The 72,089-nt window shown below is 47.9% G+C and overlaps 1 protein-coding gene across 4 annotated transcripts; it reads right to left on the bottom strand.

Moving 5' to 3' along the window:
* Positions 1–12,982: 12,982 nt before the first annotated feature.
* Positions 12,983–70,934, bottom strand: LOC129820685 (abl interactor 2-like). Of its 4 annotated transcripts, none has more exons than XM_055877531.1 (10): positions 70,682–70,934; positions 44,391–44,558; positions 38,496–38,672; positions 38,216–38,233; positions 36,955–37,055; positions 29,383–29,526; positions 23,332–23,627; positions 22,891–23,025; positions 13,422–13,532; positions 12,983–13,176 (listed from the first exon to the last, which is right to left on the bottom strand). In XM_055877531.1, the coding sequence occupies exons 1-10, from the start codon at positions 70,796–70,798 to the stop codon at positions 13,001–13,003; spliced, it is 1,443 nt and encodes a 480-aa protein (XP_055733506.1). In that variant the 5' UTR covers positions 70,799–70,934; the 3' UTR covers positions 12,983–13,000. The 4 variants fall into 4 exon arrangements, with proteins under 4 accessions (XP_055733506.1, XP_055733507.1, XP_055733510.1 ...); XM_055877532.1 differs by having other exon boundaries at positions 23,332–23,624; XM_055877535.1 differs by lacking the exon at positions 22,891–23,025.
* Between the last annotated feature and the right edge of the window lie 1,155 nt (positions 70,935–72,089).

The following is a 72,089-nucleotide window of genomic DNA, read 5'->3' as shown; positions in this document are numbered from 1 at the left end:
AAACCTACTGAAAATCTGTCCATGTAAACCTACTGAAACTCTGTCCATGTAAACCTACTGAAACTCTGTCCATGTAAACCTACTGATGAGATGGTCCTGAAACTCTGTCCATGTAAACCTACTGATTAGATGGTCCTGAAACTCTGTCCATGTAAACCTACTGATGAGATGGTCCTGAAACTCTGTCCATGTAAACCCACTGATGAGATGGTCCTGAAACTCTGTCCATGTAAACCTACTGATTAGACGGTTCTGAAACTCTGTCCATGTAAACCCACTGATTAGATGGTCCTGAAACTCTGTCCATGTAAACCTACTGATTAGACGGTCCTGAAACTCTGTCCATGTAAACCCACTGATTAGACGGTCCTGAAACTCTGTCCATGTAAACCTACTGATTAGACGGTCCTGAAACTCTGTCCATGTAAACCCACTGATTAGATGGTCCTGAAACTCTGTCCATGTAAACCCACTGATTAGATGTTTCTGAAACTCTGTCCATGTAAACCTACTGATGAGATGATCCTGAAACTCTGTCCATGTAAACCCACTGATTAGATGGTCCTGAAAGTCTGTCCGTGTAAACCCACTGATTAGATGGTCCTGAAACTCTGTCCATGTAAACCCACTGATTAGATGGTCCTGAAACTCTGTCCATGTAAACCTACTGAAACTCTGTCCATGTAAACCCACTGATTAGACGGTCCTGAAACTCTGTCCATGTAAACCCACTGATGAGATGGTCCTGAAACTGTCCATGTAAACCCACTGATTAGATGTTTCTGAAACTCTGTCCATGTAAACCCACTGATTAGATGGTTCTGAAACTCTGTCCATGTAAACCTACTGATGAGATGGTCCTGAAACTCTGTCCATGTAAACATACTGAAACTCTGTCCATGTAAACCCACTGATGAGATGGTCCTGAAACTCTGTCCATGTAAACCCACTGATTAGACGGTCCTGAAACTCTGTCCATGTAAACCTACTGATGAGATGGTCCTGAAACTCTGTCCATGTAAACCTACTGATGAGATGGTCCTGAAACTCTGTCCATGTAAACCTACTGATTAGACGGTTCTGAAACTCTGTCCATGTAAACCCACTGATTAGATGGTCCTGAAACTCTGTCCATGTAAACCCACTGATTAGATGTTTCTGAAACTCTGTCCATGTAAACCTACTGATGAGATGGTCCTGAAACTCTGTCCATGTAAACCCACTGATTAGATGGTCCTGAAACTCTGTCCATGTAAACATACTGAAACTCTGTCCATGTAAACCTACTGAAACTCTGTCCATGTAAACCCACTGATGAGATGGTCCTGAAACTCTGTCCATGTAAACCCACTGATTAGACGGTCCTGAAACTCTGTCCATGTAAACCCACTGATTAGACGGTCCTGAAACTCTGTCCATGTAAACCCACTGATTAGATGGTCCTGAAACTCTGTCCATGTAAACCTACTGAAACTCTGTCCATGTAAACCCACTGATTAGATGGTCCTGAAACTCTGTCCATGTAAACCCACTGATTAGATGTTTCTGAAACTCTGTCCATGTAAACCCACTGATTAGATGGTTCTGAAACTCTGTCCATGTAAACCTACTGATGAGATGGTCCTGAAACTCTGTCCATGTAAACCTACTGATGAGATGGTCCTGAAACTCTGTCCATGTAAACCTACTGATGAGATGGTCCTGAAACTCTGTCCATGTAAACCCACTGATGAGATGGTCCTGAAACTCTGTCCATGTAAACCCACTGATTAGATGGTCCTGAAACTCTGTCCATGTAAACCCACTGATGAGATGGTCCTAAAACTCTGTCCATGTAAACCCACTGATGAGATGGTTCTGAAACTCTGTCCATGTAAACCTACTGAAACTCTGTCCATGTAAACCTACTGAAACTCTGTCCATGTAAACCTACTGAAACTCTGTCCATGTAAACCCACTGATTAGATGGTCCTGAAACTCTGTCCATGTAAACCTACTGATTAGACGGTCCTGAAACTCTGTCCATGTAAACCCACTGATTAGATGGTCCTGAAACTCTGTCCATGTAAACCCACTGATTAGATGGTCCTGAAACTCTGTCCATGTAAACCCACTGATTAGATGGTCCTGAAACTCTGTCCATGTAAACCCACTGATTAGATGGTCCTGAAACTCTGTCCATGTAAACCCACTGATGAGATGTTTCTGAAACTCTGTCCATGTAAACCTACTGATGAGATGGTCCTGAAAGTCTGTCCATGTAAACCCACTGATTAGATGGTCCTGAAACTCTGTCCATGTAAACCCACTGATTAGATGTTTCTGAAACTCTGTCCATGTAAACCCACTGATTAGATGGTTCTGAAACTCTGTCCATGTAAACCTACTGAAACTCTGTCCATGTAAACCCACTGATTAGACGGTCCTGAAACTCTGTCCATGTAAACCCACTGATTAGATGGTTCTGAAACTCTGTCCATGTAAACCTACTGATGAGATGGTCCTGAAACTCTGTCCATGTAAACCCACTGATGAGATGGTCCTGAAACTCTGTCCATGTAAACCCACTGATTAGATGGTCCTGAAACTCTGTCCATGTAAACCCACTGATGAGATGGTCCTAAAACTCTGTCCATGTAAACCCACTGATGAGATGGTTCTGAAACTCTGTCCATGTAAACCCACTGATGAGATGGTCCTGAAACTCTGTCCATGTAAACCTACTGAAAATCTGTCCATGTAAACCTACTGAAACTCTGTCCATGTAAACCTACTGAAACTCTGTCCATGTAAACCTACTGATGAGATGGTCCTGAAACTCTGTCCATGTAAACCTACTGATTAGATGGTCCTGAAACTCTGTCCATGTAAACCTACTGATGAGATGGTCCTGAAACTCTGTCCATGTAAACCCACTGATGAGATGGTCCTGAAACTCTGTCCATGTAAACCTACTGATTAGACGGTTCTGAAACTCTGTCCATGTAAACCCACTGATTAGATGGTCCTGAAACTCTGTCCATGTAAACCTACTGATTAGACGGTCCTGAAACTCTGTCCATGTAAACCCACTGATTAGACGGTCCTGAAACTCTGTCCATGTAAACCTACTGATTAGACGGTCCTGAAACTCTGTCCATGTAAACCCACTGATTAGATGGTCCTGAAACTCTGTCCATGTAAACCCACTGATTAGATGTTTCTGAAACTCTGTCCATGTAAACCTACTGATGAGATGATCCTGAAACTCTGTCCATGTAAACCCACTGATTAGATGGTCCTGAAAGTCTGTCCGTGTAAACCCACTGATTAGATGGTCCTGAAACTCTGTCCATGTAAACCCACTGATTAGATGGTCCTGAAACTCTGTCCATGTAAACCTACTGAAACTCTGTCCATGTAAACCCACTGATTAGACGGTCCTGAAACTCTGTCCATGTAAACCCACTGATGAGATGGTCCTGAAACTGTCCATGTAAACCCACTGATTAGATGTTTCTGAAACTCTGTCCATGTAAACCCACTGATTAGATGGTTCTGAAACTCTGTCCATGTAAACCTACTGATGAGATGGTCCTGAAACTCTGTCCATGTAAACATACTGAAACTCTGTCCATGTAAACCCACTGATGAGATGGTCCTGAAACTCTGTCCATGTAAACCCACTGATTAGACGGTCCTGAAACTCTGTCCATGTAAACCTACTGATGAGATGGTCCTGAAACTCTGTCCATGTAAACCTACTGATGAGATGGTCCTGAAACTCTGTCCATGTAAACCTACTGATTAGACGGTTCTGAAACTCTGTCCATGTAAACCCACTGATTAGATGGTCCTGAAACTCTGTCCATGTAAACCCACTGATTAGATGTTTCTGAAACTCTGTCCATGTAAACCTACTGATGAGATGGTCCTGAAACTCTGTCCATGTAAACCCACTGATTAGATGGTCCTGAAACTCTGTCCATGTAAACATACTGAAACTCTGTCCATGTAAACCTACTGAAACTCTGTCCATGTAAACCCACTGATGAGATGGTCCTGAAACTCTGTCCATGTAAACCCACTGATTAGACGGTCCTGAAACTCTGTCCATGTAAACCCACTGATTAGACGGTCCTGAAACTCTGTCCATGTAAACCCACTGATTAGATGGTCCTGAAACTCTGTCCATGTAAACCTACTGAAACTCTGTCCATGTAAACCCACTGATTAGATGGTCCTGAAACTCTGTCCATGTAAACCCACTGATGAGATGGTCCTGAAACTCTGTCCATGTAAACCCACTGATTAAATGGTCCTGAAACTCTGTCCATGTAAACCTACTGATGAGATGGTCCTGAAACTCTGTCCATGTAAACCTACTGATGAGATGGTCCTGAAACTCTGTCCATGTAAACCCACTGATGAGATGGTCCTGAAACTCTGTCCATGTAAACCTACTGATTAGACGGTTCTGAAACTCTGTCCATGTAAACCCACTGATTAGATGGTCCTGAAACTCTGTCCATGTAAACCTACTGATTAGACGGTCCTGAAACTCTGTCCATGTAAACCCACTGATTAGACGGTCCTGAAACTCTGTCCATGTAAACCTACTGATTAGACGGTCCTGAAACTCTGTCCATGTAAACCCACTGATTAGATGGTCCTGAAACTCTGTCCATGTAAACCCACTGATTAGATGTTTCTGAAACTCTGTCCATGTAAACCTACTGATGAGATGGTCTTGAAAGTCTGTCCGTGTAAACCCACTGATTAGATGGTCCTGAAACTCTGTCCATGTAAACCCACTGATTAGATGGTCCTGAAACTCTGTCCATGTAAACCTACTGAAACTCTGTCCATGTAAACCCACTGATTAGACGGTCCTGAAACTCTGCCCATGTAAACCCACTGATGAGATGGTCCTGAAACTGTCCATGTAAACCCACTGATGAGATGTTTCTGAAACTCTGTCCATGTAAACCCACTGATTAGATGGTTCTGAAACTCTGTCCATGTAAACCCACTGATTAGACGGTCCTGAAACTCTGTCCATGTAAACCTACTGATGAGATGGTCCTGAAACTCTGTCCATGTAAACCTACTGAAACTCTGTCCATGTAAACCTACTGAAACTCTGTCCATGTAAACCCACTGATGAGATGGTCCTGAAACTGTCCATGTAAACCCACTGATTAGACGGTCCTGAAACTCTGTCCATGTAAACCCACTGATTAGACGGTCCTGAAACTCTGTCCATGTAAACCCACTGATTAGACGGTCCTGAAACTCTGTCCATGTAAACCCACTGATTAGATGGTCCTGAAACTCTGTCCATGTAAACCCACTGATGAGATGGTCCTGAAACTCTGTCCATGTAAACCCACTGATTAGATGGTCCTGAAACTCTGTCCATGTAAACCCACTGATTAGATGTTTCTGAAACTCTGTCCATGTAAACCCACTGATTAGATGGTTCTGAAACTCTGTCCATGTAAACCTACTGAAACTCTGTCCATGTAAACCCACTGATTAGACGGTCCTGAAACTCTGTCCATGTAAACCCACTGATTAGATGGTTCTGAAACTCTGTCCATGTAAACCCACTGATGAGATGGTCCTGAAACTCTGTCCATGTAAACCCACTGATTAGATGGTCCTGAAACTCTGTCCATGTAAACCCACTGATGAGATGGTCCTAAAACTCTGTCCATGTAAACCTACTGAAACTCTGTCCATGTAAACCCACTGATGAGATGGTCCTGAAACTCTGTCCATGTAAACCTACTGATTAGACGGTCCTGAAACTCTGTCCATGTAAACCCACTGATGAGATGTTTCTGAAACTCTGTCCATGTAAACCTACTGATGAGATGGTCCTGAAACTCTGTCCATGTAAACCCACTGATTAGATGGTCCTGAAACTCTGTCCATGTAAACCCACTGATTAGATGTTTCTGAAACTCTGTCCATGTAAACCCACTGATTAGATGGTTCTGAAACTCTGTCCATGTAAACCTACTGAAACTCTGTCCATGTAAACCCACTGATTAGACGGTCCTGAAACTCTGTCCATGTAAACCCACTGATTAGATGGTTCTGAAACTCTGTCCATGTAAACCTACTGATGAGATGGTCCTGAAACTCTGTCCATGTAAACCCACTGATGAGATGGTCCTGAAACTCTGTCCATGTAAACCCACTGATTAGATGGTCCTGAAACTCTGTCCATGTAAACCCACTGATGAGATGGTCCTAAAACTCTGTCCATGTAAACCCACTGATGAGATGGTTCTGAAACTCTGTCCATGTAAACCCACTGATGAGATGGTCCTGAAACTCTGTCCATGTAAACCTACTGAAAATCTGTCCATGTAAACCTACTGAAACTCTGTCCATGTAAACCTACTGAAACTCTGTCCATGTAAACCTACTGATGAGATGGTCCTGAAACTCTGTCCATGTAAACCTACTGATTAGATGGTCCTGAAACTCTGTCCATGTAAACCTACTGATGAGATGGTCCTGAAACTCTGTCCATGTAAACCCACTGATGAGATGGTCCTGAAACTCTGTCCATGTAAACCTACTGATTAGACGGTTCTGAAACTCTGTCCATGTAAACCCACTGATTAGATGGTCCTGAAACTCTGTCCATGTAAACCTACTGATTAGACGGTCCTGAAACTCTGTCCATGTAAACCCACTGATTAGACGGTCCTGAAACTCTGTCCATGTAAACCTACTGATTAGACGGTCCTGAAACTCTGTCCATGTAAACCCACTGATTAGATGGTCCTGAAACTCTGTCCATGTAAACCCACTGATTAGATGTTTCTGAAACTCTGTCCATGTAAACCTACTGATGAGATGATCCTGAAACTCTGTCCATGTAAACCCACTGATTAGATGGTCCTGAAAGTCTGTCCGTGTAAACCCACTGATTAGATGGTCCTGAAACTCTGTCCATGTAAACCCACTGATTAGATGGTCCTGAAACTCTGTCCATGTAAACCTACTGAAACTCTGTCCATGTAAACCCACTGATTAGACGGTCCTGAAACTCTGTCCATGTAAACCCACTGATGAGATGGTCCTGAAACTGTCCATGTAAACCCACTGATTAGATGTTTCTGAAACTCTGTCCATGTAAACCCACTGATTAGATGGTTCTGAAACTCTGTCCATGTAAACCTACTGATGAGATGGTCCTGAAACTCTGTCCATGTAAACATACTGAAACTCTGTCCATGTAAACCCACTGATGAGATGGTCCTGAAACTCTGTCCATGTAAACCCACTGATTAGACGGTCCTGAAACTCTGTCCATGTAAACCTACTGATGAGATGGTCCTGAAACTCTGTCCATGTAAACCTACTGATGAGATGGTCCTGAAACTCTGTCCATGTAAACCTACTGATTAGACGGTTCTGAAACTCTGTCCATGTAAACCCACTGATTAGATGGTCCTGAAACTCTGTCCATGTAAACCCACTGATTAGATGTTTCTGAAACTCTGTCCATGTAAACCTACTGATGAGATGGTCCTGAAACTCTGTCCATGTAAACCCACTGATTAGATGGTCCTGAAACTCTGTCCATGTAAACATACTGAAACTCTGTCCATGTAAACCTACTGAAACTCTGTCCATGTAAACCCACTGATGAGATGGTCCTGAAACTCTGTCCATGTAAACCCACTGATTAGACGGTCCTGAAACTCTGTCCATGTAAACCCACTGATTAGACGGTCCTGAAACTCTGTCCATGTAAACCCACTGATTAGATGGTCCTGAAACTCTGTCCATGTAAACCTACTGAAACTCTGTCCATGTAAACCCACTGATTAGATGGTCCTGAAACTCTGTCCATGTAAACCCACTGATGAGATGGTCCTGAAACTCTGTCCATGTAAACCCACTGATTAAATGGTCCTGAAACTCTGTCCATGTAAACCTACTGATGAGATGGTCCTGAAACTCTGTCCATGTAAACCTACTGATGAGATGGTCCTGAAACTCTGTCCATGTAAACCCACTGATGAGATGGTCCTGAAACTCTGTCCATGTAAACCTACTGATTAGACGGTTCTGAAACTCTGTCCATGTAAACCCACTGATTAGATGGTCCTGAAACTCTGTCCATGTAAACCTACTGATTAGACGGTCCTGAAACTCTGTCCATGTAAACCCACTGATTAGACGGTCCTGAAACTCTGTCCATGTAAACCTACTGATTAGACGGTCCTGAAACTCTGTCCATGTAAACCCACTGATTAGATGGTCCTGAAACTCTGTCCATGTAAACCCACTGATTAGATGTTTCTGAAACTCTGTCCATGTAAACCTACTGATGAGATGGTCTTGAAAGTCTGTCCGTGTAAACCCACTGATTAGATGGTCCTGAAACTCTGTCCATGTAAACCCACTGATTAGATGGTCCTGAAACTCTGTCCATGTAAACCTACTGAAACTCTGTCCATGTAAACCCACTGATTAGACGGTCCTGAAACTCTGCCCATGTAAACCCACTGATGAGATGGTCCTGAAACTGTCCATGTAAACCCACTGATGAGATGTTTCTGAAACTCTGTCCATGTAAACCCACTGATTAGATGGTTCTGAAACTCTGTCCATGTAAACCCACTGATTAGACGGTCCTGAAACTCTGTCCATGTAAACCTACTGATGAGATGGTCCTGAAACTCTGTCCATGTAAACCTACTGAAACTCTGTCCATGTAAACCTACTGAAACTCTGTCCATGTAAACCCACTGATGAGATGGTCCTGAAACTGTCCATGTAAACCCACTGATTAGACGGTCCTGAAACTCTGTCCATGTAAACCCACTGATTAGACGGTCCTGAAACTCTGTCCATGTAAACCCACTGATTAGACGGTCCTGAAACTCTGTCCATGTAAACCCACTGATTAGATGGTCCTGAAACTCTGTCCATGTAAACCCACTGATGAGATGGTCCTGAAACTCTGTCCATGTAAACCCACTGATTAGATGGTCCTGAAACTCTGTCCATGTAAACCCACTGATTAGATGTTTCTGAAACTCTGTCCATGTAAACCCACTGATTAGATGGTTCTGAAACTCTGTCCATGTAAACCTACTGAAACTCTGTCCATGTAAACCCACTGATTAGACGGTCCTGAAACTCTGTCCATGTAAACCCACTGATTAGATGGTTCTGAAACTCTGTCCATGTAAACCCACTGATGAGATGGTCCTGAAACTCTGTCCATGTAAACCCACTGATTAGATGGTCCTGAAACTCTGTCCATGTAAACCCACTGATGAGATGGTCCTAAAACTCTGTCCATGTAAACCTACTGAAACTCTGTCCATGTAAACCCACTGATGAGATGGTCCTGAAACTCTGTCCATGTAAACCTACTGATTAGACGGTCCTGAAACTCTGTCCATGTAAACCTACTGATTAGACGGTCCTGAAACTCTGTCCATGTAAACCTACTAATTAGATGGTCCTGAAACTCTGTCCATGTAAACTCACTGATTAGACGGTCCTGAAACTGTCCATGTAAACTTACTGATTAGACGGTCCTGAAACTCTGTCCATGTAAACCTACTGATTAAATGGTCCTGAAACTCTGTCCATGTAAACCCACTGATGAGATGGTCCTGAAACTCTGTCCATGTAAACCCACTGATGAGATGGTCCTGAAACTCTGTCCATGTAAACCCACTGATGAGATGGTCCTGAAACTCTGTCCATGTAAACCTACTGATTAGACGGTTCTGAAACTCTGTCCATGTAAACCCACTGATTAGATGGTCCTGAAACTCTGTCCATGTAAACCTACTGATTAGACGGTCCTGAAACTCTGTCCATGTAAACCCACTGATTAGACGGTCCTGAAACTCTGTCCATGTAAACCTACTGATTAGACGGTCCTGAAACTCTGTCCATGTAAACCCACTGATTAGATGGTCCTGAAACTCTGTCCATGTAAACCCACTGATTAGATGTTTCTGAAACTCTGTCCATGTAAACCTACTGATGAGATGGTCTTGAAAGTCTGTCCGTGTAAACCCACTGATTAGATGGTCCTGAAACTCTGTCCATGTAAACCCACTGATTAGATGGTCCTGAAACTCTGTCCATGTAAACCTACTGAAACTCTGTCCATGTAAACCCACTGATTAGACGGTCCTGAAACTCTGCCCATGTTAACCCACTGATGAGATGGTCCTGAAACTGTCCATGTAAACCCACTGATTAGATGTTTCTGAAACTCTGTCAATGTAAACCCACTGATTAGATGGTTCTGAAACTCTGTCCATGTAAACATACTGAAACTCTGTCCATGTAAACCCACTGATGAGATGGTCCTGAAACTCTGTCCATGTAAACCCACTGATTAGACGGTCCTGAAACTCTGTCCATGTAAACCTACTGATGAGATGGTCCTGAAACTCTGTCCATGTAAACCCACTGATGAGATGGTCCTGAAACTCTGTCCATGTAAACCCACTGATTAGATGGTTCTGAAACTCTGTCCATGTAAACCTACTGATGAGATGGTCCTGAAACTCTGTCCATGTAAACATACTGAAACTCTGTCCATGTAAACCTACTGAAACTCTGTCCATGTAAACCCACTGATGAGATGGTCCTGAAACTCTGTCCATGTAAACCCACTGATTAGACGGTCCTGAAACTCTGTCCATGTAAACCCACTGATTAGACGGTCCTGAAACTCTGTCCATGTAAACCCACTGATTAGATGGTCCTGAAACTCTGTCCATGTAAACCCACTGATGAGATGGTCCTGAAACTCTGTCCATGTAAACCCACTGATTAGATGGTCCTGAAACTCTGTCCATGTAAACCCACTGATTAGATGGTTCTGAAACTCTGTCCATGTAAACCCACTGATTAGATGGTTCTGAAACTCTGTCCATGTAAACCTACTGAAACTCTGTCCATGTAAACCCACTGATTAGACGGTCCTGAAACTCTGTCCATGTAAACCCACTGATTAGATGGTTCTGAAACTCTGTCCATGTAAACCCACTGATGAGATGGTCCTGAAACTCTGTCCATGTAAACCCACTGATTAGATGGTCCTGAAACTCTGTCCATGTAAACCCACTGATGAGATGTTCCTAAAACTCTGTCCATGTAAACCCACTGATGAGATGGTTCTGAAACTCTGTCCATGTAAACCCACTGATGAGATGGTCCTGAAACTCTGTCCATGTAAACCTACTGAAACTCTGTCCATGTAAACCTACTGAAACTCTGTCCATGTAAACCCACTGATGAGATGGTCCTGAAACTCTGTCCATGTAAACCCACTGATGAGATGGTCCTGAAACTCTGTCCATGTAAACCCACTGATTAGATGGTCCTGAAACTCTGTCCATGTAAACCTACTGATTAGACGGTCCTGAAACTCTGTCCATGTAAACCTACTGATGAGATGGTCCTGAAACTCTGTCCATGTAAACCTACTGATTAGACGGTTCTGTGTAGATTGTATTTTCAACCAGCAACTATCACCACTGATCACATTTACACAGTGTTAGTGTCATCATCTGTTGTACAATATAATATAAAACACAGGAAAAACTCAAATGTAAGGATGTCCCTAAAAATGATAAAACAACCAAATCTGATGGAAGGCAAAGCTCAAAAGTAAAACTGGGTGAAATGTCAAACTGAAAAACCTGAACTGTTTTACTATTGAAGCATGCAGTCTATGGTGTACTCCCTACACAACACACCATCTGGAGCGCCCCCTACACAACATACCAGTCTGGTCCACTAGTACACAATATAATATTCTGAACCACAAAATAAGGAAAAGATGTACCGATGCCTACCACTACTGTCAGAGACGGGAAGAGAATGTTCCGGGTTGACCGATGCCTACCACTACTGTCAGAGACAGGAAGGCCATCGTTTTCATTGCCACAAGGGGGAAAGTACCAATATTCTATGTTTGCGTCTCAAATGGCACCCTATTCCCTAAATAGTGCACTACATAGGGAATGTGATGTGCTCTACACCTGCAGACCAGACTCACAGATCCGAGACACATCAGGCAACCACTCGTTTCCTTTCCTCGGGATAGAGGAGTTAGCATAACCACTCGTTTCCTTTCCTCGGGATAGAGGAGTTAGCATAACCCCTACACAGGCAACCACTCGTTTCCTTTCCTCGGGATGGAGGAGTTAGCATAACCCCTCGTTTCCTTTCCTCGGGATGGAGGAGTTAGCACAACCCCTACACAGGCAACCACTCATTTCCTTTCCTCGGGATAGAGGAGTTAGCATAACCCCTACACAGGCAACCACTCGTTTCCTTTCCTCGGGATAGAGGAGTTAGCATAACCCCTACACAGGCAACCACTCGTTTCCTTTCCTCGGGATGGAGGAGTTAGCATAACCCCTACACAGGCAACCACTCGTTTCCTTTCCTCGGGATAGAGGAGTTAGCATAACCCCTACACAGGCAACCACTCGTTTCCTTTCCTCGGGATAGAGGAGTTAGCATAACCCCTACACTCGTCTTTCCTTCCAAACACAGGGAATAAAAGAGGTTTTTTATTAAAACAGTTTATCCTTCATATGTCTTACAAATTATTGTTATTGGTAGTTATTACTTGTTGAGTGTGTATCTCAGTCCACAGTGAGCAGAAGCTCAGTCTTGATTCTCCACTTCTCTTCTCCCGAGTCAGTAATCCAAGTCTCCTCCCCCAATTATCTTCATCTTCAATGTCTCCTTTTTACACCCCAATGCACTAATTAGTCTGTACACCCCGTATACAGACACATGTTATCCATGCATCGGGTACACAGCTATCTCCTCCCTGTTCTGTTCTGGGCTGTGGTTCAGAGTGTGTCTCTGGGGGGGGGGGGGGGGGCTTGGCGGGGAGTGGCCACAGTCTGCGTCGTGCGGGGGGGGGCTTGGCGGGGAGTGGCCTCAGTCTGCGTCGTGCGGGGGGGGGGGGGGGGGGGCTTGGCGGGGAGTGGCCTCAGTCTGCGTCGTGCATGATGGATTCTACGTAGTTACCAGGGACGAGCCCGGAGGTACCATTCATAGTCCCCTCGTACCAGTCATCATCGTTCTTCTTGATCACATAGATGATACAGCCCTCGTTGAACGACAGCTCATCCTCCTTGTCTGCTGCGTAGTCGTAAATGGCCACAACTGAAGAGGAGAGACGAGGCACAGATCAGTCAGTATTATCAGTTACGACAGCTCCTCGTCTGCTGCGTGGTCGTAGAGAGGAGTCAACATGATCACCAACAGGATTAGGTCTGAAGCACTAATCAACCATTTATCAAATTGATATGAGAACCAACCTAGTGATGTCATAGATCACCAGTGAAAGGACAAGGCTTGGAGCTAGGGTTAGGGGTGGAGCTAGGGTTAGGGGTGGAGCTAGAGCATACCTTTCTCCAGGTAGGTGTGTGGCGCCCAGGGAGGGTCCTCCTCGGCGTAGGGGTCACTGTACTCCATCACGGCCGACGCCTCCTCCTCTGCAGGAGGTGGTGCATCTGAGACTGGAGGAGAGGAGACAGACAGGAAATCAGTACCTGACAACTCTGACTGCACCATGCTCTGTCTGTCGGCATCTGAGGCACGGGGAGGTCGTAGCACAGGGCTCCATGCTGAAGGAATGGGATGGAGGAGCAACAAGGGGACAACGTGGACATCTCCAATAGAGCTCTCAATGTAGGAAAGAGAGAAGCCTCGCTGGACACAACGGTAGTAGAACACCAAGAGGACATTGAGATCTTAAATGGAGCCCTCAGCGTGGACAGACAGAGGAGCGCAGTGCAGTATCGTAGCGCTACGGAGAGGACAGAGGTGCAGTATCGTAGCGCCACGGAACGGACAGAGGTGCAGTATCGTAGCGCTACGGAACGGACAGAGGAGCAGTATCGTAGCGCTACGGAACGGACAGAGGAGCAGTATCGTAGCGCTACGGAACGGACAGAGGTGCAGTATCGTAGCGCTACGGAGAGGACAGAGGTGCAGTATCGTAGCGCCACGGAACGGACAGAGGTGCAGTATCGTAGCGCTACGGAACGGACAGAGGAGCAGTATCGTAGCGCTACGGAACGGACAGAGGTGCAGTATCGTAGCGCTACGGAGAGGACAGAGGTGCAGTATCGTAGCGCTACGGAGAGGACAGAGGTGCAGTATCGTAGCGCTACGGAGAGGACAGAGGTGCAGTATCGTAGCGCCACGGAGAGGACAGAGGTGCAGTATCGTAGCGCTACGGAACGGACAGAGGTGCAGTATCGTAGCGCCACGGAACGGACAGAGGTGCAGTATCGTAGCGCTACGGAACGGACAGAGGTGCAGTATCGTAGCGCTACGGAACGGACAGAGGTGCAGTATCGTAGCGCTACGGAGAGGACAGAGGTGCAGTATCGTAGCGCCACGGGGAGGACAGAGGAGCTGTATCGTAGCGCTACGGAACGGACAGAGGTGCAGTATCGTAGCGCTACGGAACGGACAGAGGTGCAGTATCGTAGCGCTACGGAACGGACAGAGGTGCAGTATCGTAGCGCTACGGAACGGACAGAGGTGCAGTATCGTAGCGCCACGGGGAGGACAGAGGAGCTGTATCGTAGCGCTACGGAACGGACAGAGGTGCAGTATCGTAGCGCTACGGAACGGACAGAGGTGCAGTATCGTAGCGCTACGGAACGGACAGAGGTGCAGTATCGTAGCGCCACGGAACGGACAGAGGAGCAGTATCGTAGCGCTACGGAACGGACAGAGGTGCAGTATCGTAGCGCTACGGAGAGGACAGAGGTGCAGTATCGTAGCGCTACGGAGAGGACAGAGGTGCAGTATCGTAGCGCCACGGAACGGACAGAGGTGCAGTATCGTAGCGCCACGGAGAGGACAGAGGTGCAGTATCGTAGCGCCACGGAACGGACTGAGGTGCAGTATCGTAGCGCTACGGAGAGGACAGAGGTGCAGTATCGTAGCGCTACGGAGAGGACAGAGGAGCAGTATCGTAGCGCTACTGAACGGACAGAGGTGCAGTATCGTAGCGCTACGGAACGGACAGAGGTGCAGTATCGTAGCGCTACGGAGAGGACAGAGGTGCAGTATCGTAGCGCTACGGAACGGACAGAGGTGCAGTATCGTAGCGCTACGGAACGGACAGAGGTGCAGTATCGTAGCGCTACGGAGAGGACAGAGGTGCAGTATCGTAGCGCTACGGAACGGACAGAGGTGCAGTATCGTAGCGCTACGGAGAGGACAGAGGTGCAGTATCGTAGCGCTACGGAGAGGACAGAGGAGCAGTATCGTAGCGCTACGGGGAGGACAGAGGAGCAGTATCGTAGCGCCACGGAACGGACAGAGGTGCAGTATCGTAGCGCTACGGAGAGGACAGAGGTGCAGTATCGTAGCGCTACGGAGAGGACAGAGGTGCAGTATCGTAGCGCTACGGAGAGGACAGAGGAGCAGTATCGTAGCGCTACGGAGAGGACAGAGGTGCAGTATCGTAGCGCTACGGAGAGGACAGAGGAGCAGTATCGTAGCGCTACGGAGAGGACAGAGGTGCAGTATCGTAGCGCTACGGAACGGACAGAGGTGCAGTATCGTAGCGCTACGGAACGGACAGAGGTGCAGTATCGTAGCGCTACGGAGAGGACAGAGGTGCAGTATCGTAGCGCTACGGAACGGACTGAGGTGCAGTATCGTAGCGCTACGGAGAGGACAGAGGTGCAGTATCGTAGCGCTACGGAGAGGACAGAGGTGCAGTATCGTAGCGCTACGGAACGGACAGAGGTGCAGTATCGTAGCGCCACGGAGAGGACAGAGGTGCAGTATCGTAGCGCTACGGAACGGACAGAGGTGCAGTATCGTAGCGCTACGGAACGGACAGAGGTGCAGTATCGTAGCGCTACGGAACGGACAGAGGTGCAGTATCGTAGCGCTACGGAACGGACAGAGGTGCAGTATCGTAGCGCTACGGAGAGGACAGAGGTGCAGTATCGTAGCGCTACGGAGAGGACAGAGGTGCAGTATCGTAGCGCTACGGAGAGGACAGAGGAGCAGTATCGTAGCGCTACGGAACGGACAGAGGTGCAGTATCGTAGCGCCACGGAACGGACAGAGGTGCAGTATCGTAGCGCTACGGAGAGGACAGAGGTGCAGTATCGTAGCGCTACGGAGAGGACAGAGGTGCAGTATCGTAGCGCTACGGAACGGACAGAGGTGCAGTATCGTAGCGCTACGGAGAGGACAGAGGTGCAGTATCGTAGCGCTACGGAACGGACTGAGGTGCAGTATCGTAGCGCTACGGAGAGGACAGAGGTGCAGTATCGTAGCGCTACGGAGAGGACAGAGGTGCAGTATCGTAGCGCTACGGAACGGACAGAGGTGCAGTATCGTAGCGCCACGGAGAGGACAGAGGTGCAGTATCGTAGCGCTACGGAACAGACAGAGGTGCAGTATCGTAGCGCTACGGAGAGGACAGAGGTGCAGTATCGTAGCGCTACGGAGCGGACAGAGGTGCAGTATCGTAGCGCTACGGAGAGGACAGAGGTGCAGTATCGTAGCGCTACGGAGAGGACAGAGGTGCAGTATCGTAGCGCTACGGAGCGGACAGAGGTGCAGTATCGTAGAGCTACGGAGAGGACAGAGGTGCAGTATCGTAGCGCTACGGAGAGGACAGAGGTGCAGTATCGTAGCGCTACGGAGAGGACAGAGGTGCAGTATCGTAGCGCCACGGAACGGACAGAGGTGCAGTATCGTAGCGCTACGGAGAGGACAGAGGTGCAGTATCGTAGCGCCACGGGGAGGACAGAGGTGCAGTATCGTAGCGCTACGGAACGGACAGAGGTGCAGTATCGTAGCGCTACGGAACGGACAGAGGAGCAGTATCGTAGCGCTACGGAACGGACAGAGGAGCAGTATCGTAGCGCTACGGAGAGGACAGAGGAGCAGTATCGTAGCGCTACGGAACGGACAGAGGTGCAGTATCGTAGCGCCACGGGGAGGACAGAGGAGCTGTATCGTAGCGCTACGGAGAGGACAGAGGTGCAGTATCGTAGCGCTACGGAGAGGACAGAGGAGCAGTATCGTAGCGCTACGGAACGGACAGAGGAGCAGTATCGTAGCGCCACGGAACGGACAGAGGAGCAGTATCGTAGCGCCACGGAACGGACAGAGGTGCAGTATCGTAGCGCTACGGAGAGGACAGAGGTGCAGTATCGTAGCGCTACGGAACGGACAGAGGAGCAGTATCGTAGCGCTACGGAGAGGACAGAGGTGCAGTATCGTAGCGCTACGGAGAGGACAGAGGAGCAGTATCGTAGCGCTACGGAGAGGACAGAGGTGCAGTATCGTAGCGCTACGGAACGGACAGAGGAGCAGTATCGTAGCGCTACGGAACGGACAGAGGTGCAGTATCGTAGCGCTACGGAACGGACAGAGGTGCAGTATCGTAGCGCCACGGAGAGGACAGAGGTGCAGTATCGTAGCGCCACGGGGAGGACAGAGGTGCAGTATCGTAGCGCTACGGAGAGGACAGAGGAGCAGTATCGTAGCGCTACGGAGAGGACAGAGGTGCAGTATCGTAGAGCCACGGAACGGACAGAGGAGCAGTATCGTAGCGCCACGGAGAGGACAGAGGAGCAGTATCGTAGCGCTACGGAGAGGACAGAGGTGCAGTATCGTAGCGCCACGGAGAGGACAGAGGTGCAGTATCGTAGCGCTACGGAACGGACAGAGGAGCAGTATCGTAGCGCCACGGAACGGACAGAGGAGCAGTATCGTAGCGCTACGGAACGGACAGAGGAGCAGTATCGTAGCGCCACGGAACGGACAGAGGTGCAGTATCGTAGCGCTACGGAGAGGACAGAGGTGCAGTATCGTAGCGCTACGGAGAGGACAGAGGTGCAGTATCGTAGCGCTACGGAACGGACAGAGGTGCAGTATCGTAGCGCTACGGAGAGGACAGAGGTGCAGTATCGTAGCGCTACGGAGAGGACAGAGGAGCAGTATCGTAGCGCTACGGAGAGGACAGAGGAGCAGTATCGTAGCGCTACGGAGAGGACAGAGGTGCAGTATCGTAGCGCTACGGAACGGACTGAGGTGCAGTATCGTAGCGCTACGGAACAGACAGAGGTGCAGTATCGTAGCGCCACGGAACGGACAGAGGTGCAGTATCGTAGCGCTACGGAACGGACAGAGGAGCAGTATCGTAGCGCCACGGGGAGGACAGAGGTGCAGTATCGTAGCGCTACGGAGAGGACAGAGGTGCAGTATCGTAGCGCTACGGAGAGGACAGAGGTGCAGTATCGTAGCGCTACGGAGCGGACAGAGGTGCAGTATCGTAGCGCTACGGAGAGGACAGAGGTGCAGTATCGTAGCGCTACGGAGAGGACAGAGGAGCAGTATCGTAGCGCTACGGAGAGGACAGAGGTGCAGTATCGTAGCGCTACGGAGAGGACAGAGGTGCAGTATCGTAGCTCTACGGAACGGACAGAGGTGAAGGGAAAGAGAGACACAGAACAAGACAAGATGATGAATGGAAAGAGAGACACAGAACAAGACAAGACGATGAATGGAAAGAGACACACACAGAACAAGACAAGACGTCCGTTACTTTAGTGAGCTGCAGACAAAAGGCTGTCAGAAACGAGCAGGCACGCAGACTCTACAGTGACTCCAAGTAGTGAAGGGAGACAGGGGTCTAAACTACCCATCTACTGCAAAGTTTTCTAAGGACAAAAGTGTTCCCTTAAAACCTTTTAGCAAAGCTATTTACTGACAAACTTGTATCTTGACTATTTGACTAGATATGTGTTTCTAGAAGTGTGTTAGGGTGTAGATCTGTGTTTCTAGAAGTGTGTTAGGGTGTAGATCTGTGTTTCTAGAAGTAATCTGAATAAAGGCCAAAATAATATTTAAAAAGCCCTGCTACTAGCCATAATGACGCAGCACAACGTGACCATGTGTGTTTGAAATAGTATTTTCCAGTAAGCAACGTTTGCCTTCATTAGACAACTTTGTTCCAATATTTATGTAACTCAGTGATATTTATTCCCATAGTAATTCGTTATGGATCCATAACTAAATCAACATCTGTATTTTTATCATTATTTTATTAACGAAAGCATAAAAGATGCTGATGAAATACAGTACATGCTTTTACATTTGGATAATGACGCATTTAAAGATAAGCCACCTGAATGTGTTTATTAGGCTACTGTGCAGTCTGACAAGTAATCATAGCCTCCAGTACATACTGTAGTAAACATGGGAAAGTGCCTAATTCCTTACATAAGGGAGAGCAGGCCATATTCAGAATTTCTCGGTGACCTCAAGTACCTTCAATAATGGCTGTACTAGAGAATGCGGGCACGCGGGAGACCGGGGTTCAATTCCCCTACGGGGAGGAAAGAGTAGACGGTCCTTGTAAATAAGAGTTTGTTCTTAACTGACTTGCCTAGTTAAATAAAAGGTTACACTTAGAGCATAACATTTCTGCACTCTAATTTTCTAATTCTAGTCTAACCAAAACCCAAACGGAGATTAAGTGAAAATAATCTCATCAAGACCAGACCCCATGCTTGTCTCAGAGCAGCCTGAAATGGTGCTAAAATAGTTGTAGGCTTTTGCTTCTAACTTCAATAAACTCTTTAAATAAAACCTGCACCACATTACTCAACACTAGTGAGACTCATGTCACCTACGGTAGGCCTATAGTATAACAAAAAATATGACGTGACTCTCCCCCAATAATTACATATAGAGGATTGGAGGATTCTAAATTAAAACCAAAAGCCGCCTCATGGGTCTCCCGGTGGCGGCCGTGACGGGAATCGAACCTGCATCAGCCAGTTAAGTTATTGGATACAGGTCTCCGAAGAAATAGACTCCAAACTCTTGTTTGAAAAGTCAAGTTGAAATGAATTGCTCGACTGGTGTAGGTTTTCTCCATCTGTCGCTGTGCAACACTTGCATAACAAGTTAGCTATATTTTGAGCACCAGCCACTGTTCACCTCCTATTGATTGCTCTGCGGTTGCCGCCAGTTCCTTTTTAAAATGTAACCTTTATTTATCCAGGCAGGTCAGAACAAATTATTATTTACAATGAAGGCCGACCCCGGATGATGCTGGGTCAATTGTGCGCTGCCCTATGGCACTCCCAATCACAGTCGGATGTGATTCAGCCTAACACACTTCTAGAAACACATTTTTTTACGTTAATGCTAGTTTGACCACCAGAGGGCATCTGAGAAGCATTATCCTCTTGAAGCTAGGGGGCAGAATTTTTATGTTTGGAAAAATAACGTTCCCAATGTAAGCTGCCTATTTCTCAGGCCCAGATGCTAGAATATGCATATAATTGACAGAGTAGGATGGAAAACACAAAAGTTTCCAAAACTGTCAAAATATTGTCTGTGAGTATAACAGAACTGATTTTGCAGGCGAAAACATGAGGAAAGCCAACCCGGAAGTGACTGTTATTTTGAAAACTCACTGTTCCAATGCCTGCCTTTCGTCCATTTAAAGGGATATCAACCAGATTCCTTTTCCAATGGCTTCCTCAGGGTGTGAACAGGCTTTAGACATAGTTTCAAGCTTTTATTCTGAAAAATGAACGAGATTTATCAAAACGCGTCAGTGGATAGACGGAGGTCCTTACATTAGTTCATGCGCTCGACACTGGTTGCTCGACATTTTCTTTCTCTCCAGTATTGAATAGTTTACAGTCCGGTTGAAATATTATCGATTATTTATGTTAAAAACAACCTGAGGATTGATTATTAAAAACGTTTGACATGTTTCTACGAACTTTACGGATACTTTTTGGAATTTTCGTCAAGCCTTGATGACCTGACAAAGGCTGTGGAATACTGAGCATAACGCGCCAAACAAATGGAGGTTTTTTGATATAAAAATAATCTTTATCGAACAAAAGGAACATTTATTGTGTAACTGGGAGTCTCGTGAGTGCAAGCATCCGAAGATCATCAAAGGTAAGCGATTAATTTTATTGCTTTTCTGGCTTTCGCGACCAATATACATTGCTCCTAGGTGTTCTTAATGTTTTGTCTAGTGATCGATAAACTCACACAAGCGCTTGGATTGCTTTCGCTGTAAAGCATATTTTCAAAATCTGACACGACAGGTGGATTAACAACAAGCTAAACTGTGTTTTGCTATATTGCACTTGAGATTTCATGATTATAAATATTTTTAGCAATTTTTTTTGAATTTGGCTTTGTTTACAAAAATGATCCCGCTAAAGGGATCCGTGCGTCAAGAAGTTATATAAAAGCCCCTTATGATCTGTGAGAATATCTAACAGAAAAATGCCCCTTAGGTATTAATTTAGAATCCTCCAATCCTCTAAATGGCGGAGAGTCACGTCATTGAAAAACATATTTTTAGATATACTTTAGGCCTACATAGGCGAAACTAGTATTGGTTAGACTACAATTATGGTGTGGAAATGTTATGCCTCTTTTAGAAATTAATTTAGAATCCTCCAATCCTCTTATGCTGAAGCCTACTCCTGACCGTCACGTTGTACAGCGCAATATGGGTTTTGTTTTTTCTCGGAATAGAAACACCATAATATTAATTTAGTCAATCCCATGTACTATGTTATTACAAAAAAAGGTTTTAAATTCTCTAGTAATGCCTGGCCGGGACGGGAATCGAACCTGCATAAGCCAGTTAAGTTATTTGATATAGGTCTCCGAAGAAAAAGACTCCAAACTCTTGTTGTTTGAAAAGTCAAGTTGAAATGAATTGCTCGACTGGTGTATGTTGTCTCCATCTGTTGCTGTGCAACACTTGCATAACAAGTTAGCTATATGTTCAGCACCAGCCACTGTTCACCTCCTATTGATTGTGCTGCGGCTGTTAGACTATTCAAACTTCACTAAAGAATTGTCTATTGTTCAGCTAAAATATCCAATCTCGTTCCTCGCCCTCTTCTATGATTTGTCCTCATGAATCTGTTTTTCAGCATAAAGAACTCTGTGGACACCAGGTGAGACTACACACACACACACAGATTCCTGTTGAACACAGTCTCTTTAACTACCTTATTTTCTCAATAACAGTCTCTCTCCTTCACTTCATCCCCCTTCTCCCTAAATCCTCTAGGTTATATCAGCTGTGTTGGTGAAGCCCCTCCCGCATCTGAACTGGCTGACACAGAGGGCACAGCATGATCATAGGTGAGAGGTCACTTGGTCAGGACAACAGGAAGTATTATTAAAGAGATGCTTTACATTGAAATACAGACAGAGATGCAGTAGTCCCAGAGTTAATGATCCCAGGTCAGTTTATATTATACAGGAAGTATTATTAAAGAGATGCTTTACATTGAAATACAGACAGAGATGTAGTAGTCCCAGAGTTAATGATCCCAGGTCAGTTTTGCATTTCACCTCCTGATGATTATGATGACTGACCGTGTTAGAATACAAAACAACAAAGCTTAATCATGCTCTCTCTCTCTATCCATCTGTCTCTCGTCTGCAGGTATGTTTTGACGTGAGAGAGGAAGCCAGTCCCGTAACACAGTCTAGTGCTACTAATTACTGTCACTTAGGACCGAATGCTGGGCCCACACTGGTACAACACCACAGTCAGCAGGAGAGCAATTATAAACCTGCTGTTTCTGAAGGAAGACATGAAACTAAATTACAGCTCTATTGAGAGACAACATTGTTTCACACCCAACGGTCCCATCTCTGTGGCATACCGAGAATGGGAGAAAAAAAACACTACTTAATGGAAAAGGATGGGTTTGAGCTCCAGGAACAAAGGAGAAATGATGCTCCTGAAGGGGTTGAGGAGGGAGTGATGGGGGGACGAGGGCGATGTGGGACAAAGGGTGAGGAGGGGGGTGGGACACTCACCTTCCGCTGAGATGGCTGCAGCAGAGAGAGGGTATTGGGCGGGAAGAGGGGCCTCGGCTACAGCCGATTGGGCCTCAGTGTTAGGGGCGCGGTCAGGTGCGGACGGTGGGGACTGGGTAGCAGGAGGAGAGGTCCCTGTAGCCCCACCAGCGGAGGAAGAGGAGGAGGGAGTAAAGGAGACAAATAAAGGACAGGGAAGGGAGAGAGACAGCGAGAACCAAAAGATAAAGCAGATTGTCTTTGGGTTTTGGTGAAGGAGGGTTAACCGGGTGTTGGACATACAGAGCAACACTGCTGCTCTGCTGTGGGCACTGGGAGGGATCCCTTCTCACCTTTCTACCTGCTCTAACAAGAAAGGTTTTGGAAATCCAAAACTCCGGTGTGGTGTGTGACCGTGCTGTAACTAGGTGGCCGTAGAGAAGTACCTTTCCTGTGTGTTACCTGGAAAGCTGCCTGGTGGAGAGGCTGTTGGCACAGCGATGGGTCCTCCTACAGAGCCACTCCCACTGTTCTCTCCACTGCTGCCGGGGTGACTGCCTCCACTGCTGCCGGGGTGACTGCCTCCACTGCTGCCGGGGTGACTGCCTCCACTGCTGCCGGGGTGACTGCCTCCACTGCTGCCGGGGTGACTGCCTCCACTGCTGCCGGGGTGACTGCCTCCACTGCTGCCGGGGTGACTGCCTCCACTGCTACCGGGGTGACTGCCTCCACTGCTGCCGGGGTGACTGCCTCCACTGCTGATTACAACACACATTACAGCCACACAGAACACTGCTGCCACTACAGGGATAAGACAGGACAGGGCTCACATAACAGGCATAACAACTGACTCTAGCTGGTCACCAGACAATACTACTATGTAGCATCCGGATTAGTGTCCTTTTATAGCCTCGCTATAAACTTGGGGTTCTAGGTGACTGAAGGGAGAGATAATCTCCACAATATCTGAGTGACATCTTTTCAGTCAGGAGGATAAGGCCTCAACAGCTTTATCTGCAGTCAGGAGGATAAGGCCTCAATAGCTGTATCTGCAGTCAGGAGGATAAGGCCTCAACAGCTGTATCCGCAGTCAGGAGGATAAGGCTTTATCCGCAGTCAGGAGGATAAGGCCTCAACAGCTGTATCCGCAGTCAGGAGGATAAGGCCTCAACAGCTGTATCCGCAGTCAGGAGGATAAGGCCTCAACAGCTTTATCCGCAGTCAGGAGGATAAGGCCTCAACAGCTTTATCCGCAGTCAGGAGGATAAGGCCTCAACAGCTTTATCCGCAGTCAGGAGGATAAGGCCTCAACAGCTTTATCCGCAGTCAGGAGGATAAGGCCTCAACAGCTGTATCCGCAGTCAGGAGGATAAGGCCTCAACAGCTTTATCTGCAGTCAGGAGGATAAGGCCTCAACAGCTTTATCCGCAGTCAGGAGGGTTTCTTCATCCGACTCAACAGCTTCTCTACAGGGTAGGATTCACTAAGCTTCTAACGCCACTGCATTAGTCGTCTGTTCAAGATGTTCAGTGACACAATTCTCTCCGAGGCAGATGGGAATAGGCGGTAATATGGCACTGCACGCTCTCCTCCGGTCCAAGGCATAGTTGGAACAGCCACATATCAAGACTGACTGTGTGGGTGGACTTGAGACCCATGCACTATAACAGATGACAAAAATCTAATCTCCATTTCTTTCCAGTGAATTCTCCGAGCTCCTAAAGCTCTCTGAGCAGGTTGGCTGATGCCCTCTGGAGAGTACTGAAAAGGCTGACACAGCATACAGCAGGAGACAGAGACTTGAGTCCCAAAATGGCCTCCTATTCCCTATATAGTGCACTACTTTAGACCAGGGCCCTATAGAACCCTATTCCCTATATAGTGCACTACATTTGACCAGAGCCCTATGGCACCCTATATAGTGCACTACTTTAGACCAAAGCCTCTATGGGCCCAGGCCAAACATAGTGCACTACATAGAGAAGAGGGTGCCATTTGATACACAGCCCAAGACTGGGGGAGGGGGGGGGGGGGCATCTTATATAAACCCAGCAGTGAAGTCACTTCAAAAGAAAAATGGAGAGAAAAAATGTTCCTGAGGAATAGATGAGGCAGGAGTCTTTCTGGTCTCAGAGCCCTCAGTGGTTCAGGTTTCTGTTGAAAAGGCTGGAAAAAGTGATTGTAGCAGCCAGTCAGCACTTCTTCATGGCTCAGTAGTCGTCCATCACACAGCAGGACAGGTCATATTCCACAAGGTCCTCCTGGACGGTGCCATTCAACAGTTGCCTTTGAACAATACATCGGGTGTTGCAATCCTGCTTCAAGGACCATGTTGTTGAGAAGGTCTCAGCAAGATGAGAAGAATGCAGAATGGGCTCCCGAGGGCTATAAAAGACCATAAAGCTCTGTATCCAGAGAGGCCTATAAATCTATTATGTAGCACCATAAAATACAGAGGTCTAAGACGCAGCATCTCAGTGCAAGAGGCATCACTACAGTCCCTGGTTCGAATCCAGGCTGTATCACATCCGGACGTGATTGGGAGTCCCACAGGGCGGCGCACAATTGGCCCAGCGTCGTCTGGCCGTCATTGTAAATAAGAATTTGTTCTCAACTGACTTGCCTAGTTAAATAAAGATTCAATATAACAATTAATGAGAGTCGTAACAAACGGATAAGGCCTCAACAGCTTTTAGTGGCCTATGATCACATCTATAACCATGTCTCAGTCGAGAGAACGCAGAGAGAAAGAGAGAGGAGGGGTACCTGTAGAACAGAGAGAGAGGAGGGGTACCTGTAGAACAGAGAGAGAGGAGGGGTACCTGTAGAACACAGAGAGAGAGGAGGGGTACCTGTAGAACACAGAGAGAGAGGAGGGGTACCTGTAGAACAGAGAGAGAGGAGGGGTACCTGTAGAACAGAGAGAGAGGAGGGGTACCTGTAGAACAGAGAGAGAGGGGTACCTGTAGAACACAGAGAGAGGAGGGGTACCTGTAGAACAGAGAGAGGAGGGGTACCTGTAGAACACAGAGAGAGGAGGGGTACCTGTAGAACACAGAGAGGAGGGGTACCTGTAGAACAGAGAGAGAGGAGGGGTACCTGTAGAACAGAGAGAGAGGAGGGGTACCTGTAGAACAGAGAGAGAGGAGGGGTACCTGTAGAACACAGAGAGAGAGAGGAGGGGTACCTGTAGAACACAGAGAGAGAGAGGAGGGGTACCTGTAGAACACAGAGAGAGAGAGGAGGGGTACCTGTAGAACAGAGAGAGAGGAGGGGTACCTGTAGAACACAGAGAGAGGGGAGGGGTACCTGTAGAACACAGAGAGAGAGGAGGGGTACCTGTAGAACACAGAGAGAGAGGAGGGGTACCTGTAGAACACAGAGAGAGAGGAGGGGTACCTGTAGAACACAGAGAGAGAGGAGGGGTACCTGTAGAACACAGAGAGAGAGGAGGGGTACCTGTAGAACACAGAGAGAGAGGAGGGGTACCTGTAGAACACAGAGAGAGAGGAGGGGTACCTGTAGAACACAGAGAGAGAGGAGGGGTACCTGTAGAACACAGAGAGAGAGGAGGGGTACCTGTAGAACAGAGAGAGAGGAGGGGTACCTGTAGAACAGAGAGAGAGGAGGGGTACCTGTAGAACACAGAGAGAGGAGGGGTACCTGTAGAACAGGGAGAGGAGGGGTACCTGTAGAACAGAGAGAGAGGAGGGGTACCTGTAGAACACAGAGAGAGGAGGGGTACCTGTAACACAGAGAATGAGGAGGGGTACCTGTAGAACAGAGAGAGAGGAGGGGTACCTGTAGAACAGAGAGAGAGGAGGGGTACCTGTAGAACAGAGAGAGAGGAGGGGTACCTGTAGAACAGAGAGAGGAGGGGTACCTGTAGAACACAGAGAGAGGAGGGGTACCTGTAGAACACAGAGAGAGGAGGGGTACCTGTAGAACACAGAGAGAGAGGAGGGGTACCTGTAGAACAGAGAGAGAGGAGGGGTACCTGTAGAACAGAGAATGAGGAGGGGTACCTGTAGAACAGAGAGAGAGGAGGGGTACCTGTAGAACAGAGAGAGGAGGGGTACCTGTAGAACAGAGAGAGAGGAGGGGTACCTGTAGAACAGAGAGAGGAGGGGTACCTGTAGAACAGAGAGAGGAGGGGTACCTGTAGAACAGAGAATGAGGAGGGGTACCTGTAGAACAGAGAGAGAGGAGGGGTACCTGTAGAACAGAGAGAGGAGGGGTACCTGTAGAACAGAGAGAGGAGGGGTACCTGTAGAACAGAGAGAGAGGAGGGGTACCTGTAGAACACAGAGAGAGGAGGGGTACCTGTAGAACACAGAGAGAGGAGGGGTACCTGTAGAACAGAGAGAGAGGAGGGGTACCTGTAGAACAGAGAGAGAGGAGGGGTACCTGTAGAACACAGAGAGAGGAGGGGTACCTGTAGAACAGAGAGAGAGGAGGGGTACCTGTAGAACACAGAGAGAGGAGGGGTACCTGTAGAACAGAGAGAGAGGAGGGGTACCTGTAGAACAGAGAGAGAGGAGGGGTACCTGTAGAACAGAGAGAGAGGAGGGGTACCTGTAGAACACAGAGAGAGGAGGGGTACCTGTAGAACAGAGAGAGAGGAGGGGTACCTGTAGAACAGAGAGAGAGGAGGGGTACCTGTAGAACAGAGAGAGGAGGGGTACCTGTAGAACAGAGAGAGGAGGGGTACCTGTAGAACAGAGAGAGAGGAGGGGTACCTGTAGAACAGAGAGAGAGGAGGGGTACCTGTAGAACACAGAGAGAGGAGGGGTACCTGTAGAACACAGAGAGAGGAGGGGTACCTGTAGAACACAGAGAGAGGAGGGGTACCTGTAGAACAGAGAGAGGAGGGGTACCTGTAGAACACAGAGAGAGGAGGGGTACCTGTAGAACAGAGAGAGAGGAGGGGTACCTGTAGAACACAGAGAGAGGAGGGGTACCTGTAGAACAGAGAGAGAGGAGAGGTACCTGTAGAACAGAGAGAGAGGAGGGGTACCTGTAGAACACAGAGAGAGGAGGGGTACCTGTAGAACACAGAGAGAGGAGGGGTACCTGTAGAACAGAGAGAGAGGAGGGGTACCTGTAGAACACAGAGAGAGAGGAGGGGTACCTGTAGAACACAGAGAGAGAGGAGGGGTACCTGTAGAACACAGAGAGAGGAGGGGTACCTGTAGAACAGAGAGAGAGGAGGGGTACCTGTAGAACAGAGAGAGAGGAGGGGTACCTGTAGAACAGAGAGAGGAGGGGTACCTGTAGAACAGAGAGAGAGGAGGGGTACCTGTAGAACACAGAGAGAGGAGGGGTACCTGTAGAACACAGAGAGAGGAGGGGTACCTGTAGAACAGAGAGAGAGGAGGGGTACCTGTAGAACACAGAGAGAGAGGAGGGGTACCTGTAGAACACAGAGAGAGAGGAGGGGTACCTGTAGAACACAGAGAGAGGAGGGGTACCTGTAGAACAGAGAGAGAGGAGGGGTACCTGTAGAACAGAGAGAGAGGAGGGGTACCTGTAGAACAGAGAGAGGAGGGGTACCTGTAGAACAGAGAGAGAGGAGGGGTACCTGTAGAACACAGAGAGAGGAGGGGTACCTGTAGAACACAGAGAGAGGAGGGGTACCTGTAGAACAGAGAGAGAGGAGGGGTACCTGTAGAACACAGAGAGAGAGGAGGGGTACCTGTAGAACACAGAGAGAGAGGAGGGGTACCTGTAGAACACAGAGAGGAGGGGTACCTGTAGAACACAGAGAGAGGAGGGGTACCTGTAGAACAGAGAGAGGAGGGGTACCTGTAGAACAGGGAGAGGAGGGGTACCTGTAGAACAGAGAGAGGAGGGGTACCTGTAGAACAGGGAGAGGAGGGGTACCTGTAGAACAGAGAGAGAGGAGGGGTACCTGTAGAACAGAGAGAGAGGAGGGGTACCTGTAGAACAGAGAGAGGAGGGGTACCTGTAGAACACAGAGAGAGAGAGGAGGGGTACCTGTAGAACAGAGAGAGAGGAGGGGTACCTGTAGAACAGAGAGAGGAGGGGTACCTGTAGAACAGGGAGAGGAGGGGTACCTGTAGAACAGAGAGAGAGGAGGGGTACCTGTAGAACACAGAGAGAGGAGGGGTACCTGTAGAACAGAGAATGAGGAGGGGTACCTGTAGAACAGAGAGAGAGGAGGGGTACCTGTAGAACAGAGAGAGGAGGTGTACCTGTAGAACAGAGAGAGGAGGGGTACCTGTAGAACAGAGAGAGGAGGGGTACCTGTAGAACACAGAGAGAGAGAGGAGGGGTACCTGTAGAACAGAGAGAGGAGGGGTACCTGTAGAACAGAGAGAGGAGGGGTACCTGTAGAACAGAGAGAGGAGGGGTACCTGTAGAACACAGAGAGAGAGGAGGGGTACCTGTAGAACAGAGAGAGGAGGGGTACCTGTAGAACAGAGAGAGGAGAGGTACCTGTAGAACAGAGAGAGGAGGGGTACCTGTAGAACACAGAGAGAGGAGGGGTACCTGTAGGTGCGTGTCCGCTGGTTAACTGAAGTGGTGAGAACAGGACTCTCCTGCTGGGCCATGCTGCGTGTGGGGCTGGGGACATAGTCGTTAGGGACCACGGGCGGACGCACGGGCCCCAGCGTCCGATAGGGGGAGTGGCGCCTGGACGAGAGGGGTAAGAGAGCAGTTTAACATCGCAAGATTACACAACTGTAAAAGGAGAGATTGAAAGGTTTTGGTGTTATTGCAAATGAGAGACCTTTTACAGTTGTGTAATGTTGAGATTACAGTGAATCATACTAGGAGGAGAACTGGCAACATGAATATAGGTCGAGTGGAGGATCATAAAACAGATGATATAGACTGGAGAATGAGATGTCCACTCCTCTGGATCGCCTGATGTTAGCATCCTGTCTGAATGAATTAACACCTCTCTCTGTCTCTCTGAAACAATGCACGCAAGTTGTTGAGTAGGATTTATTGACCACGCTGATATGTGGACCAACACCATGCTAATAAACAGGGCATTCGGAAAGTATTCAGACCCCTTTTCCTCATTTTTGTTATGTTACAGCCTTGTTATAAAATCGATCTACACCCCCCCCCCCCAAATCGATCTACACCCCCCCCCCCAATCGATCTACACCCCCCCCCCCCCCATCGATCTACACCCCCCCCCCCCATCGATCTACACACAATACCCCATAATGACATCACAATACCCCATAATGACATCACAATACCCCATAATGACATCACAATACCCCATAATGACATCACAATACCCCATAATGACATCACAATACCCCATAATGACACCACAAAGCAAGAACAGGTTAAAACTTTTTTGGAAATGTATTAAAAATAAAAAAAGGAAATATCACATAAGTATTCAGACCCTCTACTCAGTACTTTGTTGTGACCAAAAACAGTCAACTCTGTGGTAGAACCAAAAACAGTCAACTCTGTGGTAGAACCAAAAACAGTCAACTCTGTGGTAGAACCAAAAACAGTCAATTCTGTGGTAGAACCAAAAACAGTCAACTCTGTGGTAGAACCAAAAACAGTCAACTCTGTGGTAGAACCAAAAACAGTCAACTCTGTGGTAGAACCGAAAACAGTCAACTCTGTGGTAGAACCGAAAACAGTCAACTCTGTGGTAGAACCGAAAACAGTCAACTCTGTGGTAGAACCGAAAACAGTCAACTCTGTGGTAGAACCGTGGCGCCTGCTGGACAAGCTCACCATCCACTAAACTAGAGGAGACTACTCCTCCGGCCACACGGTGGCGCTGTCTGCGTGTGAAGTGATCCTCTTTTTTCTTTCTACATTGCAGCGTCTGCATGGTTCCTCTGTTTTCATGTTAGAGGTAAAGTTTACAGTTTTGAATCCTTTTGTGATGAAGTGTTTAGGATCATCAAAAGGAATTTAATAAATATCATGCATATGTTTCATTCGTTTTTTTTTTTAAGGTTACAGAAAGCGTTTGTTTACGTTCACAGTATGTTTCGAAGGATCTGCTTTTAAAGGTAGGAAAGCTGTCTACTTGCTATCTTGATTGTTAGCTAATTTAGATGATGCTAGCTAACTAGTTTAGAGTATGATTCATCTCACTGTAAACTAGCGCTAGCTAGCTAGCCAACTAACGCTAACGTTACTTAGCAAGCTGATTATGAGGAGCTCATCTCTCCAATGTCAAAACTACCTTGCTATGCTACTAGCTACTGATCTTCTTATGGGCTCCCGAGTGGCGAAGACACTGCATCTCAGTTCAAGAGGCGTCACTGCAGTCCCTGGTTCGAATCCTGGCTGCATCACATCCGGCTATGATTGGGAGTCCCATAGCGCCGCCGGGTTTGACCGGGGCGGGCCGTCATTGTAAATAATAGTTTGTTCTTAACTGACTTGCCTAGTTAAAATAAAGGTTAAAAAATAATTTTAAAAAATGTGTGTCATGGTTGAGCTTTTAAAGCTAGCCATCTACAGTATCTTCGCTACTAACCAACTCTGGGTCTATGGGGCTCTGCCTGGTTCAATGTTTCGCTTTTTATCGTTGTGGTTCTGCTTACGAATTACTTTTCTGCTGAACTGATATCTCTAACAAGAACTTATGTAACATTATGGATTGCCGAATAAAGGAGGCTCACAATGTATCGGAGTTTTACTCACTGTCCACATGATCTGACCCACTTCAAATCAAATTAGGGCTGGACGATATGGCCAAAATATCATATCGTGTGTTTTTTTAATCAGACGGTTATACGGTATTCTATGTTTTTGAATAATACAAGTTTAAAATGTTGGCGACACATACTGACTGTACATTCTAAATGATTTCAATGAGTCTTTCTTCATTCTGATCGTTATATACTGTTCAATTAAACTTTGACACAAAATTATTTTCAGCATTGACCTTATTTTTAAACACATGTTGGCATTGCAATTTGTGGAAAATAAAGATGATTTTAATTCTATAGTTAGAATATAATAGTGGGCACTTTGAATACAATTTGACATGACAACAAATGAATATGCCAGGGAGGAGTTATTGTGACAGGTTAGGAACCACAGTGTTGATAAGTGTTTCCTAGGGGACCCTATAATTTTTGGCTACATTGCATGTTTTCACTTAGCTACTTCATGTAGTTAACATATTCTTGCTTAGCGTGTTCCTCTTTGGTTTAGGTTTACAACATCACTGGTATTATCAGGCTGTACAGTCCCTTTGGAAAGTATTCAGACCCCTTCACTTTTCTCACATTTTATTAGGTTACGGCCTTATTCTAAAATTGATTAAATCGTTTTTCCCCCTCAATCTACACACACTACCCCACAAAAACAGGTTATTAGAAATTTGTGCTAATTTATTACCCCCCAAAAATCACATTAACATAAGTATTCAGACCTTTTACTCAGTACTTTGTTAAAGTACCTTCGGCAGCGATTACAGCCTTGAGTCTTCTTAGGTATGGCGCTACAAGCTTGGCACACCTGTATTTTGGGGAGTTTCTCCCATTGTTCTCTGCAGATCCTCTCAAGCTCTGTCAGGTTGGATGGGGAACGTCGCTGCACAGCTATTTTCAGGTCTCTTCAGAGATGTTCGATCGGGTTCAAGTCCGGGCTCTGGCTGGGCCACTCAAGGACATTCAGAAACTTTTCCTGAAGCAACTCCTGCGTCGTCTTGGCTGTGTGCTTAAGGTCATTGTCCTGTTGGAAGGTGAACCTTCGCCCCCAGTCTGAGGTCCTGAGCGCTCTGGAGCAGGTTTTCATCAAGGATCTCTACTTCGCTCTGTTAATCTTTCCCTCAATCTTGACAAGTCTCCGAATGTCGGACCACCACCATGCTTCACCGCAGAGATGGTGCCAGGTTTCCTCCAGACGTGACACTTGGCAATCAGGCCAAAGAGTTCAATCTTGGTTTCATCAGACCAGAAAATTGGGCCACTCAAGTGACGCAGTGGTCTAAAGGCATCGCAGTTGGTAGCTGTGTCACTAAAGATCCTGGTTGGAGTCCAGGCCGGGAGACCCCATGGGAGGGCGCTTGGTTAGAGGAGGGTTTGGGCAGCAGGGATGTCCTTGTCCCATCGCGCTTTACCGACTCCTGTGACGGACCGAGCGCATGCACGCTGACACTGTCGCCAGTGTTTCCTCTAACACATTGGTTCGGCTTCTGGGTTAAGCGGACATTTTGTGTCAAGAAGCAGCGACAGCCAGAGGGGATGGCTGCCGTCCTATCAGCTCTTATCCAACCACGCCATTTTGTTTGTTTTTTCACGTTGTTCGTAACTTGTTTTGTACATAATGTTGCTGCTACCGTCTCTTATGACCGAAAAAAAAGAGCTTCTGGACATCAGATCTGCGATTAATCACCTCAGATTAGACAAAAATAAAATATTCAATGAGTCGGACGGGAGGGATATACTACAGACACCCGACCAGGCCCAGATCCCCGTCATTCGCTGGAGAAGGAAACAAATTTCACGGAAAAAGATCAAGATGCCTTGTGAGGATCAGGCGATAAGTGGCTAATCTGCCTTTAACTTCCGTCCTGCTAGCTAATGTCCAATCGCTGGAAAATACATGGGACGAACTGAAAGCACATTTATCCTACCAACGGGACATTAAAAACGAATATCTTATGTTTCACTGAGTCATGGCTGAACAACGACATTAAGAACATACAGCTGGTGGGTTATACACTATCGGCAGGACAACAGCCTCTGGTAAGACACGGGGCGGGAGCCTTTGCAAATATGTAACCAACAGCTGGTGCACGATATCTAAGGAAGTCTCGAGGTTTTGCTCGCCTGAGGTAGAGTATCTCATGATAAGCTGTAGACCACACTATCTACCTGCTCGCCTGAGGTAGAGTATCTCATGATAAGCTGTAGACCACACTATCTACCTAGAGAGTTTAGCTGTATTTTTCGTAGCTGTCTACATACCACCACAGACCGACGCTGGCACTAAAACCTCACTCAATGAGCTATATACCGCCATAAGCAAACAGGAAAACGCTCATCCAGAAGCAGCGCTCCCTAGTGGCCGGGGACTAATGCAGGGAAACTTAAATCAGTTTTTACCTAATTTCTATGTTAAATGTGCAACCTGAGTGAACAATTCTAGACCACCTTTACTCCACACACAGAGACACGTACAAAGCTCTCCCTCGTCCTCCATTTGACAAATCTGACCATAATTCCATCCTCCTGATTCCTACTTACAAGCAAAAATTAAAGCAGGAAGCACCAGTGACTCGGTCTATAGACAAGTGGTCAGATGAAGCAGAAGCTAAACTACAGGACTGTTTTGCTAGCACAGACTGGAATATGTTCCGGGATTCTGCCGATGGCATTAAGGAGTACACCACATCAGACTGTACATACATACCCCAACCAGAAGCCATGGATTACAGGCAACATATGTACTGACCTAAAGGGTAGAGCTGCCGCTTTCAAGGAACGGGACTCTAACCCGGAAGCTTATAAGAAATCCAACTAAGCCCTCCGACGAACCATCCAACAGGCAAAGCATCAATACAGGACTAAACTCGATTCGTACTACACCGGCTCCGATGCTCGTCGGATATGGCAGGGCTTGCCAACGATGAAAGTGGGAAGCACAGCTGAGAGCTGCCCAGTGACACGAGCCTACCAGATGAGCTAAACTACTTCTATGCTTGTTTCGAGGCAAGCAACACTGAAGGATGTATGAGAGCACCAGCTGTTCCGGACGACTGTGTGATCACGCTCTCCGTAGCTGATGTGAGTAAGACCTATAAACAGGTCAACATTCACAAGGCCGCAGAGCCAGATGGATTACCAGGACGTTTACTCCGAGCATGTCCTGACCACCTGGCAAGTGTCTTCACTGAAATGTTCAACCTCTCCCTGTCCGAGACTGTTATACCAACATGTTTTAAGCAGACCACCATAGTGCCTGTGCCAAGAACACTAAGGTAACCTGTCTAAATGACTCCCGACCCGTAGCACTCACGTCTGTAGCCATGAAATGCTTTTAAAGGCTGGTCATGGCTCACATCAACACCATTATCCCAGAAACCCTAGACCCACTCCAATTTGCATACCGCGCCAACAGATCCACAGATGATGCAATCTCTATTGCACTCCACACTGCCCTTTCCCACCTGGACAAAACACTTATGTGAGAATGCTATTCATTGACTACAGCTCAGCGTTCAACACCATAGAGCCCTTAAAGCTCATTAATAAGCTAAGGACCCCGGGACTAAACACCTCCCTCTGCAACTGGATCCTGGACTTCCTGACGGGTCGTCTCAAGGTGGTAAGGTTAGGTAACAACACATCTGCCACGCTGATCCTCAACACAGAGGCCCCTCAGGGGTGCGTGCTCAGTCCCCTCCTGAACCCCATGTTCACTCACGACTGGACGGCCAGGCACGACTCCAACACCATCATTAAGTTTGCTGACGACACAACAGTGGTAGGCCTGATCACCGACAACGACGAGACAGCCTATAGGGAGGAGGTCAGAGACCTGGCCGGGTGGTGCCAGAATAACAACCTATCCCTCAACGTAACCAAGACTAAGGAGATGATTGTAGACTACAGGAAAAAGAGGACCGAGCACGCCCCCATTCTCATCGACGGGGCTGCAGTGGAGCAGGTTGAGAGCTTCAAGTTCCTTGGTGTCCACATCACCAACAAACTTACATGGTCCAAGCACACCAAGACAGTCATGAAGAGGGCACGATAACACCTATTCCCCCTCAGGAGACTGAAAAGATTTTGCATAGGTCCTCAGATCCTCAAAAGTATCTACATCAAGAGTATACCGACTGGTTGCATCACTGCCTGGTATGGCAACTACTCAGCCTCTGGCCGCAAGGCACTAGAGGGTAGACTATTCCTCCCCCCCTACACTGCTGCTACTCTCTGTTATCATCGGCCCAGTACATTACTGGGGCTAAGCTGCCTTGCCATCCAGGACCTCTACACCAGGCGGTGTCAGAGGAAGGCCCTAAAAATTGTCAAAGACCCCAGCCACCCCAGTCATAGACTGTTCTCTCTACTACCGCATGGCAAGCGGTACCGGAGTGCCAAGTCTAGGACCAAAAGGCTTCTTCAACAGCTTTTACCCCCAAGCCATAAGACTCCTGAAAAGGTAATCAAATGGCTACCCGGACTATGCACTGTGTCCCCCCACCACCCCAACCCCTCTTTTACGCTGCTGCAACTCTCTGTTAATCATCTATGCATTGTCACTAACTATACCTACATGTACATACTACCTCTATTAGCCCGACTAACCTGTGCCCCCACACATTGACTCTGTACCGGTACTACCTGTATATAGCCTCGCTACTGTCATTTTCCTTTTATATATATTTTTTCCTTTACTTATCTATTTTTTACCTAATACCTATTTTTTACTTAAAAATTGCACTGTTGGTTAGGGCTTGTAAGTAAGCATTTCACTAAAGTTCACACCTGTTGTATTTGGCACACGTGAAAAAAACTTTGATTTGATAGTGGACTTCAGGAAACAGCAGAGTGGGCAGCCACCCCATCCGCATCGACCGCAATGGAAAATGTGGAAAGCTTCAAGTTCCTCAGTGTACACGTCACTGACAAACTGTCCATCCACACAGTGTGGTGAAGGCACAACAGCAGGTCCAACCTCTGGAGGCTGAAGAAATGTCACCTAAAACCCTCACAAACTTTTACAGATGCACAATTGAGAGCATCCTGTCGGGCTGTATCACCGCCTGGTACGACAACTGTAATCTACAGTACCTAACATCAACGACCTACATTTGATTAGAGGGCTGAGAAAGGTCATGTGACAAGCTGCCAGACTGTGACGTTATTCCTCCTAGAATATAGCTGTAATAGCACAGCCTTTTGAGACGTTCCATCATCACTTCAGCGAATCACAACACATAATATCACTTCAGATGTTGAGACGTTCCTCTTCCCACACAACATTACAGATGAGGAAACACAGTTAAGAAAACAGGACAGTTGGCCCTTCCACAATTTCCAATAGAAATAGGATTCATGTTATTGCTATGGTTATGCCACCATCATGGATAGTGACATCACATACCCAATGGTTCCCTTCCCTGGCATGGGGGGGCTGGGGGGTTTCTGGGTCGGTGGGTTGGTTCGAGGGAGACCTCCACCCATCTTCATATTCTGGCTGCTGACCTGTGAGGAGAGTCATCTAGGAATCATTCAGCGCCCACACAGGAGTAGTACAGGAGGAGAATACGTCAGCTATGACATAAGAAACCTTGCTACACACAGACACATCGCTGTGAGAACATCCTTACCTTGAACCTTAGCGACAGACACATCACCGTGAGAACATCCTTACCTTGAACCTTAGCAACAGACACATCGCTGTGAGAACATCCTTACCTTGAACCTTAGCGACAGACACATCACCATGAGAACATCCTTACCTTGAACCTTAGCAACAGACACATCGGTGTGGGAACATCCTTAGCAACAGACACATCACTCTCAGAACATCCTTAGCAACAGACGCATCACTGTGAGAACATCCTTACCTTGAACCTTAGCGACAGACACATCGCCATGAGAACATCCTTACCTTGAACCTTAGCAACAGACACATCGTTGTGGGAACATCCTTACCTTGAACCTTAGCAACATACACATCACTGTCAGAACATCCTTAGCAACAGACACATCGCTGTGAGAACCTCCTTAGCAACAGACACATCGCTGTGAGAACATCCTTACCTTGAACCTTAGCAACAGACACATCGCTGTGAGAACATCCTTACCTTGAACCTTAGCAACAGACACATCGCTGTGAGAACCTCCTTACCTTGAACCTTAGCAACAGACACATCGCTGTGAGAACATCCTTACCTTGAACCTTAGCAACAGACACATCGCTGTGAGAACATCCTTACCTTGAACCTTAGCAACAGACACATCACTGTCAGAACATCCTTAGCAACAGACACATGGCTGTGAGAACATCCTTACCTTGAACCTTAGCAACAGACACATCGCTGTGAGAACATCGTTAGCAACAGACACATCGCTGTGAGAACATCGTTAGCAACAGACACATCGCTGTGAGAACATCCCACCTTGAACCTTAGCAACAGACACATCGCTGTGAGAACATCGTTAGCAACAGACACATCGCTGTGAGAACATCCCCACCTTGAACCTTAGCAACAGACACATCGCTGTGAGAACATCCTTACCTTGAACCTTAGCAACAGACACATCGCTGTCAGAACATCCTTAGCAACAGACACATTGCTGTGAGAACATCCTTACCTTGAACCTTAGCAACAGACACATCGCTGTGAGAACATCCTTACCTTGAACCTTAGCAACCACTTAAAGCAGGAATGAAAGCCAGAGAAGAGAAAAGGGAGAGCAGTGGGAGGTTAGTGAGAGGAGGAAGACAGCCATTAGAGGAAAAACTATAGCTAGTTATGACAGTATGCTACATTACCAGTTAGATAAGCAGTGAAAATGATGCCGTATTGTCCATCTCTAAGAAGAGCTCTAAGCATTAAGAAATATACTACGGCATCATATTCACGCCTGAAGCGTTACACGAGTGACAATCAATTGTGTTGTGTTCTTTCAACCTACCTTGACTCCATGGCCGACGTCATCCAGCACATTGTAATCTATAGGTTTACAGATGTACCGCACCGGCCTCTCCGGATTGGCTGGAGCAACGATTTTGTGGGTGCGAGATGTGTTCTTATTGGTAGTCAGGATTCCAATCTCTCTCCTTGCCACCTTCTCCTTGTGGATGTCCACCGTCTGTATGGAGAGAGACAGACAGAGAGCGGTAGAGAGAGAAAGGGAGAAAGAAAGAGAACGAGAGAGGTAAAGAGGGGTAGAGAGAAAGGTAGAGAGGTAAAGAGAGAGAGAGAGAGAGAGAGGTAGAGAGGTAAATAGAGAGGTAAAGAGAGAGAGAGAGAGAGATAGAGATAGAGAAAGGTAGAGGTAAAGAGAGAGACAGACAGACAGACAGACAGAGAGCAGTGGAGAAAGAGGAAGAGAAAGAGGTGAATGAGTTAAATGGTCTACAACATCCTGTGTAATAACTGGGCCCATCGAGCTGCGTTATCAACATCCTGTGTAATAACTGGGCCCATCGAGCTGCATCATCAACATCCTGTGTAATAACTGGGCCCATCGAGCTGCGTCATCAACATCCTGTGTAATAACTGGGCCCATCGAGCTGCGTTATCAACATCCTGTGTAATAACTGGGCCCATCGAGCTGCGTTATCAACATCCTGTGTAATAACTGGGCCCATCGAGCTGCGTTATCAACATCCTGTGTAATAACTGGGCCCACCGAGCTGCGTTATCAACATCCTGTGTAATAACTGGGCCCATCGAGCTGCGTCATCAACATCCTGTGTAATAACTGGGCCCATCGAGCTGCGTTATCAACATCCTGTGTAATAACTGGGCCCATCGAGCTGCGTTATCAACATCCTGTGTAATAACTGGGCCCATCGAGCTGTGTAGTAACTGGGCCCATCGAGCTGCGTCATCAACATCCTGTGTAATAACTGGGCCCACCGAGCTGTGTCATCAACATCCTGTGTAATAACTGGGCCCATCGAGCTGTCATCATCAACATCCTGTGTAATAACTGGGCCCATCGAGCTGCGTCATAAACATCCTGTGTAATAACTGGGCCCACCGAGCTGTGTCATCAACATCCTGTGTAATAACTGGGCCCATCGAGCTGCGTCATCAACATCCTGTGTAATAACTGGGCCCATCGAGCTGTGTCATCAACATCCTGTGTAATAACTGGGCCCATCGAGCTGTGTCATCAACATCCTGTGTAATAACTGGGCCCACCGAGCTGTGTCATCAACATCCTGTGTAATAACTGGGCCCATCGAGCTGCGTCATCAACATCCTGTGTAATAACTGGGCCCATCGAGCTGTGTCATCAACATCCTGTGTAATAACTGGGCCCATCGAGCTGTGTCATCAACATCCTGTGTAATAACTGGGCCCACCGAGCTGTCATCATCAACATCCTGTGTAATAACTGGGCCCACCGAGCTGTGTCATCAACATCCTGTGTAATAACTGGGCCCATCGAGCTGTGTCATCAACATCCTGTGTAATAACTGGGCCCATCGAGCTGTGTCAACAACATCCTGTGTAATAACTGGGCCCACCGAGCTGCGTCAACAACATCCTGTGTAATAACTGGGCCCATCGAGCTGCGTCATCAACATCCTGTGTAATAACTGGGCCCACCGAGCTGCGTTATCAACATCCTGTGTAATAACTGGGTCCATCGAGCTGCGTCATCAACATCCTGTGTAATAACTGGGCCCATCGAGCTGCGTTATCAACATCCTGTGTAATAACTGGGCCCATCGAGCTGCGTCATCAACATCCTGTGTAATAACTGGGCCCACCGAGCTGTCATCATCAACATCCTGTGTAATAACTGGGCCCACCGAGCTGCGTCAACAACATCCTGTGTAATAACTGGGCCCACCGAGCTGCGTCATCAACATCCTGTGTAATAACTGGGCCCACCGAGCTGCGTTATCAACATCCTGTGTAATAACTGGGCCCATCGAGCTGCGTCATCAACATCCTGTGTAATAACTGGGCCCATCGAGCTGCGTTATCAACATCCTGTGTAATAACTGGGCCCATCGAGCTGCGTCATCAACATCCTGTGTAATAACTGGGCCCACCGAGCTGCGTCATCAACATCCTGTGTAATAACTGGGCCCATCGAGCTGCGTCATCAACATCCTGTGTAATAACTGGGCCCATCGAGCTGCGTCATCAACATCCTGTGTAATAACTGGGCCCACCGAGCTGCGTTATCAACATCCTGTGTAATAACTGGGCCCACCGAGCTGTGTAATAATGTGTCATCCCGACAGGATGAGCAGCTCACTTTAATTTCAAACCAATTTTAAAAATATGTCAGAAATAACTTCACAGGATATAGGATGACTAACGAACAAGTCATAGACACTGTTTTACTGTCTGATCCCCCAAATGGTACCCTTGTTCCCGATATAGTGCACTACTTTAGACCAGGGCCGTCTGCAGCTGCTCTTCTCTGGTTAGCCTGGTTAAACCTGACTGGATGCTTTAACACAACACACAGTGTGGTTTAACCAGGCTAGGGAGAAGGTAATGATGTCACAGTGTGGTTTAACCAGGCTAGGGAGGAGAGAAGGTAATGATGTCACAGTGTGGTTTAACCAGGCTAGGGAGAAGGTAATGACGTCACAGTGTGGTTTAACCAGGCTAGGGAGAAGGTAATGATGTCACAGTGTGGTTTAACCAGGCTAGGGAGGAGAGAAGGTAATGATGTCACAGTGTGGTTTAACCAGGCTAGGGAGGAGAGAAGGTAATGATGTCACAGTGTGGTTTAACCAGGCTAGGGAGGAGAGAAGGTAATGATGTCACAGTGTGGTTTAACCAGGCTAGGGAGGAGAGAAGGTAATGATGTCCCAGTGTGGTTTAACCAGGCTAGGGAGGAGGTAATGATGTCACAGTGTGGTTTAACCAGGCTAGGGAGAAGAGAAGGTAATGATGTCACAGTGTGGTTTAACCAGGCTAGGGAGGAGAGAAGGTAATGATGTCACAGTGTGGTTTAACCAGGCTAGGGAGGAGAGAAGGTAATGATGTCACAGTGTGGTTTAACCAGGCTAGGGAGGAGAGAAGGTAATGATGTCACAGTGTGGTTTAACCAGGCTAGGGAGAAGAGAAGGTAATGATGTCACAGTGTGGTTTAACCAGGCTAGGGAGGAGAGAAGGTAATGATGTCACAGTGTGGTTTAACCAGGCTAGGGAGGAGAGAAGGTAATGATGTCACAGTGTGGTTTAACCAGGCTAGGGAGGAGAGAAGGTAATGATGTCACAGTGTGGTTTAACCAGGCTAGGGAGGAGGTAATGATGTCACAGTGTGGTTTAACCAGGCTAGGGAGGAGAGAAGGTAATGATGTCACAGTGTGGTTTAACCAGGCTAGGGAGGAGAGAAGGTCAGGCTTCTGGTCCTTCAGGCTTTCAGGCTGATCGTGTCAATGTTCAGAAAGACTAGCTATACTGGAAATATAGAAATACCAGTTAAAATGATTTAAAACAAATCCTGCAGTCATTGTTCCTTACTACGTGCTGTAACTCCATTAACCAGTAGTGACAGAAACTGATCCTTATTATTAGAGTAGCTAGTCCCTTTATAACCCTGGTCCTGTGAGAGTGGATTAGCCCCGGGCTACTATAGAGTAGCTAGTTCCTTTATAACCCTGGTCCTGTGAGAGTGGATTAGCCCCGGGCTACTATAGAGTAGCCAGTCCCTTTATAACCCTGGTCCAGCTGCCCTGTGAGAGTGGGATAGCCCCGGGCTACTATAGAGTAGCCAGTCCCTTTATAACCCTGGTCCAGCTGCCCTGTGAGAGTGGATTAGCCCCGGGCTACTATAGAGTAGCTAGTCCCTTTATAACCCTGGTCCTGTGAGAGTGGATTAGCCCCGGGCTACTATAGAGTAGCTAGTCCCTTTATAACCCTGGTCCTGTGAGAGTGGATTAGCCCCGGGCTACTATAGAGTAGCTAGTTCCTTTATAACCCTGGTCCTGTGAGAGTGGGATAGCCCCGGGCTACTATAGAGTAGCTAGTCCCTTTATAACCCTGGTCCAGCTGCCCTGTGAGAGTGGGATAGCCCCGGGCTACTATAGAGTAGCTAGTCCCTTTATAACCCTGGTCCAGCTGCCCTGTGAGAGTGGGATAGCCCCGGGCTACTATAGAGTAGCCAGTCCCTTTATAACCCTGGTCCAGCTGTCCTGTGAGAGTGGATTAGCCCCGGGCTACTGTAGAGTAGCTAGTCACTTTATAACCCTGGTCCAGCTGCCCTGTGAGAGTGGGATAGCCCCGGGCTACTGTAGAGTAGCTAGTCACTTTATAACCCTGGTCCAGCTGCCCTGTGAGAGTGGATTAGCCCCGGGCTACTATAGAGTAGCTAGTCACTTTATAACCCTGGTCCAGCTGTCCTGTGAGAGTGGATTAGCCCCGGGCTACTATAGAGTAGCTAGTCACTTTATAACCCTGGTCCAGCTGCCCTGTGAGAGTGGATTAGCCCCGGGCTACTATAGAGTAGCTAGTCACTTTATAACCCTGGTCCTGTGAGAGTGGATTAGCCCCGGGCTACTGTAGAGTAGCTAGTCCCTTTATAACCCTGGTCCTGTGAGAGTGGATTAGCCCCGGGCTACTATAGAGTAGCTAGTCCCTTTATAACCCTGGTCCTGTGAGAGTGGATTAGCCCCGGGCTACTATAGAGTAGCTAGTCCCTTTATAACCCTGGTCCTGTGAGAGTGGATTAGCCCCGGGCTACTATAGAGTAGCTAGTCCCTTTATAACCCTGGTCCTGTGAGAGTGGATTAGCCCCGGGCTACTATAGAGTAGCTAGTCCCTTTATAACCCTGGTCCTGTGAGAGTGGATTAGCCCCGGGCTACTATAGAGTAGCTAGTCCCTTTATAACCCTGGTCCAGCTGTCCTGTGAGAGTGGATTAGCCCCGGGCTACTATAGAGTAGCTAGTCCCTTTATAACCCTGGTCCTGTGAGAGTGGATTAGCCCCGGGCTACTATAGAGTAGCTAGTCCCTTTATAACCCTGGTCCAGCTGTCCTGTGAGAGTGGATTAGCCCCGGGCTACTATAGAGTAGCTAGTCACTTTATAACCCTGGTCCTGTGAGAGTGGATTAGCCCCGGGCTACTATAGAGTAGCTAGTCCCTTTATAACCCTGGTCCTGTGAGAGTGGATTAGCCCCGGGCTACTATAGAGTAGCTAGTCCCTTTATAACCCTGGTCCTGTGAGAGTGGATTAGCCCCGGGCTACTATAGAGTAGCTAGTCCCTTTATAACCCTGGTCCAGCTGCCCTGTGAGAGTGGGATAGCCCCGGGCTACTATAGAGCCTGTGTCACAGCTCAGAGGAGGAGCAGTAACCTCAGATGTGTTGACCTGGGGTGTAGTTCTCAGAGAGAGAGAGAGAAAGGGGGGGGTGACAACAGGAGAATAGATCAAAGTTCATGTGAAACACTTCCTGACTTGTCTCTTTCATCCGTCCCTGCCTAGAACACAGAGGAATGGAAAGACCAGGACGACTACCTATGATGTCAGAGCAGCGGATGTGAAACACTTCCTGCCTAGAACACAGAGGAATGGAAAGACCAGGACGACTACCTATGATGTCAGAGTAGCGGATGTGAAACACTTCCTGCCTAGAACACAGAGGAATGGAAAGACCAGGACGACTACCTATGATGTCAGAGTAGCGGATATGTTCGACGTGCATCAGTGTCACTTTGGTAACTTAAACTGTTTAAGTCAAATAAATGTTTTCCTCGTCACGGTGTTTCTGCTTGCTTGTTTTAGGTCTAAGATATATTACTGTAAAGCACTCTGAGACCACTGTCAGTGTAGAAAAGAGATTTATACATCCATTTGACTGGTTCATTAGTTGATTGAAGGTCTTACCTGTGAGATATGGTTGATGGAGGACTCCATACGTTGGAGCTGCGAGGCCTGGATATCAAGCATTTGGAGGACATTATTAGCCAAGGTGTTGATCAGATAGGCTACACTGGCCAGGGACTGGGACGTATAGTCCTTCGTCTCCTCCAGGGCTTGCTGCTTATCTGGGGACTAGAGAGAGAGAGAGGTTACTTTATTGTCCAATTGTCCACAAGGTCCAATGGAAATTTGACAAGCAAATGGAAAGAGAGAGAGCGAAAGAGAGGGGGGGGGGGCGAGAGAAAGAAGGAGCAAGAGAGAGAGAGAGAGAGAGAGAGAGAGAGAGAGAGAGAGAGAGAGAGAGAGAGAGAGAGAGAGGGGGGGGAGCGAGAGAAAGAAGGAGCAAGAGAGAGAGAGAGAGAGAGAGAGAGAGGGGGGGGGAGCGAGAGAAAGAAGGAGCAAGAGAGAGAGAGAGAAAGAGAGAGAGAGAGACAGAGACAGAGAGCGAAATCAGATGCTCAACATGTTCTGCTCACACCTACTGTGATGGTCCGGGCCTAAACCACACCAGAACAACACGAGACACTATGGAACACAAAGCTTTACTATCTCATCCTGGAATATACAAGGTCAGAGGTCATCTCCCTTTGGACTAAAGAGCAGGAACCCAGACTTCATCAAATACATTGGAAATACAGACATTGTCATCCTATAAGACAAATGGTATTTTATTTATTTATTTTATTTATTTTACCGTTATTTTACCAGGTAAGTTGACTGAGAACACATTCTCATTTGCAGCAACGACCTGGGGAATAGTTACAGGGGAGAGGAGGGGGATGAATGAGCCAATTGTATAAAGGAGATGAACCCACTGGTTGCCCTCTAGGTTACAGAGAGCTGGTAGTCCCATCCACCACACTACCAGGTGGGTGGTATAGAGGAGACGGACCCACTGGTTGCCCTCTAGGTTACAGAGAGCTGGTAGTCCCATCCACCACCCTACCAGGTGGGTGGTATAGAGGAGACAGACCCACTGGTTGCCCTCTAGGTTACAGAGAGTCGGTAGTCCCATCCACCACACTACCAGGTGGGTGGTATAGAGGAGACGGACCCACTGGTTGCCCTCTAGGTTACAGAGAGCTGGTAGTCCCATCCACCACACTACCAGGTGGGTGGTGTAGAGGAGACGGACCCACTGGTTGCCCTCTAGGTTACAGAGAGCTGGTAGTCCCATCCACCACACTACCAGGTGGGTGGTATAGAGGAGACGGACCCACTGGTTGTCCTCTAGGTTACAGAGAGCTGGTAGTCCCATCCACCACACTACCAGGTGGGTGGTATAGAGGAGACGGACCCACTGGTTGCCCTCTAGGTTACAGAGAGCTGGTAGTCCCATCCACCACCCTACCAGGTGGGTGGTATAGAGGAGACAGACCCACTGGTTGCCCTCTAGGTTACAGAGAGTCGGTAGTCCCATCCACCACACTACCAGGTGGGTGGTATAGAGGAGACGGACCCACTGGTTGCCCTCTAGGTTACAGAGAGCTGGTAGTCCCATCCACCACACTACCAGGTGGGTGGTGTAGAGGAGACGGACCCACTGGTTGCCCTCTAGGTTACAGAGAGCTGGTAGTCCCATCCACCACACTACCAGGTGGGTGGTATAGAGGAGACGGACCCACTGGTTGTCCTCTAGGTTACAGAGAGCTGGTAGTCCCATCCACCACACTACCAGGTGGGTGGTATAGAGGAGATGGACCCACTGGTTGCCCTCTAGGTTACAGAGAGCTGGTAGTCCCATCCACCACACTACCAGGTGGGTGGTATAGAGGAGATGGACCCACTGGTTGTCCTCTAGGTTACAGAGAGCTGGTAGTCCAATCCACCACACTACCAGGTGGGTGGTATAGAGGAGACGGACCCACTGGTTGCCCTCTAGGTTACAGAGAGCTGGTAGTCCAATCCACCACACTACCAGGTGGGTGGTATAGAGGAGACAGACCCACTGGTTGCCCTCTAGGTTACAGAGAGCTGGTAGTCCCATCCACCACACTACCAGGTGGGTGGTATAGAGGAGACGGACCCACTGGTTGTCCTCTAGGTTACAGAGAGCTGGTAGTCCCATCCACCACACTACCAGGTGGGTGGTATAGAGGAGATGGACCCACTGGTTGTCCTCTAGGTTACAGAGAGCTGGTAGTCCCATCCACCACACTGCCAGGTGGGTGGTATAGAGGAGATGGACCCACTGGTTGTCCTCTAGGTTACAGAGAGCTGGTAGTCCCATCCACCACACTACCAGGTGGGTGGTATAGAGGAGATGGACCCACTGGTTGCCCTCTAGGTTACAGAGAGCTGGAAGTCCCATCCACCACACTACCAGGTGGGTGGTATAGAGGAGACGGACCCACTGGTTGTCCTCTAGGTTACATAGAGCTGGTAGTCCCATCCACCACACTACCAGGTGGGTGGTATAGAGGAGACGGACCCACTGGTTGTCCTCTAGGTTACAGAGAGCTGGTAGTCCCATCCACCACACTACCAGGTGTGAAACAGGGAAGGGACTCAGGGGGTATGCTAATTTGATATAGAGCAGACCCAACTCACTCCATTAAATTAGTCAAAACAGGAACATTTTACATTTGGCTAGAAATTCTAAAGGAAATGATCTCAACAGAGACATGTCCTCCTGTGTGCTACCTATACCCCCCCCCCCCCCCCCCCCCCCCACTAGAATCCCCATACTTTAACGGTGACAGCTTCTCCATCCTGTGTGCTACCTATATCCCCCCCCCCCCCCCCCACTAGAATCCCCATTAATGAAGACAGCTTCTCCATCCTGTGTGCTACCTATACCCCCCCCACACACACTAGAATCCCCATACTTTAACGGTGACAGCTTCTCCATCCTGTGTGCTACCTATACCCCCCCCCCCCCCCCCCCCCCACACTAGAATCCCCATACTTTAATGAAGACAGCTTCTCCACCCTGGAGGGGGAAATCAACCATTTCCAGGCCCAGGGACATGTACTAGTCTGTGGCGACCTAAATGCCAGAACTGGACAAGAACCTGACACCCTCAGCACACAGGGGAACACCTGGAGGTGACAGTATTCCCTCCCAAATATGCCCCCCATAGACACAATTATGACACAACAACCAACAACAATGGGTCACAACTCCTGCAGCTCTGTCGCACGCTGGGTCTGTACATAGTCAATGGTAGGCTTCAAAGAGACACCCTACGGTAGGTTCACCTACAGGCTCATCCTTTGGTAGTACTGTAGACTACATTATCACTGACCTCAACCCAGAGTCTCTCAGAGCGTTCACAGTCAGCCCACTGACACCCCTATCAGACCACAGCAAAATCACAGTCTACTTGAACAGAGCAATACTCAATCATGAGGAATCAAAGCCAAAGGAACTGAGTAGTATTACGAAATGGCAACAACAAATGCAATCCCTTTTAGACAACTTCCTGGACAAAACGTTCCACTGTAATAGTGAAGGTGTAAACTTGGCAGTAGAAAACCTAAACAGTATATTTGACCTCTCAGCTTCCCTGTCAAATCTAAAAATGTCAAATAGAAAAATGAAAAAAGAAAATGAACAACAATGACAAATGGTTTGATGAAGAATGTAAAATCCTAAGAAAGAAATGGAGAAACCTGTCCAACCACAAACATAGAGCCAGAGACGTACAGTCAATAACACAATAGAACAAATCTATGTACAGTGTGTGCAAATGTAGAAGAGTAGGGAGGAAGGCAATAAACAGGCCCTAGAGGAGAAAATAATTACAATTGAGCATTAACACTGAAGTGATAGATGTGCAGATGATGATGTGCAAGTAGAGATACTGGGGTGCAAAAGAGCAAGAGGGTAAGTAATAATATGAGGATGAGGTAGTTGGGTGTGCTATTTACAGATGGGCTGTGTACAGGTACAGTGATCGGTAAGCTGCTCTGACAGCGGATGCTTAAAGTTAGTGAGGGAGATATGAGTCTCCAACTTCAGGGATTTTTGCAATTCGTTCCAGTCATTGGCAGCAGAGAACTGGAAGGAAAGGCGGCCAAAGTAGGAATTGGCTTTGGGGGTGACCAGTGAGATATACCTGCTGGAGCGCGTGCTACAGGTGGGTGTTGCTATGGGGACCAGTGAGCTGAGATAAGGCGGGGCTTTACCAAGCAAAGACTTATAGATGACCTGGAGCCAGTGGGTCTGGCGACGAATATGTAGCGAGGGCCAGCCGACTAGAGCGTACAGGTCGCAGTGGTGGGTAGTATATGGGGCTTTGGTGACAGATGGCCCTGTGATAGACTACATCCAGTTTGCTGAGTAGAGTGTTGGAGGCTATTTTGTAAATGACATCATCGAAGTCGAGGATCGGTAGGATGGTCAGTTTTACTAGGGTATGTTTGGCAGAAAGAGTGAAGGAGGCTTTGTTGCGAAATAGGTGTAATTTTGGATTGGAGATTCTTAATGTGAGTCTGGAAGGAGAGTTTACAGTCTAACCAGACACCTAGGTATTTCTAGTTGTCCACATATTCTAGGTCAGAACCGTCCAGAGTAGTGATGCTGGACGGGTGGGCAGGTGCGGGCAGCGATCGGTTGAAAAGCATGCATTTAGTTTTACTAGCGTTTTAAGAGCAGTTGGAGGCCACGGAAGGAGTGTTGTACGGCATTGAAGCTCGTTTGGAGGTTTGTTAACACAGTGTCCAAAGAAGGGCCAGATGTATAACAGAATGGTGTCGTCTGCGTAGAGGTGGATCAAAGAATCACCAGCAGCAAGAGCGACATCATTGATATATACAGAGAAAAGAGTCGGCCCATCATTACAACACTGTATATACACACACGACATTTGAAATGTCTCTAGTCCTTTGGAACTTGTGAGTGTACAGTTAATAAACAAATGATCTATTTAGCTTGTTTTGGCCAATAAAGCCCATTGACTTGAGAGAGAGAGAACAGTGCCAGTCAGTGAAAAGAGGTAAATGGAGACTGTTTCCTGATTTCCTGGTCCGTCTCTAACACTCCACAGCTGTGATCTTAGCAGTACAAGCCCCTCATTAATCAACTCCATATTAGATCCATTGTGAGAATTGTACCAAGCAGCAAAAGCTTTATAATAAACCCCATTCCTTAACGCGTGATAATTAAAATCCCAACTTCCTAAAGGAACACTAAGCTCCTGTTTATAATTTGTTATAATCCGTTCTTTATAATTTGTTATAATCCGTTCTTTATAATTTGTTATAATCCGTTCTTTAATAAGGGAAACCCATTGGTGCCCTGAGAACAGTTCAAGCATTGTGAGCAACAATTTCAGTTACAACACTTTAAATAAATGACTTTTAGAAACAAATACACCATCAAAACAAGTGTAGTTTTCACATTGTTTATCAGAGCCCTAAATTCACCTTTCAGGACCAAAGAATCGAGTTTTAGAGTGACTTGTAGGTCATAACCGTCAGTTACACGGTCATTCAATTACCGTCACAGCCCTACTTCAACCCTGAGCTGTCCTCCTCCTCTCAGCCTGATCTCAGTACAGGCTTTAACCCTGAGCTGTCCTCCTCCTCTCAGCCTGATCTCAGTACAGGCTTTAACCCTGAGCTGTTCTCCTCCTCTCAGCCTGATCTCAGTACAGGCTTTAACCCTGAGCTGTCCTCCTCTCAGCCTGATCTCAGTACAGGCTTTAACCCTGAGCTGTCCTCCTCCTCTCAGCCTGATCTCAGTACAGGCTTTAACCCTGAGCTGTCCTCCTCCTCTCAGCCTGATCTCAGTACAGGCTTTAACCCTGAGCTGTCCTCCTCTCAGCCTGATCTCAGTACAGGCTTTAACCCTGAGCTGTCCTCCTCCTCTCAGCCTGATCTCAGTACAGGCTTTAACCCTGAGCTGTCCTCCTCCTCTCAGCCTGATCTCAGTACAGGCTTTAACCCTGAGCTGTCCTCCTCCTCTCAACCTGATCTCAGTACAGGCTTTAACCCTGAGCTGTCCTCCTCCTCTCAACCTGATCTCAGTACAGGCTTTAACCCTGAGCTGTCCTCCTCCTCTCAACCTGATCTCAGTACAGGCTTTAACCCTGAGCTGTCCTCCTCTCAGCCTGATCTCAGTACAGGCTTCAACCCTGAGCTGTCCTCCTCCTCTCAGCCTGATCTCAGTACAGGCTTTAACCCTGAGCTGTCCTCCTCCTCTCAACCTGATCTCAGTACAGGCTTTAACCCTGAGCTGTTCTCCTCTCAACCTGATCTCAGTACAGGCTTTAACCCTGAGCTGTTCTCCTCCTCTCAGCCTGATCTCAGTACAGGCTTTAACCCTGAGCTGTCCTCCTCCTCTCAGCCTGATCTCAGTACAGGCTTCAACCCTGAGCTGTTCTCCTCCTCTCAACCTGATCTCAGTACAGGCTTTAACCCTGAGCTGTCCTCCTCCTCTCAGCCTGATCCCAGTACAGGCTTTAACCCTGAGCTGTTCTCCTCTCAGCCTGATCTCAGTACAGGCTTTAACCCTGAGCTGTCCTCCTGCTCTCAGCCTGATCTCAGTACAGGCTTTAACCCTGAGCTGTCCTCCTCCTCTCAGCCTGATCTCAGTACAGGCTTTAACCCTGAGCTGTCCTCCTCCTCTCAGCCTGATCTCAGTACAGGCTTTAACCCTGAGCTGTCCTCCTCCTCTCAACCTGATCTCAGTACAGGCTTTAACCCTGAGCTGTCCTCCTCCTCTCAACCTGATCTCAGTACAGGCTTTAACCCTGAGCTGTCCTCCTCCTCTCAGCCTGATCTCAGTACAGGCTTTAACCCTGAGCTGTCCTCCTCCTCTCAGCCTGATCTCAGTACAGGCTTTAACCCTGAGCTGTCCTCCTCCTCTCAACCTGATCTCAGTACAGGCTTTAACCCTGAGCTGTCCTCCTCCTCTCAGCCTGATCTCAGTACAGGCTTTAACCCTGAGCTGTCCTCCTCCTCTCAGCCTGATCTCAGTACAGGCTTTAACCCTGAGCTGTCCTCCTCCTCTCAGCCTGATCTCAGTACAGGCTTCAACCCTGAGCTGTCCTCCTCCTCTCAGCCTGATCTCAGTACAGGCTTTAACCCTGAGCTGTCCTCCTCTCAGCCTGATCTCAGTACAGGCTTTAACCCTGAGCTGTCCTCCTCCTCTCAGCCTGATCTCAGTACAGGCTTTAACCCTGAGGGATGTGCTGTCGGAGCAAGGCCCTCTCTCTCTCTCTCTCCTCTCCAGCTCTCCCTCTTTCGCCATCTCCCCTACCTGCCCTCATTAAGTCAACACACAGACCAATGAATCAGCGTGGTTGGGTAATGAGCTGGGTAATGAGCTGGGTAATGAGCTGGGTAATGAGCTGGGTAAGTAAAACAACCTCCACTCTTCACCCCTAATAAAGGTATTAACACTGAAGACACAAGGGCAAATGGTATTTACAGTTCAATCAATATAAACTAGTATGCTCCTCATAAGTATTTCTACTAGGGATACTTGTCCGGAGGGAGAGGGGGAGCAGCGCATTCATACCCCAAGTCATACGACTGCTAAATAGTTCAATATAAATCAACAAAAATATTTTTTTTAAACAGCAACATGTAGCTGAAATTAAATAAAAAGTCCCAGAAATGTTCAATTCCCATAAAAAATGTTGTGCTAAAATGTGTTTCCTGTTAGTCATTTCTCCTTGACCGAGATAATCCATCCACCTGACAGGTGTGGCATATCAAGAAGCTGATTAAACAGCATGATCATTACACAGGTGCGCCTTGTGCTGGGGACAATAACAAGGCCACTAAAATGTGCAGTTTTGTCACAAAACACAATGCCACAGATGTCTCAAGTTTTGAGGGAGTGTGGAATTGGCATGCTGACTGTAGGAATGTCCACCAGAACTGTTGCCAGAGAATTTAATGTTAATTTCTCTACCATAAGTCGCCTCCAACATCATTTTACAGAATTTGGCAGTCCTGCCGGCCTTAAAACCATAGATTACGTGTAACCAGGCCAGCCCAGGAGCTCCACATCCGGCTTCTTTACCTGCGGGATCGTCAGCCACCCAGACAGCTGATGAAACAGGAGTATTTCTGTTTGTAATAAAACCCTTTTGTTGGGAAAAAAGGGCTTTACTGAGGACTTGGTTTACAAGACAAACATGTCTCAGAGCCTACTTAAAAATACAAGAAGGACACGACCAAGGGTAGACGGGAGGAAGCGACTACGGGCAGACGGGAGGAAGCGACTACGGGCAGACGGGAGGAAGCGACTACGGGCAGACGGGAGGAAGCGACTAGGGGCAGACGGGAGGAAGCGACTACGGGCAGACGGGAGGAAGCGACTAAGGGCAGACGGGAGGAAGCGACTAAGGGCAGACGGGAGGAAGCGACTAAGGGCAGACGGGAGGAAGCGACTAAGGGCAGACGGGAGGAAGCGACTAAGGGCAGACGGGAGGAAGCGACTAAGGGCAGACGGGAGGAAGCGACTAAGGGCAGACGGGAGGAAGCGACTAAGGGCAGACGGGAGGAAGCGACTAAGGGCAGACGGGAGGAAGCGACTAAGGGCAGACGGGAGGAAGCGACTAAGGGCAGACGGGAGGAAGCGACTAAGGGCAGACGGGAGGAAGCGACTAAGGGCAGACGGGAGGAAGCGACTAAGGGCAGACGGGAGGAAGCGACTAAGGGCAGACGGGAGGAAGCGACTAGGGGCAGACGGGAGGAAGCGACTAGGGGCAGACGGGAGGAAGCGACTAGGGGCAGACGGGAGGAAGCGACTAGGGGCAGACGGGAGGAAGCGACTAGGGGCAGACGGGAGGAAGCGACTACGGGCAGACGGGAGGAAGCGACTACGGGCAGACGGGAGGAAGCGACTACGGGCAGACGGGAGGAAGCGACTAAGGGCAGACGGGAGGAAGCGACTAGGGGCAGACGGGAGGAAGCGACTACGGGCAGACGGGAGGAAGCGACTACGGGCAGACGGGAGGAAGCGACTACGGGCAGACGGGAGGAAGCGACTAAGGGCAGACGGGAGGAAGCGACTACGGGCAGACGGGAGGAAGCGACTACGGGCAGACGGGAGGAAGCGACTAAGGGCAGAGGGGAGGAAGCGACTACGGGCAGACGGGAGGAAGCGACTACGGGCAGACGGGAGGAAGCGACTACGGGCAGACGGGAGGAAGCGACTACGGGCAGACGGGAGGAAGCGACTAAGGGCAGACGGGAGGAAGCGACTAAGGGCAGACGGGAGGAAGCGACTAAGGGCAGACGGGAGGAAGCGACTAAGGGCAGACGGGAGGAAGCGACTAAGGGCAGACGGGAGGAAGCGACTAGGGGCAGACGGGAGGAAGCGACTAGGGGCAGACGGGAGGAAGCGACTAGGGGCAGACGGGAGGAAGCGACTAGGGGCAGACGGGAGGAAGCGACTAGGGGCAGAGGGGAGGAAGCGACTAGGGGCAGACGGGAGGAAGCGACTAGGGGCAGACGGGAGGAAGCGACTAGGGGCAGACGGGAGGAAGCGACTAGGGGCAGACGGGAGGAAGCGACTAGGGGCAGACGGGTGGAAACGACTAGGGGTAGACGGGAGGAAGCGACTAGGGGTAGACGGGAGGAAGCGACTAGGGGTAGACGGGAGGAAGCGACTAGGGGTAGACGGGAGGAAGCGACTAGGGGTAGACGGGAGGAAGCGACTAGGGGTAGACGGGAGGAAGCGACTAGGGGTAGACGGGAGGAAGCGACTAGGGGTAGACGGGAGGAAGCGACTAGGGGTAGACGGGAGGAAGCGACTAGGGGTAGACGGGAGGAAGCGACTAGGGGTAGACGGGAGGAAGCGACTAGGGGTAGACGGGAGGAAGCGACTAGGGGTAGACGGGAGGAAGCGACTAGGGGTAGACGGGAGGAAGCGACTAGGGGTAGACGGGAGGAAGCGACTAGGGGTAGACGGGAGGAAGCGACTAAGGGTAGACGGGAGGAAGCGACTAGGGGTAGACGGGAGGAAGCGACTAGGGGTAGACGGGAGGAAGCGACTAGGGGTAGACGGGAGGAAGCGACTAGGGGTAGACGGGAGGAAGCGACTAGGGGTAGACAGGAAGACACACCTTTACTGTGCTGTATATTTCTGTCATTTAGATCCCCACTGTGTATCAGATATGCATCAAACACAGTGTATCCCAAATGGCACCCTATTCCCTATATAATACTCTACTTTAGACCAGAGCCCTATTCCCTATATAATACTCTACTTTAGACCAGAGCCCTATTCCCTATATAGTGCACTACTTTAGACCAGAGCCCTATTCCCTATATAGTGCACTACTATAGACCAGAGCCCTATTCCCTATATAGTGCACTACTATAGACCAGAGCCCTATTCCCTATATAGTGCACTACTATAGACCAGAGCCCTATTCCCTATATAGAGCACTACTATAGACCAGAGCCCTATTCCCTATATAGTGCACTACTTTAGACCAGAGCCCTATTCCCTATATAGTGCACTACTTTAGACCAGAGCCCTATTCCCTATATAGTGCACTACTATAGACCAGAGCCCTATTCCCTATATAGTGCACTACTATAGACCAGAGCCCTATTCCCTATATAGTGCACTACTATAGACCAGAGCCCTATTCCCTATATAGAACACTACTATAGACCAGAGCCCTATTCCCTATATAGTGCACTACTATAGACCAGAGCCCTATTCCCTATATAGTGCACTACTATAGACCAGGGCCCTATTCCCTATATAGTGGTACTACTATAGACCAGAGCCCTATTCCCTATATAGTGCACTACTATAGACCAGAGCCCTATTCCCTATATAGTGCACTACTATAGACCAGGGCCCTATTCCCTATATAGTGCACTACTATAGACCAGAGCCCTATTCCCTATATAGTGCACTACTTTAGACCAGAGCCCTATACCCTATATAGTGCACTACTATAGACCAGAGCCCTATTCCCTATATAGTGCACTACTATAGACCAGAGCCCTATTCCCTATATAGTGCACTACTATAGACCAGAACCCTATTCCCTATAGTGCACTACTATAGACCAGAGCCCTATTCCCTATATAGTGCACTACATAGAATATAGGGTGCCATTAGACGTACTACGCCTAACTATCTAGGGTTCTGTTGCACTGTGGTTTCCCTGGTTACCAACCACACAAACACTGAGCAGAGATACCACACCTCTACACCAGCTCCTCTCCGATCTCAACCCCCACACCCCCGTCCCTGTTTCCCAGCATCCCAACAGCAAGTCAGCCCGGTTTCAATTACCTGTGGGAGTCTCCGGTGGGAGGTAACCGAAAACAGATGTAGAGGTTGAGAGGAGCCCTCCTTCTAGCCGAGCTGGAGAGGAAACCCTCAAACCAGACGCCGTGGAGAGTAGGAGTAAAGTAGAAATGTGGAGACCCCTCTTCGCCCCCCAAGCTGGAGAGGAAACCCTCAAACCAGACGCCGTGGAGAGTAGGAGTAAAGTAGAAATGTGGAGACCCCTCTTTGCCCCCCAAGCTGGAGAGGAAGCAAAGCCTTCCCACCTCCCTCCCTGACCAGACACCAGGGCTATGGAGAGAGGGGGTTTACTGGATATAGACACCAGGGCTATGGAGAGAGGGGGTTTACTGGATATAGACACCAGGGCTATGGAGAGAGGGGGTAAGACCAGGAAGACAGGACCCCACTGGACTACTCTGGTGACAGTGATAAGACCAGGAAGACAGGACCCCACTGGACTACTCTAGTGACAGTGATAAGACCAGGAAGACAGGACCCCACTGTACTACTCTGGTGACAGTGATAAGACCAGGAAGACAGGACCCCACCGGACTACTCTGGTGACAGTGATAAGACCAGGAAGACAGGACCCACTGGACTACTCTGGTGACAGTGATAAGACCAGGAAGACAGGACCCCACTGGACTACTCTAGTGACAGTGATAAGACCAGGAAGACAGGACCCCACTGGACTACTCTGGTGACAGTGATAAGACCAGGAAGACAGGACCCCACTGGACTACTCTAGTGACAGTGATAAGACCAGGAAGACAGGACCCCACTGGACTACTCTGGTGACAGTGATAAGACCAGGATAAGACCAGGAAGACAGGACCCCCACTGGACTACTCTGGTGACAGTGATAAGACCAGGAAGACAGGACCTCACTGGACTACTCTGGTGACAGTGATAAGACCAGGAAGACAGGACCCCACTGGACTACTCTGGTGACAGTGATAAGACCAGGAAGAAAGGACCCCACTGGACTACTCTGGTGACAGTGATAAGACCAGGAAGAAAGGACCCCACTGGACTACTCTGGTGACAGTGATAAGACCAGGAAGACAGGACCCCACTGGACTACTCTAGTGACAGTGATAAGACCAGGAAGACAGGACCCCACTGGACTACTCTGGTGACCGTGATAAGACCAGGATAAGACCAGGAAGACAGGACCCACTGGACTACTCTGGTGACAGTGATAAGACCAGGAAGACAGGACCCCACTGGACTACTCTGGTGACAGTGATAAGACCAGGATAAGACCAGGAAGACAGGACCCACTGGACTACTCTAGTGACAGTGATAAGACCAGGAAGACAGGACCCCACTGGACTACTCTAGTGACAGTGATAAGACCAGGAAGACAGGACCCCACTGGACTACTCTGGTGACAGTGATAAGACCAGGAAGACAGGACCCCACTGGACTACTCTGGTGACAGTGATAAGACCAGGATAAGACCAGGAAGACAGGACCTCACTGGACTACTCTGGTGACAGTGATAAGACCAGGAAGACAGGACCCCACTAGACTACTCTGGTGACAGTGATAAGACCAGGAAGACAGGACCCCACTGGACTACTCTGGTGATAGTGATAAGACCAGGATAAGACCAGGAAGACAGGACCCCACCGGACTACTCTGGTGACAGTGATTTTTATTTTATTTTTATTTATTTCACCTTTATTTAACCAGGTAGGCTAGTTGAGAACAAGTTCTCATTTGCAACTGCGACCTGGCCAAGATAAAGCATAGCAGTGTGAACAGACAACAACACAGAGTTACACATGGAGTAAACAATAGACAAGTCAATAACATGGTAGAAAAGAGAGAATCTATATACAATGTGTGCAAAAGGCATGAGGTAGGCAATAAATCGAATAATTACAATTTAGCAGATTAACACTGGAGTGATAAATCATCAGATGATCATGTGCAAGAAGAGATACTGGTGTGCAAAAGAGCAGAAAAGTAAATAAATAAAAGCAGTATGGGGGTGAGGTAGGTAAATTGGGTGGGTAGTTTACAGATGGACTATGTACAGCTGCAGCGATCGGTTAGCTGCTCGGATAGCAGATTTTTAAAGTTGTTGAGGGAGATAAAAGTCTCCAACTTCAGAGATTTTTGCAATTCGTTCCAGTCGCAGGCAGCAGAGAACTGGAAGGAAAGGCGTCCAAATGAGGTTTTGGCTTTAGGGATGATCAGTGAGATACACCTGCTGGAGCGCGTGCTACGGGTGGGTGTAGCCATCGTGACCAGTGAACTGAGATAAGGCGGCACTTTACCTAGCATAGCCTTGTAGATGACCTGGAGCCAGTGGGTCTGACGACGAACATGTAGCGAGGGCCAGCCGACTAGGGCATACAGGTCGCAGTGGTGGGTCGTATAAGATGCTTTAGTAACAAAACGGATGGCACTGTGATAAACTGCATCCAGTTTGCCGAGTAGAGTATTGGAAGCTATTTTGTAGATGACATCGCCGAAGTCGAGGATCGGTAGGATAGTCAGTTTTACTAGGGTAAGTTTGGCGGCGTGAGTGAAGGAGGCTTTGTTCCGGAATAGAAAGCCGACTCTAGATTTGATTTTGGATTGGAGATGTTTGATATGAGTCTGGAAGGAGAGTTTGCAGTCTAGCCAGACACCTAGGTACTTATAGATGTCCACATATTCTAGGTCGGAACCGTCCAGGGTGGTGATGCTAGTCGGGCGTGCGGGTGCAGGCAGCGAACGGTTGAAAAGCATGCATTTGGTTTTACTAGCGTTTAAGAGCAGTTGGAGGCCACGGAAGGAGTGTTGTATGGCATTGAAGCTCGTCTGGAGGTTAGTTAACACAGTGTCAAAAGAAGGGCCGGAAGTATACAGAATGGTGTCGTCTGCGTAGAGGTGGATCAGGGAATCGCCCGCAGCAAGAGCAACATCATTGATGTATACAGAGAAAAGAGTCGGCCCGAGAATTGAACCCTGTGGTACCCCCATAGAGACTGCCAGAGGACCGGACAACATGCCCTCCGATTTGACACACTGAACTCTGTCTGCAAAGTAGTTGGTGAACCAGGCAAGGCAGTCATTAGAAAAACCGAGGCTATTGAGTCTGCCGATAAGAATATGGTGATTGACAGAGTCGAAAGCCTTGGCCAGGTCGATGAAGACGGCTGCACAGTAATGTCTTTTATCGATGGCGGTTATGATATCGTTTAGTACCTTGAGCGTGGCTGAGGTGCACCCGTGACCGGCTCGGAAACCGGATTGCACAGCGGAGAAGGTACGGTGGGATTCGAGATGGTCAGTGATCTGTTTGTTGACTTGGCTTTCGAAGACCTTAGCTAGGCAGGGCAGGATGGATATAGGTCTGTAACAGTTTGGGTCCAGGGTGTCTCCCCCTTTGAAGAGGGGGATGACAGCGGCAGCTTTCCAATCCTTGGGGATCTCAGATGATACGAAGGAGAGGTTGAACAGGCTGGTAATAGGGGGTGCGACAATGGCGGCGGACAGTTTCAGAAATAGGGGGTCCAGATTGTCAAGCCCAGCTGATTTGTATGGGTCCAGGTTTTCCAGCTCTTTCAGAACATCTGCTATCTGGATATGGGTAAAGGAGAAGCTGGGGAGGCTTGGGCGAGTAGCAGCGGGGGGGGCGGGGCTGTTGGCCAAGGTTGGAGTCGCCAGGTGGAAGTCATGGCCAGCCATTGAGAAATGTTTGTTGAAGTTTTCGATTATCACGGACTTATCAGTGGTGACCGTGTTATCTAGCCTCAGTGCAGTGGGCAGCTGGGAGGAGGTGCTCTTGTTTTCCATGGACTTTACAGTATCCCAGAACTTTTTGGAGTTAGAGCTACAGGATGCAAATTTCTGCTTGAAAAAGCTGGCCTTTGCTTTCCTGACTGACTGCGTGTATTGGTTCCTGACTTCCCTGAACAGTTGCATATCACGGGGGCTCTTCGATGCTATTGCAGTTCGCCACAGGATGTTTTTGTGCTGGTCGAGGGCAGTCAGGTCTGGAGTGAACCAAGGGCTATATCTGTTCTTGGTTCTGCATTTTTTGAACGGAGCATGCTTGTCTAATATGGTGAGGAAGTAACTTTTAAAGAATGACCAGGCATCCTCAACTGACGGGATGAGGTCAATATCCTTCCAGGGTACCCGGGCCAGGTCGATTAGAAAGGCCTGCTCGCAGAAGTGTTTCAGGGAGCGTTTGACAGTGATGAGGGGTGGTCGTTTGACCGTGGACCCGTGGCGGATACAGGCAATGAGGCAGTGATCGCTGAGATCTTGATTGAAGACAGCAGAGGTGTATTTGGAGGGCAAGTTGGTCAGGATAATGTCTATTAGGGTGCCCATGTTTACGGATTTAGGGTTGTACCTGGTGGGTTCCTTGATGATTTGTGTGAGATTGAGGGCATCAAGCTTAGATTGTAGGACTGCCGGGGTGTTAAGCATATCCCAGTTTAGGTCACCTAACAGAACAAACTCTGAAGCTAGATGGGGAGCGATCAATTCACAGATGGTGTCCAGGGCACAGCTGGGAGCTGAGGGGGGTCGGTAGCAGGCGGCAACAGTGAGGGACTTATTTCTGGAGAGATTAATTTTTAAAATTAGAAGTTCGAACTGTTTGGGCATAGACTTGGAAAGTATGACAGAACTTTGCAGGCTATCTCTGCAGTAGATTGCAACTCCTCCCCCTTTGGCAGTTCTATCTTGACGGAAAGTGTTATAGTTGGGTATGGAAATCTCAGAGTTTTTGGTGGCCTTCCTAAGCCACGATTCAGACACGGCAAGGACATCAGGGTTGGCAGAGTGTGCTAAAGCGGTGAGTAAGGCAAACTTAGGGAGGAGGCTTCTGATGTTGACATGCATGAGGCCAAGGCTTTTTCGATCACAGAAGTCAACAAATGAGGGTGACTGGGGACATGCAGGGCCTGGGTTTACCTCCACATCACCCGAGGAACAGAGGAGTAGTAGGATGAGGGTGCGGCTAAAGGCTATCAAAACTGGTCGTCTAGAGCGTTGGGGACAAGGAATAAAAGGAGCAGATTTATGGGCGTGGTAGAATAGATTCTGGGCATAATGTGCAGACCAGGGTATGGTGGGGCACGGGTACAGCGGAGGCAAGCCCAGGCACTGGGTGATGATAAGAGAGTTTGTATCTCTGGACATGCTGGTCTCAATGGGTGAGGTCACCGCATGTGTGGGGGGTGGGACAAAGGAGGTATCAGAGGTACGGAGAGTGGAACTACGGGGTCCATTGCAAACCAAAACAATGATAACTAGCCTGAACAACAGTATGCAAGGCATATTGATATTTGAGAGAGACATACAATAAGGCATAAAGTGATTGCAGGTCATGATTGGGAGAGCTAGCTAAAACAACAGGTGAGATAACAGCAGCTAGTCAGCTAACACAGCAACAGAAGGTAAAAATGGCGACGACTGGGCAGAGAGGGTCGGATTAACTACACACAGATCCTGAGTTAAGGCACAGAGCCGACAGATAAAACACAAATAAACAGAATGGAGTACCGTGAATTAATGGACAGTCAAGCAGGCATCAGCTATGTAGCCAAGTGATCATAGTGTCCAGGGGGCAGCCGTAGATGGAGTAGTGAGGCCTCCACTAAGCTAGCACGCGTTTAAAGTTAGTAGCCCGGGGGGGGTGGTCTGCTCAGACGAAGGGGGTCTGCTCAGACGGAGGCCGGTTGAGGGCACGTCTGCAAACCAGACGTGGTCGTGTCGACAGAGAATCCAAGCCGGATAGCGATGGCGAAAGAGAGGTTGTGAATTGATAAGACCAGGAAGACAGGACCTCACTGGACTACTCTGGTGACAGTGATAAGACCAGGAAGACAGGACCCCACTGGACTACTCTGGTGACAGTGATAAGACCAGGAAGACAGGACCCCACCGGACTACTCTGATGACAGTGATAAGACCAGGATAAGACCAGGAAGACAGGACCCCTTATATAGGTAGGAGTTACCTAATGTCATTTTTGGTGAGTACACAATTACAAAAGAATATGAACAAGAGACATTCTGCAAACAAACAAGAGTTGACTCATGCTTGTCTGAAGGAAGAACGGCGTCTGTGTGGAGTCTGGAGTCGCAAGGGCAACGGGCCTGCCTGCTTGGAGAAGAGGGGGAGGAGCAGACAGGCGGAGAACTGAGAAAAACAGGAAATTAAGATAGCAGTGACAGCTGTACAGATACCTCATCCAAATGGGCTTTGACTTCTGAAACATGGCAGAAAGCTAACACAATGATGCCCCCGTCACCTTCTTCATTCGGCCACTTACTTAGATAACTAGAAAGTTAACCTTTGGGGGTCGCGTTAAATGAAGAATTGTGCGTTTTTCAAGCAGCAAAAAAAAAAAAAAAAAAACGCATAACAAACATCTTATGCTCTAAAACGTTTCTGATTGTAATTTCTGCTCGGCCTCAGACTAATGTTGTGCTTCCGTTGCATTTCTCCACTCAGATGAGAATTCATGACGGGGTGTTGTATCAGCAGACAGCGCTCAGACTGATGTGGAGCTACTGTTCTCCATCATCCTATCAGCAGACAGCTCTGATGTGGAGCTACTTTTCTCCGGTACTTTTCTCCGGTGTAGCCAGCCTACTTCTCTCCGGTGTAGCCAGTCTACTGTTCTCCGGTGTAGCCAGTCTACTTTTCTCCGGTGTAGCCAGCCTACTGTTCTCCGGTGTAGCCAGTCTACTGTTCTCCGGTGTAGCCAGCCTACTGTTCTCCGGTGTAGCCAGCCTACTTCTCTCCGGTGTAGCCAGTCTACTGTTCTCCGGTGTAGCCAGCCTACTGTTCTCCGGTGTAGCCAGTCTACTGTTCTCCGGTGTAGCCAGCCTACTGTTCTCCGGTGTAGCCAGTCTACTGTTCTCCGGTGTAGCCAGCCTACTGTTCTCCGGTGTAGCCAGCCTACTGTTCTCCGGTGTAGCCAGCCTACTTCTCTCCGGTGTAGCCAGCCTACTATTCTCCGGTGTAGCCAGCCTACTGTTCTCCGGTGTAGCCAGTCTACTGTTCTCCGGTGTAGCCAGTCTACTGTTCTCCGGTGTAGCCAGTCTACTGTTCTCCGGTGTAGCCAGCCTACTTCTCTCCGGTGTAGCCAGCCTACTGTTCTCCGGTGTAGCCAGCCTACTTTTCTCCGGTGTAGCCAGCCTACTGTTCTCCGGTGTAGCCAGTCTACTGTTCTCCGGTGTAGCCAGCCTACTTTTCTCCGGTGTAGCCAGTCTACTTTTCTCCGGTGTAGCCAGCCTACTTTTCTCCGGTGTAGCCAGCCTACTGTTCTCCGGTGTAGCCAGTCTACTGTTCTCCGGTGTAGCCAGCCTACTTTTCTCCGGTGTAGCCAGTCTACTTTTCTCCGGTGTAGCCAGCCTACTTTTCTCCGGTGTAGCCAGCCTACTTTTCTCCGGTGTAGCCAGCCTACTTTTCTCCGGTGTAGCCAGTCTACTTTTCTCCGGTGTAGCCAGCCTACTTTTCTCCGGTGTAGCCAGTCTACTTTTCTCCGGTGTAGCCAGCCTACTGTTCTCCGGTGTAGCCAGCCTACTTTTCTCCGGTGTAGCCAGTCTACTGTTCTCCGGTGTAGCCAGCCTACTGTTCTCCGGTGTAGCCAGCCTACTTCTCTCCGGTGTAGCCAGTCTACTGTTCTCCGGTGTAGCCAGCCTACTATTCCCCGGTGTAGCCAGTCTACTTTTCTCCCGGTGTAGCCAGCCTACTGTTCTCCGGTGTAGCCAGCCTACTTTTCTCCGGTGTAGCCAGTCTACTTTTCTCCGGTGTAGCCAGCCTACTTTTCTCCGGTGTAGCCAGCCTACTTTTCTCCGGTGTAGCCAGCCTACTTTTCTCCGGTGTAGCCAGCCTACTATTCTCCGGTGTAGCCAGTCTACTGTTCTCCGGTGTAGCCAGTCTACTGTTCTCCGGTGTAGCCAGTCTACTGTTCTCCGGTGTAGCCAGCCTACTGTTCTCCGGTGTAGCCAGCCTACTTCTCTCCGGTGTAGCCAGTCTACTGTTCTCCGGTGTAGCCAGCCTACTATTCTCCGGTGTGGCCAGCCTACTTTTCTCTCTGTGTAGCCAGCCTACTATTCCCCGGTGTAGCCAGTCTACTTCTCTCCGGTGTAGCCAGTCTACTTTTCTCCCGGTGTAGCCAGCCTACTGTTCTCCGGTGTAGCCAGCCTACTTCTCTCCGGTGTAGCCAGTCTACTGTTCTCCGGTGTAGCCAGCCTACTGTTCTCCGGTGTAGCCAGCCTACTTTTCTCCGGTGTAGCCAGCCTACTTTTCTCCGGTGTAGCCAGTCTACTGTTCTCCGGTGTAGCCAGCCTACTGTTCTCCGGTGTAGCCAGTCTACTGTTCTCCGGTGTAGCCAGTCTACTTTTCTCCGGTGTAGCCAGCCTACTTTTCTCCGGTGTAGCCAGCCTACTTTTCTCCCGGTGTAGCCAGCCTACTGTTCTCCGGTGTAGCCAGCCTACTTCTCTCCGGTGTAGCCAGCCTACTTTTCTCCGGTGTAGCCAGCCTACTATTCCCCGGTGTAGCCAGTCTACTTCTCTCCGGTGTAGCCAGCCTACTTTTCTCCGGTGTAGCCAGCCTACTTTTCTCCGGTGTAGCCAGCCTACTTTTCTCCGGTGTAGCCAGTCTACTTTTCTCCGGTGTAGCCAGCCTACTGTTCTCCGGTGTAGCCAGCCTACTGTTCTCCGGTGTAGCCAGTCTACTGTTCTCCGGTGTAGCCAGCCTACTGTTCTCCGGTGTAGCCAGTCTACTGTTCTCCGGTGTAGCCAGCCTACTTTTCTCCGGTGTAGCCAGTCTACTGTTCTCCGGTGTAGCCAGCCTACTTTTCTCCGGTGTAGCCAGTCTACTGTTCTCCGGTGTAGCCAGCCTACTTTTCTCCGGTGTAGCCAGTCTACTGTTCTCCGGTGTAGCCAGCCTACTGTTCTCCGGTGTAGCCAGTCTACTGTTCTCCGGTGTAGCCAGCCTACTATTCCCCGGTGTAGCCAGTCTACTGTTCTCCGGTGTAGCCAGCCTACTTTTCTCCGGTGTAGCCAGTCTACTTTTCTCCGGTGTAGCCAGCCTACTTTTCTCCGGTGTAGCCAGCCTACTTTTCTCCGGTGTAGCCAGCCTACTTTTCTCCGGTGTAGCCAGTCTACTTTTCTCCGGTGTAGCCAGTCTACTTTTCTCCGGTGTAGCCAGCCTACTTTTCTCCGGTGTAGCCAGTCTACTTTTCTCCGGTGTAGCCAGCCTACTTTTCTCCGGTGTAGCCAGCCTACTTTTGTCCGGTGTAGCCAGCCTACTTTTCTCTATCAGCCCAAACCAGGCTAAAGTCTACCAGACTGTTTTCAGCTATCAGCCCAAACCAGGCTAAAGTCTACCAGACTGTTTCAGCTATCAGCCCAAACTAGGCTAAAGTCTACCAGACTGTTTTCAGCTATCAGCCCAAACTAGGCTAAAGTCTACCAGACTGTTTTCAGCTATCAGCCCAAACTAGGCTAAAGTCTACCAGACTGTTTTCAGCTATCAGCCCAAACTAGGCTAAAGTCTACCAGACTGTTTTCAGCTATCAGCCCAAACTAGGCTAAAGTCTACCAGACTGTTTTCAGCTATCAGCCCAAACTAGGCTAAAGTCTACCAGACTGTTTTCAGCTATCAGCCCAAACTAGGCTAAAGTCTACCAGACTGTTTCAGCTATCAGCCCAAACTAGGCTAAAGTCTACCAGACTGTTTCAGCTATCAGCCCAAACTAGGCTAAAGTCTACCAGACTGTTTTCAGCTATCAGCCCAAACTAGGCTAAAGTCTACCAGACTGTTTTCAGCTATCAGCCCAAACCAGGCTAAAGTCTACCAGACTGTTTTCAGCTATCAGCCCAAACTAGGCTAAAGTCTACCAGACTGTTTTCAGCTATCAGCCCAAACCAGGCTAAAGTCTACCAGACTGTTTTCAGCTATCAGCCCAAACCAGGCTAAAGTCTACCAGACTGTTTTCAGCTATCAGCCCAAACCAGGCTAAAGTCTACCAGACTGCACTATCAGTACAGGATTGCAGCACACCGGCGAGTTGCTTACTCATGGAGTCTCATAGCAGTGTGTCATGACAATTATATGTTCTGAATCAGGGGAGGAAAATCCAATATAAAACTAATGTTCCCTCGGTTGTTGTGACTGATGCTCCTAGTAGAATCTCAATCCTCGTTTGTACTCTCTCCTCACGTCCTTCTCAAAACCCACTGGAGGAGAAGGTCAGAGGGGACTTTGGCTTTTTCAGCCAATGGGTTTTGAGAGATTTGGCCCTAATAATTATTACAGTGGAATCTGCGTCAACAGCAATTTCAGAAAAATCCTCTGCAGTATCATCAACAGCAGACTCCAACATTTCCTCAGTGAAAACAATATCCTGAGCAAATGTCAAATTTAATTATTACGAAAATAACGTACGACAGACCACGTATACAATCTGCACACCCTTATAGATGCAACCGATGTGAAATGGCTAGCTAGTTAGCGGAGTGCGAGCTAATAGCGTTTCAATCGGTGACGTCACTCGCTCTGAGACCTTGAAGTAGTTGTTCCCCTTGCCCTGCAAGGGCCATGGCTTTTGTGAAGGGATGGGTAACGATGCTTCGTGGGTGACAGTTGTCTATGTGTGCAGAGGGTCCCTGGTTCGAGCCCAGGTATTGGCGAGGAGAGGGACGGAAGCTATACCCGTTACATAAACAAACAAAAGCAAAGTCTTCATGTTTTGTTGATTTCAAGAAAGCTGTTGACTCAATTTGGCATGAGGGTCTGCTATACAAATTGATGGAAAGCTGTTGGGGGAAAAACATACGACATTATAAAATCCATGTACACAAACAAAAAGTGTGCCGTTGAAATTGGAATAAAACACACAGATTTCTTTCCTCTGGGCTGTTGGGTGAGACGTGGACGCAGCTTGAGCCCCACCCGCTTCAATATATCAATGAATTGGAGAAGGTACTAGAATAGTCTACAGCACCCGGCCTCACCCTACTAGAACAGTCTGCAGCACCCGGCCTCACCCTACTAGAACAGTCTGCAGCACCCGGCCTCACCCTACTAGAACAGTCTACAGCACCCGGCCTCACCCTACTAGAACAGTCTGCAGCACCCGGCCTCACCCTACTAGAACAGTCTACAGCACCCGGCCTCACCCTACTAGAATCTGAAGGGTCTTCTATGCCATCAAAAAGAACAGAAAAAAACTCAACATCCCAATGAGGATCTGGCTAAAATTATTAAATCAGTTATAGAACCCATTACCCTCTATGGTTGTGACATGACGTTGCCCTGTTGGGGGAGGTTTATGACCCCCCCCCCCCCATAAATACCTTTCCCCCGTTTTCTCTCCACTCTACAGAATGGATTCTTGCAAAGCCCTTTGTTAACATAGAGAGTGTATTGTAACATCAAAAGGGAACTGAACAATCTGTATGTGATCCAACCAGTTGAAAGTGTCCGTTGGTACTTAAAGAATATGATGTCAGATGAGTTGGCGTCTGAGACATTATTACTGATGATAGGACGACATAAACTGTATCTTGGAAAGTCGACACATTCCGGGTATCAGATTCACATGGAATTGTTGTGCAATTTAAAATGTTGAAATATTAAACTATTTGTGAAAAGATTAAATGTAATTTTAGTTTTTTTAAATGAGAGAATAGTTTTCATAAGGGAAATATGCTCAAGTGGCCACGCCCACGTGAATAGGCCTTTTGTCCATTTCTGTAAGAGCCCCCGTGACTCACGACGAACCAAGCCAACCTCAGCGTGAGCTCTGGTTGCGAATGGTTGAACGACTACAAACTAACGAAATTAACATCCCGATGACGTGAGGACGGATGTCCATATGTTTAGAAGGGTGAATTTCAACGTGGAGGTGACGATCGCCACGCTGGAAGGATGAATTTCGACTATACCAGCCAGAATATAGCATGAGGTTATAGTATGGCAACTTGGTATGAACTTTGAACTCTTATTCACTAAAGAAGTGATACATCCTAGACGTCGAGTTAGCAGCAGCAGCTGTAAACTTGCGTGGCCTAGGAAAGGACGAACAATCTCTTCAGAAAGACAGGGTACTACAACGTATCCGTTCTACCACAAGACGACAGACTACAACGTATCCGTTCTACCACAAGACTACAACGTATCCATTCTACCACAAGACGACAGACTACAACGTATCCATTCTACCACAAGACGACAGACTACAACGTATCCATTCTACCACAAGACGACAGACTACAACGTATCCATTCTACCACAAGACGACAGACTACAACGTATCCGTTCTACCACAAGACGACAGACTACAACGTATCCGTTCTACCACAAGACGACAGACTACAACGTATCCGTTCTACCACAAGACGACAGACTACAACGTATCAGCCCAGAAATATTATCCAAAGGACAAGGGAGATCTCTGCTGGGCAACCCAGCCTTCCATCTTTGACCAATCTATCGAAGCGCAGCTCAACTCAGAGTAAATATTTATTGCATTTTCCTTTTCCGAATGGGAGCTTATTTAAAATGCATACGATTCTGTAGTTACGATAGCATAGCTTCATAAGGTCCGATAGAGACCCAATCCCTTTTGTTCCTCAGTCTTCCCGCGCTTTCATTCAAACCCAACCCCCTTTCTTTGTGTAACCAGCCGTCATATCTGTTCCGTCCGCTAGGGACGTTTTCCTTTATGACATCATTTGGAATCAATGTATGATCCATTCCTTTATGACATCATTAGTATCAAGGTATAATTCATTCTGTGTATATGTAATCCTGTGTGATTATTTAGGTATTTAGTAAATACATAATTAAACCCAATGTTGTATTTCTGATTCAACTTTTTAGCCAGGGTTTGTGAAGATAACCAAGAATTTTACGACGTTCAGATGAGACTGAAATAAGGTGACAATTAAAAATTGACTGCTATAAAATATTACCAGGTCTTTAAGAGTTTATTCGGAAGACAACAGCTCTACAAACATTCTTCCGTGGTGCCCCGACTTCCTAGTTAATTACATTTACATCATTAGTTTAATCAGGTAATATTAATTACAGAGAATTTATTTGATAAAATAGCATGTCATAAATCACTTAATCCATAGTAAAGACACGGCAGTTGTGAGGTCTGGAGTCCACTCACCAACCAAAAATTCATAAAATGGGACAAACACCCAATTGAGACTGCAGAATTCTGCAAAAATATACTTGGGCACCCGAGTGGCACAGCGGTCTAAGGCACTGCATCTCAGTGCTAGAGGTGTCACTACACACACCCTGGTTCGATTCCAGGCTGTATCACAACCGGCCGTGATTGGGAGTCCCATAGGGCGGCGCACAATTGGCCCAGCGTCGTCCGGGTTTGGCCAATGTAGGCAGTCATTGTAAATAAGAATTTGTTCTTAATTAACTGACTTGCCAAGTTAAATTTAAAAATATATAAATGCTTTGTATACAACATAAAACCCCAAACAATCCATGCAGAGCAGAATTAGGACTTTACCCGCCAGTTATCAAAATCCCAAAAAAGAGCTGTTCAATTCTACAAACAAACCTAAAAAGGAATCGATTCCAACATTCCACCACTGAGCCCTCAACTACTCGGAGATTAACCTAAAGAAGATGCCCCTCAGCCAGCTGGTTCTAGGGCTCTGTTCACAAACAGACCCCAGGACAGCAACCAAATTATGAAAAAGTAAAAACGACTTGACAGTGGAAAGAATCAACCAAAAATACAGAGCAAATTGGAACTATCTGGCCCTAAACAGAGAGTACACAGTAGCAGAATACCTGACCACTGTGACTGAACCAAACCTAAGAAAAGCTTTGACTATGTACAGACTCAGTGAGCATAGCCTTGCTATTGAGAGAGGACGCCATAGCCAGTCTTCTGTTCAGAGCCAGGTCTGCCCATGTGCACACTGCCCACAAAATGAGGTGGAAAATGAGCTGCACTTCCTAACCTCCTGCCAAATGTATGACCATATTAGAGACACATATTTCTCACAGACCTACAAAGAATTTGAAAACAAATCAAACATTGATAAACTCCCATATCTGTTAGGCGAAATACCGCAGTGTGCCATCACAGCAGCAAGATTTGGTGTCCGTTGCCTTGGAAACAGGGCAACCAGGAGCATAAACAACATTGTATATACCACAAATATGTATCTGTTAATGTATCTTCCCGTACTATTCATGGGACTATTTGCACATTGCTAAAACACAGCACATAGCTGATAACACTTGAAATGTCTATATATTGTTTTACCTTTTTGAGCGCAATATTTACTGTTAATGTTTTTTTTTGATGTTTCGTCTTTTCACTTTTGTTTATTTCACTTGCTTTGGCAATGCAACACGTTTCCCATGCCAATAAACCCCTTTGGTTTGAATTAAGAGGAGAGAGGACGCGAGGAGTCTGCAACTGAGATCATCCCCGTGTGTGTGTGAAATGCTCCATACAACGGTGTGATGTGAGAGGAATGTCCATAGACTGAGTATAATATGACAGATTTGATCACACATCACCCGATTGCAGTTTATTCTGCGGCCAAATATCTCGCATTGGCGGACAACAGAATTAAACTAACTAGAGACGATTAAAGCTGTGTCGGGAAATGATCAGGTTACTGTGATCTTGTATCTGTGAGTGGAGTGGTCAAACCCACTGCTGGCACCAACTAGCAACGCCAACACGGTCCATTCTCAAATACTTTGCATTGGACTCGCCACCCACGCCAACGTGTAAGCAATGTTGACATACACACGTTATCCGTAGCACACATAACTAACATACTGCAAATATTAGCCACGAGTAGTCGTAGGTATATATATATATATATATTTTTTTTTAAACTACATTAACAGAACAAACAAGCAAACTGGTGTGGCAACGAGCCTGGTCGAAACAGTGCGTCTGTCTACGGTAAGTAGACTAGTTAACGTTACCACCGCTTAGCTTGCCATTCGCTGAGTTTTGAGCAGCGCACATGACCGACAGTTTTCTTAAATATGATATTCTTACCTGCACATAGTTGCTTTCGCAGTATTCCGCAACTGTTTCGAGATTCCTAAAACTATCAAGTAACGCCCTCCGACCTGCTGGAATGTCTTCTTTCAAAAGCATTTGTAGCTCCGCCATCTTTACATTACTATACTACACTGATGCGGTTCTGGCCACAAGATCTCACGACTTGACCAATATGACTTCAGATTCTGACGTTTCTCCAAAAAGTTTTGGGCACCCTGAGTTGCTCCTCTTCATCTGCTGCTTCTTCTTCTTCTTCTTCGGGGAGTTTAACGGCGGTTGGCATCCAATATTGTCCATTATCGCCTCCAACTGGACTAGAATATAAATATATTATACTTTGTGATACAAAAGAGGGGATAACTACAAAATAATACCTATATAAAAACATACAAACACCCTTCCAACGAACCCTACACTCATTAAAAACCCACTACCACATTCCACTACATTAATAACCCTATCTGCTCCTGCACCATGTACACTCATTAAAAACCCACTACCACATTCCACTACATTAATAACCCTATCTGCTCCTGCACCATGTACACTCATTAAAAACCCACTACCACATTCCACTACATTAATAACCCTATCTGCTCCTGCACCATGTACACTCATTAAAAACCCACTACCACATTCCACTACATTAATAACCCTATCTGCTCCTGCACCATGTACACTCATTAAAAACCCACTACCACATTCCACTACATTAATAACCCTATCTGCTCCTGCACCATGTACACTCATTAAAAACCCACTACCACATTCCACTACATTAATAACCCTATCTGCTCCTGCACCATGTACACTCATTAAAAACCCACTACCACATTCCACTACATTAATAACCCTATCTGCTCCTGCACCATGTACACTCATTAAAAACCCACTACCACATTCCACTACATTAATAACCCTATCTGCTCCTGCACCATGTACACTCATTAAAAACCCACTACCACATTCCACTACATTAATAACCCTATCTGCTCCTGCACCATGTACACTCATTAAAAACCACTACCACATTCCACTACATTAATAACCCTATCTGCTCCTGCACCATGTACACTCATTAAAAACCCACTACCACATTCCACTCCATCAACCCGATCTGCTCCTGCACCATGTACACTCATTAAAAACCCACTACCACATTCCACTACATTAATAACCCTATCTGCTCCTGCACCATGTACACTCATTAAAAACCCACTACCACATTCCACTCCATCAACCCGATCTGCTCCTGCACCATGTCAAGGGGTAAAGAGACCAGACAACAGGCTAGATAATAGACAGTAACAGCAGTATACTGTAGGTAGGGGTAAAGGATAGATAATAGACAGTAACAGCAGTATACTGTAGGTAGGGGTAAAGGATAGATAATAGACAGTAA

Source organism: Salvelinus fontinalis, chromosome 23 (genome assembly GCF_029448725.1).
Source record: "Salvelinus fontinalis isolate EN_2023a chromosome 23, ASM2944872v1, whole genome shotgun sequence".
Classification (NCBI taxonomy): Eukaryota; Metazoa; Chordata; class Actinopteri; order Salmoniformes; family Salmonidae; genus Salvelinus; species Salvelinus fontinalis.
The sequence above is the reverse complement of the archived record's forward strand: the minus strand, read 5'-3'. Positions and strand labels throughout refer to the sequence as shown.

Coding starts and splice junctions, on each gene's coding strand:
- LOC129820685 (XM_055877531.1), bottom strand. CDS start 70,798: ATGGCGGAGCTACAAATGCTTTTGAAAGAAGACATTCCAGCAGGTCGG. Junction 23,026..23,331: donor TCCACCAGGCAGCTTTCCAG/GTAACACACAGG, acceptor GTGGGGCTACAG/GGACCTCTCCTCCTGCTACC. Junction 13,533..22,890: donor TGCAGCCATCTCAGCGGAAG/GTGAGTGTCCCA, acceptor CCTCTCCTCCAG/TCTCAGATGCACCACCTCCT.